Source organism: Trachypithecus francoisi, unplaced genomic scaffold, assembly GCF_009764315.1.
Source record: "Trachypithecus francoisi isolate TF-2019V2 unplaced genomic scaffold, Tfra_2.0 Lachesis_group9, whole genome shotgun sequence".
Taxonomy (NCBI): Eukaryota; Metazoa; Chordata; class Mammalia; order Primates; family Cercopithecidae; genus Trachypithecus; species Trachypithecus francoisi.
The window spans coordinates 47,057,195-47,129,283 of record NW_022681474.1 but is presented as its reverse complement, the minus strand read 5'-3'; the positions used below and the strand labels follow the sequence as shown (position 1 = coordinate 47,129,283).

Here is a 72,089-nt window from a genome sequence, read left to right as displayed (position 1 = left end):
ATCTGGGCCAGAGTGCAAGGTACAGTCCCTAATGGCTTCCCTTGACTGGGAGAGGGTATTCCCTGACCCCTTGTACTTCCCAGGTGAAGCGACTCCTCACCCTGCTTTGGCTCACCCTCCTTGGGCTGCACCCACAGTCCAATCAGTCCCAATGAGAGGAACCGGGTACCTCAGTTGGAAATGCAGAAATCACCTGCCTTCTGTGTCAAACTCACTGGGAGCTGCAGACTAGAGCTGTTCCTATTCAGCCATCTTGCCAGCAGCCCCCAATTTTGCCTACTTTAATGTTACAAATATATTGGCCTAAGCTTTCTTCTAGAACTATGTTGTCCAATATGATAGTCACTAGCCACATATGACTGTTTAAATTTTAGCATTAATTAATTACATTTAAATGATATTAAAATTCACTTTCTCAGTAGTACTAGCCACATTTCAAGAGCTCAGCATCCACAAGTTGGCTAGTAGCTACCATTTTGCACAGTGCAGATATAGAACATTTCAATTATCACAGAAAATTCTATTGCATAGTATCGTTCTACAGAGCAGTGTTCAGAGTCGGTGCTTGTATGCATAAGTTGATGGTCTATCTTGAACTTAATTTTTTGTAATAAAGTTAGTGGGTCAAAGTTTAATTTTTATTGCAGTCAGCCGTTTTAGCACTATTTGTTGAAAAGACTATTCTCTATTTATTGAATTACCTTTGTATATTTCTAAAAATCAATTGCTCATTTATATGCAGAATTATTTTGCTGTTTTGATCTAGTTTTCTATTCTTATCCCAATACCATTTGGACTTGATTACTATAAATGGAGACTACACCTTGAATTTAGGTGTGTGTCTCCACTATTTTGTTTTGGCTCTTGATCTTTTACATTACTGTATACTATAACTTTATCAATTTCTTTTGAAAACTCTTTCAAATTGCTAAATTTGCAAATAAATGACATCTTAACAATACTCAGTCTCCTAATCCAAGAACATTTTACATTATTTCATTTATTTAGATCTTCTTTAATATTACTTTGCAATATTTTATGGTTTAAGTGTAAAGATTTTTCAATAAATTTATTCTTGTGTTTTGTAAGGTTTTTATGCTATTGTAATGAGTATTTTATAAATTTTATTTTCAATTGTTTGTGGCTTATTTATATAAATGAAATTGAACGTATGCCCTGATAGCTTGCTAAGCTCCCTCATTAGTTTTAGCAATTGTTTTGCAGGTTCCTTAATATATCCAACATTACAACAATGCATTCTGCAAATTATAAAGCTTTAGTTTCTTTTATAAATGTTCTATGATTTTTAAAACCTTTTACTGCCTATTGGACTATTTGAAACTCCTAGTAAAAAATACAGAAGCAAAGTGTTATGTTATCTGTAGATGTTTAACGATACCTTAAATTAGATTGAGCGTTACTTTCCATTTTTAGTTCAAGAATTATTTTTTTCTTTGCATTTCTAGAATTTACCACTCTGGGGTTTGTGTGTACGTGTGTATTCTAGAATATACTCCATGTGGCAATGTATATCTAGACACATGAGGACACATATGTACCATATATGTGTGTATATATGTATATATAATTTGGCTTTGATTTGCTTATATTTTGACAAGTGTTTATGTAACTTTATAAGGGATAGTTTTCATATTTTTCTTCCTGTAGAATCTTTGTCAAGTTTTATATCACAGTTTTTATATTGGCCTCATTAAATGAGTTCAGAGATATTTTCATGTTTTCTATTTTCTGAACCTATTTGTAGAACTTTGGTATTATTTCTTCCTTGGTTGATAAAATTTACCAGTTAATCTTATAATTTTCCTCACATAAAAATTACACAAACAACTTTAAACATTTTAAATATTTGCTTATTCAGATTCTCTATTTCTTTGATGTTTGCAAATTGTAGTTTTCAAAAGATTTGAACAGTGAATCAAAATTCTTGAATTTATTTATATAAAGTGGATATTTCTTCAAATACCTGTAGCTTTTTGGTGACATACCCTCTTTAACTCCTGATCTGGATAATTAGTGTGCTCTCTTTTTCCTTGATCAATGTGGTAAAAATTTTATTTATCTTATCAAAAATTCTATTGATCTTTACAAAGAACAAGTCTTAGGTTCTTAATGTTCATTATTGTTTTCTATTATGTAAATTGCTCTTATCTGTCACTTTTCTTTCCTTCTACATCAGATTAAAATTACTCTATGTTTTCTAGCTTCTTAAAGCAGATACTTATATTCTTTATTTTAACATTTTATTTTCTAATATAGGTATTAAAAGCTCTTAGGTAACCTTTAAATACCACAAATTTAAATATGTTGTATTTTTATTCAGTTTAGTGCATTTTTAAATTTTTCTTTTGCTATTTCTCTAACTCATGAGTTATTTATTTGGAAACATTAATTTTTTAAATTAATATATAAGATTTCTACATATGCTATTATTTATGATTTAATTCTACTATAGTCAATATAAGTCATATAATACCACTTTCCTTCTGGGACTCAAGTTGCATGTATGTCAGTCTGCTTAATATTGTTCCAGTGGTAATTTAGGTTTTCTTATTTTTTAAATTTACTTAACGTCTCTTCAGATTACACATTATTTACACTGATCTCTCTCAAAGTTTACTGACTCTCTTTTGCCATACAATGAAATTCCACTTCAGATTTTATATTTTTCCACTCTAGAGGTTTGTTTTTATTTTAGTTTTCATTTCTTTGTGATTTTCTAACTTTCACCCTTTATGACCACATTTTCCTGTAAGTTCTATAACATATTCATGATGGTTGCTAAAAGTGTTTCTCTTTTTCCTGCTAAATTTAACTTTTGAATGTTTTAGAGATTGGTTCCTTTCATTTGATGTTTTTTTCTTGATTATGAAGCATCTTTTTCTGCATCTCATTTCTGTCTGTATGTGTCTAATGATTTATTTTATGCTAAGTATTGAAATACTTTGTTAGAAGTTCTGGATTATCCTATTTCCTTTAAAGAGCATTATGTTGTTATATTCTGGCAGACAGTTGTATCCCTGGTCAATTATTTTGGTCCTCAAAGGTTTTTTTTTTTGTTTTATGTTAGCACCGTGAGGGTCTTCTTTGTCCTCCTCCACTTAGCAAAGGTTTCCCTTTCCTGGGGTTTCTCCATCTTGCACCACAGTGGGGGAAGTGCAGCCAATCAGAGAACAGGGCAAATAGAGGCTTAACTCTTGAGTTTCTTCTTTCTCAAGAATTATAGGTATAGACTGCCTGCTTCTCAATGCATGAAAATAGTTGTTTCATGTTTTCTTCCGTTTTACAGTGTTTGTGACAGAACTGCAGGTTCGGTACCAGTTACTTTGTGGCTAGAGGTTAAAGTCTTTGCCAAGCGGACATTTGACTTCAAATTACAAAGTTTTTCATTACACATTCCAAGCACTGTGATTATCTGAGCTTTTTTCATGCCTTATATTACACTTGTAATGATCTGTAAAAAGTTTCTAAACATTATTTAGGGCTAACTTTTGATATTATCTCACCATGAATGTATATAACCGAAGAAGAGGCTGGAGTGCAGGATACCTTGAACATCAGAGAGGCCATCAGCAAAGCAAAGGTCACAGAAAACAGGCTTGTAAACGGTAAAAACTCTATCCCTAATGGGACTAGGTCCGAAAATGAAAATCTCAAGAAGAAAGTAAAGCAGTTGAAGACGCCAAAGGATCTTCTTCAGACAGCACTGCTGAAGTTAAGGAGTAGCTCGAGGTGAAGCTGGATGGGGGATCCAGTGGATCAGGAGTTGACTGACGGTCTGTTCACATCGCTGTGTTTACTTGTTAGCATTTTTCTTTCTGTAGAGAGGAAGATATGTTTTTGCTGCTTTATATAAAAGTGGTTTTTTTTAAGTTATTTTAAAAATCTAGCTTCCCTTTTTGATTAAGATTGCCATCTTGCTTTTAGGCAAAACAAACCAGTTAACAAACAACCAAAAGAAAGGGGGAAGAGGAGCCACACAGGGCTCCTATCATTAAACTTTCATTTCCTACATACCAACTTAATGCATTTCTCTCTTCATATCTTAGGTGAGACCGGTGTTAGACTCCATTATAGGTTGTAAATAGTTCAGATAAAAAGTGGAGATGGGCAGGGCACGGCAGCCCATGCCTATAATCCTAGCACTTTGTGAGGCCAAGGCAAGCAGATTGCCTGAGCCAAGAGTTCAAGACCAACCTGGGGAACATGGCAAAACCCCATCTCTACTAAAAATACCAAAAAAAAAAAAAAGAAGAAAAAGAAAAAAAATAAGAATTAGCCAGGTGCGGAGTAGCACATGCCTGTTGTCCCAGCTGCTCAGGAGGCTGAGGCACAAGAATCACTTGAACCCAAGAAGTGGAGGTTGCAGTGAGCAGAGATTGTGCCTTTCTGGAGCAATATCCAACTGTAAATATGTGGCAGCTCCGTATGTCAGGCCCAATGCCCTAGTGGGTCAAGGGTTTATCCTATAGCCCAAATGGTTAAAGCCTGTTTTGGAGCTCTGGAGATTTCTCTTTTACCATTTCTCCATATCCAGGAGCTCCTCTCAGCTCTCAGTTGGTTTCTGACTAGACAAACTGCCTTGAACCCTATCCTTACTTACATTTGGCACTTCCTATCTGTTCTCTGATGAAAGCAAGCATTCTTTCCTAGAAGATCTGTTCAGGATATGAGTATCTACTTGTTATTCTGACTCTTCTCCATATTGGAGGTACGTACTACCTGTGTCTAGTCAGCCATCTTGGTCTCTTCTCCAAATAGTTCACTGCTGTGGGGGAAACCAAAGTAACATGATAAAAGGCTTAGATAAAGGAAGGAGTAAAGCTCTGGAACAGTAACGAAATCTACTATAAGGATCCAGATATATCTCAATGTCATGGAATAGCATTAAATTCTATGGGATATCAAGAAAATTAAGGCCATATCAGATTAGGTTATGACATAGATACTGGAACTTTGAAATAGTTCTGAAACAAGATAAAAATGGTAGGCTGTTTTCTCTTTTGTGTAAACATATTTCTTTTTCTTTTTCATTGAAACCAAAATTATACCTTTAAGATGACTAGCAGTTTCTACCTTGGCCTAGTTAAACCTGAAGCCACCATATAAGAAATAAGACTAAGCTTCAGGAAAGACCACATAGATATGCCCTGAGAATACACCGACAGGAAGAAGGGGTCAGTTAGCCCAGGGTTCCAGCAATCCCCACCAAAGCATCATGTTTTCCAGACCATACCCACTACCAGATTAATACCACTGGATAAAGCACCATGAGGCAGAAGAACTGGGCAACCTCATGCTAATTCCTGACACATAAAATTGTGAGGCATAACATCACAGTTGTTTTCATCCACTAATTCTGTGAGTAGATTGTTATGCAGCAACAAATAACAAGAGCAGAATTTGGTACCAGGAAATGGGATACTGTTCTAACAGGAAAACAAGACTATGTGACATTGGCTTTGAGACAAGTTGCAGAATGAGAGCTGGAAGACACTCAAAGAGACTTAGTGCAAATTGGAAGGGCCTTATGGAGACTGCTGGGAAACGCTTGAAGAACATAAGGACAATGTTATTGGAGGCTGGAGAAAAAAATAGGGCTATTTTTATGTTGTGACAGAAGCAACACCATCGCCTATGGGAACATGGAACATATAAAAGATGCTTCATATACTTCTGAAGTTGATGGAAAAATTTTTCTAGGCAATATACAGAAAGTTTTAACTCACTTTTTTCTAGCTACCTATGAGCAGAGAGATACAAGAAAAAAGAGATAAAGAAGAACTTTTAGTTTTTCAACAGAATTTAGAAAGAATATAGAAAGCCCAGGATGGTCTAACTTGCAAAAGGTTCTCAAGGGAGGATTGGTCTCAAGGCAAAGTTCAAATCAAGCTCAATAAAATTTGATCTCAGGGTAAAAGTAAAGTCAGAGGCATGGCTAAGAGATCTTTATTAAGACCTAAGAAAGATTCCGCTTTCTAAGAATATTAAGAATATGCTGTACTAATCCATTCTCACTCTGCTATAAAGAAATACCTGAGACTGGGCAATTTATAAAGAAAATAAGTTTAATTGGCTCATGGTTCTGCAGGCTGTACAGGAAGCATGGCTGGGGAGGTCTCAGAAAGCCTACAATCATGGTGGAAGACGAAGAGGAAACAGGAACATCTTACATGGCCGGAGCAGGAGGAGGACAGTGAGGTGGGGGTGCCATGCACTTTTAAACAACCAGAACTCTGCCAGGCATGGTGGCTCATGCCTGTAATCCCAGCACTTTGGGAAGCCGAGGCGGGCAGATCACCTGAGGTCAGGAGTTCGAGACCAGCCTGGACAATATGGTGAAACCCCCTCTCTACTAAAAATATAAAATTAGTCAGGCATGGTGGTGGTAACCTGTAATCCCAGCTACTGGGAAGGCTGAGGCAGGAGAATTTCTTGAACCCGGGAAGCAGAGGTTGCAGTGTGACTGCACTCCAGCCTGGGTGACAGAGCAAGACTCCATCTTAAACAACAACAACCACAAAAACCAGATCTCATGCGAACTCTACCACAAGAACAGCATCAAACAGGGAAATCTGCCCTGATAATCCAATCACTTCCCAGCAGGCCCCACCCCCAACAATGGGTATTATAATTTGACTTGAGATTTGTAGGGGGACACAAATCTGAACCATGTTATATGCCTTGAAGATAGTGTCAGTTATAACGAGGGCTTCTAAGAATATTATGCAAAATGTCCCCGCTATGGGTTCAATTGTACTCCTCCCCCCAAATTCATATGTAGATGTCCTAAACCCTGGTACCTCAGTAAGTGACTTTATTTTGAGGTAAGTGTTTTACCAAGTTAAAACAACATCATTAGGGTAGGCCCTAATTCATTATGATTAGCATCCTTATTAAAGGAGAAATTTGGAGATAGATACACAGGAAGAAGACCATGTGAGCATCAGAGCAGCAATGGGGGTGAGGCATCTACAAGCCAAGGAAGCCAAAGATTGCCTGCAAACTACCAGAAACCAGGGAAAGGCAAGGAACAGACTCTTCCTCTCAGCCCTCATAAGGAACTAAGTCTGCTGACACTTTGATCTCGGGTTTCTGGCCTCCAGAACTGTGAGGTAAGTTTCTGTTTTCTAAGCCATTCAGTTTGTGGAACTTTGCCAAGGCAGCCCCAGAAAATTGATAGCGGCCTCACAGGGAGCCTAGGAATAGGAAACGCTATCTGAGAGATTTGTGAGTATGGTTCTGGAGTAAAGTATAATTTGACAAAAAGGAAGCCAATTTTTTTTTCTTTTTTTTGAGATGGAGTCTCGCTCTGTCACCCAGCCTGGATTGCAGTAGCGCAGTCTTGGCTCACTACAACCTCCGCCTCCCGGGTTCATGCAACTCTCCTGCCTCAGCCTCCTGAGTAGCTGGGATTACAGGCATGCACCACCATGCCTGGCTAATTTTTGTATTTTTGGTAGAGACAGGGTTTTACCATGTTGGCCAAGCTGGTCTTGAACTCCTGACCTCAGGTGATCCACCCGCCTCAGTCCCCCAAAGTGCTGGGATTACAGGCATGAGCAACCATTCCCAGCTCAATAACTTTTTAAAAAAATATTACTTAGAATGAAAGGGTTAGAGACAGAACAAACAAAAAGAAGGTACCCCTGAATACCATGGGCAAGTAAGCCAAGAGGTCTACTCAGCTGCAAGTATCAGCCACTTTTTGTGAAAAAAGATGGCTGACTCACAGGATGGGGACAAAAGCCACAGAGAATGATATCCAGTGAGCAGGACTATGCCTTGGAGAAGAGGTAACCAGATTATGCCTAACTGGGCTTTAGAATTTTATGGATCAGTAACTGCTTTTCTCCCTTTTTAAATAGATTTGTCTATTATAATTATCCAATCTCTGTTACCTCATCGTAAATTTTGACATGTGGGGAGCAGAAAGCATTTTATTGTTTCATATCAAGAGGAACGTATTTTAAGCTGCACTCTGAGAGCCTCGTTTACCTGGACCTAATTTGGATGATGACATTCTGAACTTTGAGTCAATATCAGAATGGGGATAAGCCTCTGAAGCTCTTGGTAAGAGGTGAGTATATTTTGCATGTGTGGAAAACATCCTGGGGGAACCTGAAATAATCAGATAAGTCACAAAGGAGACTGAGTCTTTCGTAAAGAAAGAGACTCAAAACGTTGGAGAAATTCTCCTGTTAACCTTGAAGTTGCAAGAGGCTTATGGTATGAAACATGTGGCAAAGAACTGTGAGGCTCTACTTATTACAAGTAGCCCTCGAAAAGTAATCAACAAGAAAACAGGAAACTTGGTCCTACATCCTCAAAATTCCTATTATGCCTGGAAGTGGATCTTGAGCCTTAAATGAGACCTCAGCCTGGCCAACACATTGATTTCAGCCTTATGATACTCTGAGCAGAGAACCACCCTTCTGTGCCCCAATGTCTGACCTACAGATCTGAAAGATACATTTGTGTTGCTTAGGCTTTTATATTTGTAGTAATTTGTTACACAGCAATAGAAAACTAATACAGACTTTAATATCAAAATACCTGAAGTACATCAGCAGCTTTGCAGGTGTGCAGTGGGCAGAGGCTGGACAAATATCCAGGTGCCTGAGAGAAATTCTCAATTGCCTTGAACAGACTCCTAATAAAAACAGGCATTGAATATGCTGTGAGTAAGTGCTCAGAAGGAAATGAGGGGCATATTATTGGAAAGTGAAGGAAAGAGGGCCCCTTCTTACATAATTTCAGAAAGCTTGGTAAAATTTTGTCCTGCAGTTGACAGCAGAAGTCAAAAGTGATAAATTTAAGTCTACAGCTGAGGAGATTTCCAAGTAAAGTGTTGAAAGTTCTACCTGATTTATTTTATTGCCTCTTATGGTAAAATGTGAGAGGAGAGGCACAAATTGAGGAAATAATTGTTAAACAAAAAGACAAGAGGGATTGATCATTTTGAAAATTCTAAGGCTCTCTAGATAATAAAAATGCTAGAAGTAAAAAAAAAAAGTAAGAAAATTATCGCTCAAAGGATGGCATTTTAAAAAGGCTGAATGGGGTGGGGGCAGAGCAAGATGGCCGAATAGGAACAGCTCCAGTCTTCAGCTCCCAGCACGAGCGACACAGAAGACAGGTGATTTCTGCATTTTCAACTGAGGTACTGAGTTTATCTCACTAGGGAGTGCCGGACAATCGGTGCTGGTCAGCTGTTCCAGCCCGACCAGCGAGAGCTGAAGCAGGGCGAGGCATCGCCTCACCTGGGAAGCGGAAGGGGGAAGGGAATCCCTTTTCCTAGCCAGGGGAACTGAGACACACACCTGGAAAATCGGGTAACTCCCACCCCAATACTGCTCTTTAAGCAAACGGGCACACCAGGAAATTATAACCCACACCTGGCCAGGAGGGTCCCATGCCCACGGAGCCTTCCTCATTGCTAGCCCAGCAGTCTGCTATCTAACGGCAAGGTAGCAGCGAGGCTGGGGGAGGGGCACCCGCCATTGCTGAGGCTTAAGTAGGTAAACAAAGCCCTGGGAAGATCAAACTGGGTGGAGCTCACAGCAGCTCAAGGAGGCCTGCCAGTCTCTGTAGACTCCACCTCTGGGGACAGGGCACAGCTAAACAACAACAACAAAAGCAGCAGAAACCTCTGCAGACACAAACGACTCTGTCTGACAGCTTTGAAGAGAGCAGTGGATCTCCCAACACGGAGGTTGAGATCTGAGAAAAGACAGACTGCATGCTCAAGTGAGTCCCTGATCCCTGAGTAGCCTAACTGGGAGACATCCTCCACTAGGGGCAGACCAACACCCCACACCTCACACAGTGGAGTACACCCCTGAGAGGAAGCTTCCAAAGTAAGAATCAGACAGGTACACTCGCTGTTCAGCAGTATTCTATCTTCTGCAGCCTCTGCTGCTGACACCCAGCAAACAGGGTCTGGAGTGGACCTCAAGCAATCTCCAACAGACCTACAGCTGAGGGTCCTGATTGTTAGAAGGAAAATTAACAAACAGGAAGGACACCCACACCAAAACCCCATCAGTATGTCACCATCATCAATGACCAGAGGCAGATAAAACCACAAAGATGGGGAAAAAGCAGGAGAGAAAAGCTGGAAATTCAAAAAATAAGAGCGCATCTCCCCCTCCAAAGGAAAGCAGCTCATCGCCAGCAATGGATCAAAGCTGTACGGAGAATGACTTTGACGAGATGAGAGAAGAAGGCTTCAGACCATCAAACTTCTCAGAGCTAAAGGAGGAATTACGTACCCAGCGCAAAGAAACTAAAAATGTTGAAAAAAGAGTGGAAGAATTGATAACAAGAATAATTAATGCAGAGAAGGCCATAAACGAAATGACAGAGATGAAAACCATGACATGACAAATACATGACAAATGCACAAGCTTCGGTAACCGACTCGATCAACTGGAAGAAAGAGTATCAGCGATTGAGGATCAAATGAATGAAATGAAGCGAGAAGAGAGTCTAAAGAAAAAAGAAGAAAAAGAAATGAACAAAGCCTGCAAGAAGTATGGATTATGTAAAAACCAAATCTATGTCTGATCGGGGTGCCTGAAAGTGAGGGGGAAAATGAACCAAGTTGGAAAACACTCTTCAGGATATCATCCAGGAGAACTTCCCCAACTTAGTAGGGCAGGCCTACATTCAAATTCAGGAAATACAGAGAACGCCACAAAGATACTCCTCAAGAAGGGCAACTCCAAGACACATAATTGCCAGATTCACCAAAGTTGGAATGAAGGAAAAACTGTTAAGGGCAGCCAGAGAGAAAGGTCGGGTTACCCACAAAGGGAAGCCCATCAGACTAACAGCAGATCTCTCGGCAGAAACTCTCCAAGCCAGAAGAGAGTGGGGTCCAATATTCAACATTCTTAAAGAAAAGAATTGTAAACCCAGAATTTCATATCCAGCCAAACTAAGTTTCATAAGTGAAGGAGAAATAAAATCCTTTACAGATAAGCAAATGCTTAGAGATTTTGTCACCACCAGCCCTGCCTTACAAGAGACCCTGAAGGAAGCCCTAAACATGGAAAGGAACAACCGGTACCAGCCATTGCAAAAACATGCCAAAATGTAAAGACCATCGAGGCTAGGAGGAAACTGCATCAACTAACGAGCAAAATAACCATTAATGTCATAATGGCAGGATCAAGTTCACACATAACAATATTAACCTTAAATGTAAATGGACTAAATGCTCCAATTAAAAGACACAGACTGGCAAACTGGATAAAGAGTCAAGACCCATCAATCTGCTGTATTCAGGAGACTCATCTCACATGCAGAGACATACATAGGCTCAAAATAAAGGGATGGAGGAAGATCTACCAAGCAAATGGAGAACAAAAAAAGCAGGGGTTGCAATACTAGTCTCTGATAACAGACTTTAAACCATCAAAGATCAAAAGAGACAAAGAAGGCCATTACATAATGGTAAAGGGATCAATTCAACAGGAAGAGCTAACAATTCTAAATATATATGCACCCAATACAGGAGCACCCAGATTCATAAAGCAAGTCCATAGAGACTTACAAAGAGACTTAGACTCCCACATAATAATAATGGGAGACTTTAACACCCCACTGTCAACTTTAGACAGATCAACGAGACAGAAAGTTAACAAGGATATCCAGGAATTGAACTCATCTCTGCAGCAAGCAGACCTAATAGACATCTACAGAACTCTCCACCCCAAATCAACAGAATACACATTCTTTGCAGCACCACATCACACGTATTCCAAAATTGACCACATAATTGGAAGTAAAGCACCCCTCAGCAAATGTACAAGAACAGAAATATAACAAACTCTCAGACCACAGTGCAATCAAACTAGAACTCAGGACTAAGAAACTCAACCAAAACCACTCAACTACATGGAAACTGAATAACCTGCTCCTGAATGACTACTGGGTACATAACGAAATGAAGGCAGAAATAAAGATGTTCTTTGAAACCAATGAGAACAAAGATACACATACCAGAATCTCTGAGACACATTAAAGCAGTGTGTAGAGGGAAATTTATAGCACTAATGTCCACAAGAGAAAGCAGGAAAGATCTAAAATGGACACTCTAACATCACAATTAAAAGAACTAGAGAAGCAAGAGCAAACACATTCAAAAGCCAGCAGAAGGCAAGAAATAATTAAGATCAGAGCAGAACTGAAGGAGATAGAGACACAAAAAACCTTCTGAAAAATCAATGAATCCAGGAGTTGGTTTTTTGAAAAGTTCAACAAATTGATAGACTGCTAGCAAGACTAATAAAGAAGAAAAGAGAGAAGAATCAAATAGACGCAATAAAAAATGATATAGGGGGATATCACCACCGACCCCACAAAAATACAAACTACCATCAGAGAATATTATAAACACCTCTATGCAAATAAATTAGAAAACCTAGAAGAAATGGATAATTTCCTGGACACTTACACTCTCCCAAGAATAAACCAGGAAGAAGCTGATCCCTGAATAGACCAATAGCAAGCTCTGAAATTGAGGTACAATTATAGCCTACCCACCAACAAAGTCCAGGACCAGATGGATTCACAGCTGAATTCTACCAGAGTTACAAGGAGGAGCTGGTACATTCCTTCTGAAACTATTCCAATCAATAGAAAAAGAGGGAATCCTCCTAACTCATTTTATGAGGCCTACATCATCCTATACCAAGCCTGGCAGAGACAACAAAAAAGAGAATTTTAGACCAATATCCCTGATGAACATCGATGCAAAAATCCTCAATAAATACTGGCAACCGGATTCAGCAGCACATCAAAAAGCTTATCCACCATGATCAAGTGGGCTTCCCCCTGGGATGCAAGGCTGGTTCAACATTCGCAAATCAATAAACGTAATCCAGCATATAAACAGAACCAAAGACAAGAACCACATGATTATCTCAATAGATGCAGAAAAGGCCTTTGACAAAATTCAACAGCCCTTCATGCTAAAAACGCTCAATAAATTCGGTATTGATGGAATGTATCTCAAAATAATAAGAGCTATTAATGACAAACCCACAGCCAATATCATACTGAATGGGCAAAAACTGGAAAAATTCCCTTTGAAAACTGGCACAAGACAGGGATGCCCTCTCTCACCACTCCTATTCTGAAGGGGTGGCCTGCCCCTCCACACTTGTGGGTGTTTCTCCTTAGGTGGAACGAGAGACTTTAGAAAAGAAATAAGACACAGAGACAAAGTATAGAGAAAGAAAAGCGGGGCCCAGGGAAGCAGCGCTCAGCTTACAGAGGACCCACACCAGCCCCGGTCTCTGAGTTCCCTTAGTATTTATTGATAATTATCTTTACCATTTAAAAAGAAAAGGAAGTGGCAGGATAATAGGATCATTATAGGTATAAAATTAGCAGTAAGACATACGGATAAACATCTCTGCGACATGAAGAAGTTCAAAGGAAAATGCTGTGCCTTGATATGCATATGCAAACATTTCCATAAACCTTTTGGCAGCATTGCTCCAGCAAGTCCCACCTTATTCCTAAAGGCGGTTTTCTCCTTGCTCAGTAAACAAAGCACACAATGGGTTTTACACCGAGATGTTCCATTGCCCAGGGACGGGCAGGATTTTTAACCAGCAAGCTGCCTTCAGGTACTTGTTTAACAAAGACACATCCTTCACAGCCCAATATCCATTAAGCCTTGAGTCACCACAGCGCATGTCTCTTGCAAGGACAAAGTTGGGGGTAGGGTCACAGATTAACAGCATTTCAAATACAGAACTAAATTGAGTCTCTTAAATCTACTTCTTTCTATATAGACACAGTAACAGGCTGACCTCTCTTTCTTTTCCCCACACTATTCAACCATAGTGTTGTAAGTTCTGGCTAGGGCAATCAGGCAAGAGAAAGAAATCAAGGGTATTCAGTTAGGAAAAGAAGAAGTCAAATTATCCCTGTTTGCAGATGACATGATTGTATATTTAGAAAACCCCATCATCTCAGCCCAAAATCTCCTTAAGCTGAAAAGAAACTTCAGCAAAGTTTCAGGATACAAAATTGAAGTGCAAAAATCACAAGCATTCTTATACACCAGTAACAGACAAACAGAGAGTCAAATCATGAATGAACTTCCATTCACAATTGCTTCAAAGACAATAAAATACCTAGGAATCCAACTTACAAGGGATGTAAAGGACCTCTTCAAGGAGAACTATAAACCACTGCTCAGTGAAATAAAAGAGGATACAAACAAATGGAAGAACATACCATGCTCATGGATAGGAAGAATCAACATCGTGAAAATGGCCATACTGCCCAAGGTAATTTATAGATTCAATGCCATCCCCATCAAGCTACCAATGAGTTTCTTCACAGAATTGGGAAAAACTGCTTTAAAGTTCATATGGAACCAAAAAAGAGCCCGCATTGCCAGGACCATTGGAAGTCAAAAGAACAAAGCTGGAGGCATCACGCTACCTGACTTCAAACTATACTACAAGGCTACAGTAACCAAAACAGCATGGTACTGGTACCAAAACAGAGATATAGACCAATGGAACAGAACAGAGTCCTCAGAAATAATACCACACATCTACAGCCATCTGATCTTTGACAAACCTGAGAGAAACAAGAAATGGGGAAAGGATTCCCTATTTAATAAATGGTGCTGGGAAAATTGGCTAGTCACAAGTAGAAAGCTGAAACTGGATCCTTTCCTTACTCCTTATACGAAAATTAATTCGAGATGGATTGGAGACTTTAATGTTAGACCTAATACCATAAAAACCCTAGAAGAAAACCTAGGTAATACCATTCAGGACATAGGCATGGGCAAGGACTTCATGTCTAAAATACCAAAACAACAGCAACAAAAGCCAAAATTCACAAATGGGATCTAATTAAACTAAAGAGCTTTTGCACAGCAAAAGAAACTACCATCAGAGTGAACAGGCAACCTACAGAATGGGAGATAATTTTTGCAATCTACTCATCAGACAAAGGGCTAATATCCAGAACCTACAAAGAACTCAAACAAATTTACAAGAAAAAAACAAACAAACCCATCAAAAAGTGGGCAAAGGATATGAACAGACATTTCTCAAAAGAAGACATTCATACAGCCAACAGACACATGAAAAAACGCTCACCATCACTTGCCATCAGAGAAATGCAAATCAAAACCACAATGAGATAGCATCTCACACCAGTTAGAATGGCAATCATTAAAAAGTCAGGAAACAACAGGTGCTGGAGAGGATGTGGAGAAATAGGAACACTTTTACACTGTTGGTGGGATTGTAAACTAGTTCAACCATTATGGAAAACAGTATGGCGATTCCTCAAGGATCTAGAACTAGATGTACCGTATGACCCAGCCGTCCCATTACTGGTTATATACCCAAAGGATTATAAATCATGCTGCTATAAAGACACATGCACACATATGTTTATTGCGGCACTATTCACAATAGCAAAGACTTGGAATCAACCCAAATGTCCATCTGTGACAGACTGGATTAAGAAAATGTGGCACATATACACCATGGAATACTATGCAGCCATAAAAAAGGATGAGTTTGTGTCCTTTGTAGGGACATGGATGCAGCGGGAAACCATCATTCTTAGCAAACTATCACAAGAACAGAAAACCAAACACCGCATGTTCTCACTCATAGGTGGAAACTGAACAATGAGATCACATGGACTCGGGAAGGGGAACATCACACACCAGGGCCTATCACAGGGAGGCGGGGAGAGGGGAGGGATTGCACTGGGAGTTATACCTGATGTAAATGACGAGTTGATGGGTGCTGATGAGTTGATGGGTGCAGCACACCAACATGGCACAAGTATACCTATGTAACAAACCTGCACGTTATGCACATGTACCCTAGAACGTAAAGTATAATTAAAAAATAAATAAATAAATAAATAATAAAAATAAAAAATAAAAAAAAATAAATCTCCAAAAAAAAAAAAAGAAAAGGCTGAATGGTCTGTGTTCTTTTACCTGATGGTCAGTAGTTAGGTGCAACCAGAGAGGAGACAGGAGAGGCTCAGAAAAACATAACTGTATTATATTCACTGGTCCTAGAGAGGGGGTCATTGTATGCCCAGCAGGGGTACATGGGGAACAGCAGGTTTCAGTCAGGTGGAGAAGATAGGCGCAAGGGAAAGTCTCCACCAGTCTCTATTGGGGTTTCTGTGGGAAAGGCAAGGTGAGAAAGAGTAAATGATATAGGATTGGCTAGTCTGAATACTTGCTGTAAGCTTTGGGGTATAAGAGGGGTCTCACTTGCCTGATACCTGGCCCTCGGATGTTGAAGGCCGAGGAATATTGCCTCCTGGGTTGTACTGGCCAGGAAGAGGAAACCTGGTTCTGGGTCGGTTAGTTTGCGTAGTGAAGACATGATCCTAGCTGAGCCCTTTGCTGTCTCTGAATAGCTAGCCTTGGGGCTAGAAGTTTCTCCCCAGCCAGAAAGGTTAATATGTCAAAACATCATAATAAGCAGAAAATTAACATAAATGCTACAATGAAGGCATAACTCTATAACCAAAGGCTACAACCAATTCTACAAACAAAAGCTAAAACCTTAGAAAGACCAGAAAAATTCATGGATGTATCTTTTGCCTAGTAGAGTAAAACCCAGTAAAATCCATTAAAGATACCTAATGTTCTTGAGATTTTTTTTTTTTTTTTTCAGCAGAAATATTGCTAGCTTGAGTGAAAGGGACAAAGAGAATGTGAAACAAAAGGAGACTTTCGGGCTATTAAAATTCTATTGTCAGCAAACAGGTTGATAAAACTATTTAGTTTCAAACACTTGCTACTTTTCATGAAAAGGGAAGGATGATTCAGAAAATGAGAACAAAAGCCCTGAGGGCAGAGCCCGAAGACCCAGGGGTTTCTTCCTAATCTTTAAAGCCTAGTCAAGAAAAATATCAATATTTGTCCAGCTGTATTACAGAACTTCTAGGAACTGTTTACTCCTTTTAACTTTCCATTTTCCTCTCTTTGAACTTGAATATCTATGACAGTTATCCTATACTGGTTTTGCAATTGTATGTTATGTTTGAGGTATTAGGGGACAATAACTTGTTTCTTTAGTCTCCCAGGTCTACAGATGGAGAGAAAATATTCCCCAGAACCTGAGCTTAATGGATTCTATCTAGGAGTTTCATCTTCACTTGATTTAGAACACTTGAATGATGACTTCTGAAATGCTGAGATGACACTCTAATGGTCTAATACTCTTGAGAATCTTTAGAGAGGGGTGGGTGAATGTATTTCTCATTTGGGGAGGATATGAATGATTGGGGGCCATGGGAAGACTGATCATCAAACTGCCAAAGTGGCCCCCATGGTTCCTGCCTCCTCGTGTACAAACTTTGTATAACTTCATCCCCTTGAGCTTGAGTGTGACTGGACTTGTGAATGAATATGTTGGAATTTGTTATGTTGCAATGAAAATGAATACAGCCAGATACCAGCCTAGTTTTTAAAAGGACTAGCAGCAACTTTCCTCTTGCTCTACTCGAGCCCAAAAAGAGAGGATCTCCTGCCATGTAAGATCCATCATGTAAAAGTCTGACTACTATGCTGGGAAGACAAGGTGGAAATGCCCTGAGGCTACATGAAAAGGGGAAGAACCTATTTGAGTCCAGCTTTCCAGGTGTGCCTACCAATGTCCCAGTGATAGCAGTGAAGCCTTCTTGGACACTCCAGTTCAGCCTCCAGCTAAATGCCACCAAATAACACTGGTCAATGCTGCATGGAGCAGAAGAATTGGCCAGTCATGTTCTGCTAGAATTCCTAACCCAAAACACTATGAGAAAAAATAAAATAGTTTTTGATAAAGTCACTAAATTTGGGAGAAGTTTCTTATACAGAATGACTACTTTGAAAGGGGTTATTTATAGAAATTTGAGAGTGGTGGGATAACAAGGAATAAAGTCACAGTTGAAACTAGTGAATCCCAGATTTGTAAAACCACTATGCAGAAGAGATGAGGGAAGGCAGAGTTACTATAACCATTTAGGTAGTTGTTTATAGGAGACCAGCTTGAAAGAAGCTCTGATATGGAGGTTAAGGAACATAGTCAATCCATGGAGGAAATCATTGGAATAAAAATCTAGTATGAGTGCAGTGGATCATGCCTGTAATCCCAGCACTTTGGCAGACTGAGGTGGGTGGATCACTTGAGGTCAGGAGTTCAAGACCTGCTTGGCCAACATGATAAAACCCCGTCTCTACTAAAAATAGAAAAATTAGCCAAGTGTGGTGGTGGGTAGCTCTTATTCCAGCTACTCGGTAGGCTGAGGCAGGAAAATTGCTTCAATCTGGGTGGTGGAGGTTGCAGTGAGCCGAGATTGTACCACTGTACTCCAGCCTGGGTGACAGAGTAAGACTCCGTCTCAAAAAAAAGAAAAAAGAAAAAAAAAAAGAATCAGACCTTATTCTCCTTTTTCTCTCTGATCTCCTGCATAGCTTCCAATTCATCAAAGATTTCCAGAAAGCACAGTTTATGAAAGTTCCTGGTTGTAATTTATACAGGTTAGCCTTCTGGAGCAGAAAGCATGGTGGAGATGAATAGATAGCAGATCTGGTGAAAGATAAGGAATTAGTCATCCCAGCTGTATTTTCTGATGTGATGGTGGTAGTCATAGTGTGTACATGAGACCAAAGGCCAATGAATGCATCTCAGGGATTGAGAATTCTGCTGGCTTTCTTGAGAATCTATTACTTGGAAGATAGGTAAGATGTCTATAAATAATAATGAGGGAGAAGACAATTTCTAGAGGGAAAGCAGCTGGAAAAGTTACAGAAAAAAACAAAGAAACAAAATTATTTATTGTAGCTCTATCTGGGTAATTAGAGCAGAGCAATTAGCAATAGCATTTACCACAACACATCATTACTATTTTTGTTTATTGCTAAACCACTTATTGATGAAATAGGTTAAGTGTCAGTTTTTCAACCATCAACCATGTCCATCTGTTATGTAATTGTTATTTTCAATGTTTGAGCTTCAGCAAATGGAATCACTAAGGGACACTCTCTTGCACTTGCTCCAGTACTATCCCTCTGTTTCATAAATGGTTTATTTGCAAATCAACATCTGTAAAAGGGAAAGAAAGAGCACAGCAGGACACAAGGGGACAAGAAGTTGACACAGTGATCAGAGATCCAGGTAAAGGTTGGGGAATAATTTGTATGTCTGAACATTTCCAGCAAAACAGCACTTGTTATGGGGTTTTTGTTGGGCCTTGTATTCCTCAGATGCTCCAATTACTGAGCAGGATGGCAGGTCCATTGTCACAACTGCTGAGCTCATGAAGCAACACAGATAATATATCTGTAAAATGAATGCTGAAATCACAAATTAATTAGATTCTCTTTCAGAAGATAAAAGTGAGAAAAAAATTGCTTTTCTTCACCAGGATACTAATGTGGCAGGAACACAACAGGAGGTGCCTAGTTTGTTGAACCACAGGTATGAAAAAATGGATCTGTGTTTGCAAATATTTCGCTTTACATGCAACTTTCAATAAAAGCCAGTAAAGGCATTACATCCTGCCAGATTTAATAAATGCTTCTGTCTAGTGTTTGTGGTCAGATGGAAGAAAGCATTGGCTTGCTTATCTGTTTAGGGGCTATTTTCTGTCATCTTCTTCCAGCTGCTGTGAGTTTCCATTGGCAAGAAGTCAACAATACAGCGTAAAGTTATTTGTAGGACAAAACAGCTACAAAAGGCCTGGCCTATTAACACAATGACTATGATTGCACTCTTAAGAACTAAACTGGGGTTTTGTAGGATTTTTGCTAAATTTTAGCTGACAGCACCAAAAAACCCATGTATTGTACCCAGAGAAAAGTGTTTTATTTATTTTTTTATGCATTTCCTCAGATGTAAACATTGCTTATTTATCCAGAAATTTCGAACACATTTAAACTCATGCCATTTCTCATTAGAAAGAACAACATGCTTTCACCACTCCCACCACTCTAAGGCAAGAGCAATGTCTTATTTTGTATTAATTTGGAACGACACAGTGACAGATTGATTTCTGTCTTCTGGTAAACAAATTCAACCACAGAGAATACACAAAGTACCAAGTGAAAGTTCATTTTCAAATACTTCCACACAAATTATCCCTCACTTTTCTCCAAAAATGCCTGTTTTCACTTGGTGTGAGTAGAGACAGGTCTGAGTAGCCCTAAAGGCTCATTTCCACCATCTTCATGGTGTTTATTCAGCTCAGGAGGTCTTGGCCAGCCCCAAAAGTTCATGTTTACATCAACCAATGGGCTCCAGAAATTCCCTGTTTCTAATGAGGCCAGTTATTCCACTGGGGAACTTTCATTGTGTTCTATTATTTTACTAGATATATCAAGCAACCCCTTTCAACTTTTTAAAAAATAGAGAGGTTTAGGGGACAAGTTGCCTCTCCTAGGTCCCTGCCCATGAGATATCAATGACAGAACTAGAAACACTGCTCTTTGGGACCCTCTGCCTATCAGCTTTCCCCAATAAACCTTACTTTAAATTTACATTGTGTGGCATAAGGTGCAAGTGTGTCTGCATGAAATATGTCTTTTGTCAAGCATTTTTCATACCATTTGTATGTTCATATCTCATATATACATAAGATATCTATGTACATATATACATGTGTGATTGGTTGACTCCATGGAAACAGAACTCATGAATAAATAGGACTGGTTGTATATACTTTCATGTTATCATGATTTTACATATGGACATACAGTTTTCTCTCTGTATCCATGAAAAATCATTTCAGGACCTGATACAGATACCAAAATTCATGAATGAATACTCAAGTTTCTGATATAAAATGAGGTAGTATTTGCATGTAACCTATACACATTCTCCTGTATCTTTAACTCATTTCTGGATTACCTATAATATTTAATATAATGTAAGTGCTATGTAAATAACTTGTACTATAATATTTGGGAAATAATGACAATTCTGTACATGTTCAGAACAGATGTAATTTTTAATTTTTTCCAAATTTCTGTGTGATTGGTTGACTCCATGGAAACAGAACTCATGAATAAAGAGGACTGGCTGTATATACTTCCATGTTATCATGATTTTTTTTTTCTTTTTTTTTTTTGAGATAGAGTCTCGCTTTGCGGTCCAGGCTGGAGTGCAGTGGCACGATCTCGGCTCACTGCAAGCTCTGCTTCCTGGGTTCACACCATTCTCCTGCCTCTGCCTCCCGAGTAGCTGAGACTACAGGCACCTGCCACCACGCCCGGCTAATTTTTTTGTATTTTTCGTAGAGACGGGGTTTCACCGTGTTAGGCAGGATGGTCTCGATCTTCCAACCTCGTGATCCTCCCGCTTCAGCCTCCCAAAGTGTTGGGATTACAGGCGTGAGCCATCGCGCCCGGCCTGTTATCACGATTTTATTCTTCATACACACAAACTGAAGATAATTTATACTCCTACCAACTATGGTTTGGAGTATCCTTTGATATCCACACTAACTGGCACCATGTTATATTTTTTTCCAACATGATGGGAAAACACACACACATCTTTTTTTACATTTACTTGGTGTCATCTCTAGAATTATGATGTTCATAAATTTAGAAAGGAGAACTTTATTTTTCATAAATGCTTGAAGCCTGCAGGGTGGCCATTCTGACAGGCTAGGAAGCATAACCTTTGGCCAGAAGCCAGAAACAAGACAGTTGGAGGTAGGATCAAAGGGAAAAGAAATTTAAAGCTGAGCAGGGTGACTGAATACATATTGAATAAGCTACAGGAGGAGTCATGAGTATTTATGAGATGAGAAACATGCACATTTGTAATTAGCTCCATGCTTCCTCACGGGTCCCATGTACAAACAATGGCAGCATTAGCATGATCCGAGTGTGGAGTATTCAGCCCTCTGATGTCAAAAGGTAATGTAGAGGACATGAAAACCCTCACTGCATATTCTCAGTAGGCTGGCCAGAACCATTCCATGGTCAGTGATCTCTTATCAGACAATAAAGGAGAAGCAATGTCAGATGGTTAGTTAATAGGAGTGGCGGAGTCTTTTGAAAGGGCTGGTTTCTGTTTAGTCCTTAGGGAAGAAAGCCTAATGGCAGTTAATGACTGACAGGGTATAAGGAGGCAGTCTGACTTCACAGCCTGTCATGGATAGGAACTCAGTTTTCAAGGTTCCCCTGGGGACCCTTTGGCCAGGAGAAAGACTGTTTAGTCAGTTGGTGGGCTTAGTATCTCACTTTTATTTATCACTGGTAACTAATAAAATTGACCATAGAGCATATTTGGATATATTAATGTTTTATATGAAATTTCTTTTTATGCCTATTGGCGATTTCTTAATTTTAATTTTTTTAAAATGCTATGAGTGAAAATAATAGGACTGGAAAATTTTCCCAATAAAATTTAACTAGAGCATTTCTCTCCATAGAATTGAACTATTAGTGTTGTCATTTACTGAATTCCTTTGTGTCAGTAGATATTCCTCTAGTCTATATTGAATTAATTTTATTTACCACTGTCTAAGATTTTTGCATATATGATCGTTAGCAAAATAGGCCTATAATTGTATTTTCTTATATTACTTTTATCCAAGATTACTGGTAAAAGTAATTGTACACTTTGGATTTCAAATACAAAAAGTACTTTTTGTACATTTATACTCTAAAGGTACTTTTTGTTTGTAATTCATTTTCCATCTGATATTTTAAAATTTGTTTAAAGCAATAATTATAAATTGAAGTTGCTTGGCACACAATGAACAAAGGTGTAATCTGTGACTGTACACCATAAAGGTGGAGGAGAACAAAAATACATAGAAGTACAATATTTTATATTATGAAAATTATTAGTTTTAATTTAAACTAGATTGCTATAAATTAAGATGTTGTCTATAGGACAACCACTAAGAAAATTATATACATATATATATATGCACATATACATATGTGTATGTGTATTTATAAAAAAATGACTGTGATAAAATGTTATAAAGTAAAATATCTGTTTAATACTAAAGAAAGCAGTAAAGTATTTATAATCCAAACTTTGTAAGATATATCAAAGAAAAATAGCAAAATAGCAGAAGTGAGCCCATCATCATCAGTAATTAGATTAAATATACAATTGATTAAACTTTTTAATTAAAGGCCGGGCGCGGTGGCTCAAGCCTGTAATCTCAGCACTTTGGGAGGCCTAGACGGGCGGATCATGAGGTTAGGAGATTGAGACCTTCCTGGCTAACACGGTGAAACCCCGTCTCTACTAAAAAATACAAAAAACTAGCTGGGCGTGGTGGTGGGTGCCTGTAGTCCCAGCTACTCGGGAGGCTGAGGCAGGAGAATGGCGGAAACCCGGGAGGCGGAGCTTGCAGTGAGCTGAGATCCAGCCACCGCACTCCAGCCTGGGCGACAGACCGAGACTCCATTTCAAAAAAAACCTTTTTAATTAAAAGGCACATATTGGTGGAATGGATGTAAGAAACATGATCCAACTATATACTATCTATAAGAGGCTCATTTTAACTGATATGTTGACAATCAAAGATGGAAACAGATTTCCATGCAAAATGTACTCGAAGAGATCTAAAAGTAGCAACATTAATATTAGGTAAAACAGACTTTAAGAAAAAAGGTTACTATAGACAAAGAAAAACATTTTGTCATGATAAAAGGATCAATCTATTAACAAGATATAGCAATTACAAACGTATACAAACTGAACGATGGAGCCCCAAAACATCTGAAGCAAATACTAGCATAATTGAAGGTAGAAATATAAAACCCAATTACAATTATTATAGATTATTACATAACTCACCTTTCAAAGTGCTCTTAATATACCTGTATTTTTGGTTGTCATTGTTTCCAACAAATAACGTTATATAATTTTGTATTCCAGGAATTTTCCTACTTTTTTATATTTGCTGATGCAATATTTTATTTTCTGTGATTTCATGGATTTATTAGTTTTTAAATATTTAAAGAAGTATATACAGACATAGAAATATATCTACCTATCTATATTCTGATAAATTTTAGGAACTTATAAAAAGAGGATTAATTTTAGAATTAAATCCAATATCATAAATACTTTGATAACATTGTATTTGTATTCTTTGGCCCATGGAATATATTTAATTATACATATATAATACTTAATTATTGTATTAGTATTATATATACTTATATATAATTAAATATATTCCATGAGCCATATATTTATATTAAATATTTTAATTTCAATTAAATAAATCTATTTTTAAATGTATATATTATATATACATTTGTTCATTGTGTGTCAATAAACTGCAATATATATATTTTAATCACAGCTACATGAAGAGCAAAGGTGGTGAATTTAATAGTTTCCTCATGCATAAGATAGTTTATTCTTAATATCAAGTTATGTTTCTGTTTGTGGAAATACTGGTTAATAGATATCCAGAGAAATAGTCCCACTAGAGAGCATATAAAATTCTTTGTGAAACAGAAAAAATATTTAGTTAAATATACATTTCATTTCAATATCTATATGTACATATATAAGTCCAAATATAGAGAGAAAAATTCCTCGATATCAGGAAATAAGTAGAGTTTGAGTTTGGAGAAGTGAGTAACTCTTATGCTGTGACTAGCTCTCCTGACATTTTCTAATAAGTGATGATTTAATCAGGTTATAACATGCACAGAAGGACAGCAGACAAATGTGCTAAGTCTATGCAGAGTAGCATTTTAAACTGTACATCTTCTATCAGAGTGAAACACTTGAAAAATATTTATTCTATCCTTAGCTGTGGGTAAGTGAGGAAAAAATATCTAAGTCAAAAATTGTGATGACTCAATGAACCTGACAGAAACTCAAACAAAACCTGTATGGAAGCACAGACTTTAGACCCAGGGCCTGTTTGAGTTTCAGTAAGTGCCAATGGAAATGAGCTACACATAAAACAAAAGAAGAAAAAAAAACCCAAGCCCTCTGGAGAAACATGTCACCATGGGCAAGAATCAGCAAAAATAACATCTTGCTGAATTGAGCCTGCAAAATCTTGAAAAATTGGTATTATCAACTATAAAATATATAATAAAATAATTATGTTTAATATATATAAGCACAATTATAACTAAGAAGACCCTAGCAAATTTGAAAAATGTACATTTGTCAAAAAATATACACTTGAATAAGAAAAGAGCTTAAAGGTTTAATTATAGACTCAATATTTTTATAGCAGATTAAATTCTGAGAAAAAGAAATTAGAAATTCAGAAGAGTGCACAAACTACTCACAACCCAACAAAGAGAAAAGCTTCTGAATATGAAATAAAAATGAGGATATATAAATGAAAGGATGATAAATTCAAACCGTTTTAATTTGATTTTTAGAAGGAGAATATAGACAGAATAGCCGAGATATAACTATTTGAAAATAAAATGAATGAAAATTATCATTAATGAAAGTCACCAATTCAGAATTTAAGTACTAAGTGGAATAAGTGAAAATAAGCACATAAAAATAAATAGGTGAATGGATCTATTAGAATAAACTATAGAACTCTAAAGAAAAATAAAACTCTTCCAAAACAATCACAGGAAAAAGGATTTCCTACCTATACATGAAACTTCTCAATAATGTTGAAAACCAATAAGAGTGAAGAAGAACTTGAAAATTTGAAGATAAATAGTTATCTTTTAGAAACCTTGGAGATTTTTTTTTTTTTTTGCATCCGTTGTGAGAGCAGATTGCTTACAAGTAACAAAAGTACACCTAACCTAAGCAAAAACCAAACCAAACAAAAATGACATATATTGCAAGAATGCTAGAGTGTGTAATGGAACTCAAGGGATTCGCATGTATTATAGACCTCCACAGGAATTAGAACCAAGAACTGGGAATAGAAAAGGAACCAAAACATCTGCTTTGCCTTCTGTAATTCTCTTCTTACTCATTCTCTCTCTCTTTCCCCATTTCTCTTCCTGCCTCTTACTGTCTTTCTCTCCCTCTCTCTTCCTTTCCCACTTTCTCTCCCTTAGACCTCCTGCCCACTCTCTCCAATCCCCTTATATGTCCATGAATGAAGGAGATCTGGGAAACCTGAGAGTATTGATTTCGGGGTAGAGTTAGAAATACATTTTAGTAAGAAGATGAATTTGCAAATACAGAGTCCATGAATAGTGGTGATTGTATATAATGTGTAATTTACTCTTCACATATCATGCTTCCTTTTGTTTTGTTTACTCCTTGAATATTGTGAAAGAAAGCCATGAGTATTGATTCATTATTTTTTTTTTTTTTTGAGATGGAGTCTCGCTCTGTCGCCGGGGCTGGAGTGCAGTGGCCGGATCTCAGCTCACTGCAAGCTCCGCCTCCCGGGTTCCCGCCATTCTCCTGCCTCAGCCTCCCGAGTAGCTGGGACTACAGGCGCCCGCATTTATTACCATTTTTCTGCCTAATCTGCAACATGCAATTGCTACATAAACCTTGGGTGTATTGGATGAACCAATATTTTGCCTTCTAAATTTTTCTCCTCAAAAACAAAATCAGCTGAACATCTAATTCATATGTCATCACTCTGAAGTTTAGTTTAACTTTGTTTAGATTAAATTAATTACCTTAGTGATATACATGTCAGAGAAGAAATAAGTTCATATGGAAAATTACCAATTATCTAAAAAATAATAACTATTTTCTATGTTATATCTAAGAAGCACATTTCAACTTACAATGATTTTCTTATAACTCTTTTTTACTGACTAAACTCTCCAAACTGTGATGCATCCGTTTAAAGTTTAATTTTATCTTAATTATAATAAATAAATTTTCCTTTAATAATTCTCAAGCCCAAACATTTGATTTAAAAAGTCTCATTGACCACTGTAAATAAACTTTAGTGTGTATTCACTGACTCTTAATAATGACTTCACAAATAGGGTGGGTACTAACAGAAAGGTTTTTGTCATGATACAAATTGATATGTCACTAAATAATAAATATGAAATTATCTAGTAATTATGATCAGGTTTTTCCTAATTTTATTTATTTGTATTCATTGTAATTGGAAAATAGTATCATAGAAAGTTTACAAAAGAAGGAAAAAGTCACTCCTGGAGACATAATTACACTTATTTGATATCACAAAAAATATAACATTTCAAAAAAGAATATAAATGGTATTAAAAAGTAATACACTGGCCAGGCATTGTGGCTCATGCCTATGATCTGAGCACTTTGAGAGGCTGAGGCAGGTAGATCACTTGAGGTCAGGCGTTCGACCAGCTTGGCCAACATGGTGAAACCACATCTCTATTAAAAAAAATTATCCAGGCATGGTAGCGTATGCCTGTAGTCCAACTACTTGGGAAGCTCAGGCAGGAGAATCACTTGAACCTGGGAGGTGGAAGTTGCAGTGAGCCAAGATCATGCCACTGTACTTCAGCCTGGGTGACAAAGCAAGACTCTGTCTCAAAAAAAAAAAAAAGTAATATACCACAAGACACAAATTTTTTTTTTAAATCAACAATCAGTAGTATATTTTATACTAAAATTTAGAAAAAAACACCAAGGAATTCTCATTAAAATTAGTAATATAATGAATTATCATGCTTGTTTTGGCATCACATACACTAAAATGGGATATGATACAGAGAAGATTAGCATGGCTTCTTCACAAGGATGACATGGAAATTCATGAAGAATTCCATATTTTTTGATGCAAAAATCTTCAGTAAAATACTGGCAAACCAAATCCAGCAGCACATCAAAAAGCTTATCCATCACAATCAAGTTGGCTTCATCCCTGGGATGCAAGGTTGTTTCAACATATGCAAATCAATACACATAATTCATCACATAAACATAACTAAAGATAAAAACCACATTATCATCTCAAGAGACATAGAAAAGGCCTTCAATAAAATTCACCATCCCTTTATGTTAAAAACTCTCAATAAACTAGGTACTAAAGGAACACACCTCAAAATAATAAGAGCCATATATGACAAGCACACAGCCTGTATCATACTGAATGGGTGAAAGCTGGAAGCATTCCCTTTGAAAACTGGCACAAGACAAGGATATCAGGGGAAACCCAACACCCGATATTCATTGTGAGTTCTTTTCTATTTCCCTAAGCATTGGCTGGTCTGAGAAATAAAGGGAAAGAGTACAAAATAGATGAATTTTAAAGCTGGGTGTCCAGGGGAGACATCACATGTCGGCAGGTTCCGTGATGCTCCCTGAGTCATAAAACCAGCAAGTTTTTATTAGCAATTTTCAAAAGGGGTGGGAGTGTACAAATAGGGTATGGGTCACAGAGATCACATGCTTCACAAGGTAATAAAATATTACAAAGGAAATGGAGGCAGGGCGAGATCACAGGACCACAGGACGGGGCAAAATTAAAATTGCTAATGAAGTTTCAAGCATGCATTGTCATTGATAACATCTTATCAGGAGACAGGGTTTGAGAGCAGACAACCGGTCTGACCAAAATTTATTAGGCAGGAGTTTCCTCATCCTAATAAGCCTGGGAGTGCTACAGGAGACCAGTGGTTATTTCAACCCTTTGCCTTCGACCATAAAAGACAGCTGCTCCCAAAGGGGCCATTTCAGAGGCCTACCCTCAGGGACTATTCTCTTTCTCAGGGATGTTCCTTGCTAAGAAAAAGAATTAAGCAATATTTCTCCTATTTACTTTTGAAAGAAGAGAAATCTGGCTCTGTTCCACCTGGCTCACTGGCAGTCAGAGTTTAAGGTTATCTCCCTTGTTCCCTGAACATTGCTGTTATCCTGTTCTTTTTTCAAGGTGCCCAGATTTCGTATTGTTCAAGCACACATGCTCTACAAACAATTTGTGCAATTAATGCAATCATCACAGGATCCTGAGGTGACATACATCCTCCTCAGCTTACGAGGATGACAGGATTAAGAGATTAAAGTAAAGACAGACATAGGAAATCACAAGGGTATTGATTGGGGAAGTGATAAGTGTCCATGAAATCTTCACAATTTATGTTCAGAGATTTCAGTAAAGACAGGTATAAGAAATTATAAAAGTATTAATTTGGGGAACTAATAAATGTCCACGAAATCTTCACAAGTTATGTTCTTCTGCCATGGCTTCAGCCAGTCTCTCCTTTTGGGGTCCCTGACTTCCCACAACAACAAGGATGCCCTCTCTCACCACTCCTATCCAACATAGTATTGGAAGTTCTGGCCAGGGCAATCAGGCAAGAGAAAGAATTAAAGCATATTCAAACGTGAAGAGAAGAAGTCAGACTGTCTTTGTTTGCAGACGATATAATCCTATATTATAGAAAAACCCATCGTCTCAGCCCAAAAGCTTCTTAAGCTGATAAGCAACTTCAGCAAAGTCTCAGGATACAAAATCAATGTGCAGAAGTCACTAGCATTCTTATACACCAACAACAGGCAAGTAGAGAGCCAAACCATGAATGAACCCCCATTAAAAATTGTTACAAAGAGAATAAAATACCTAGGAATACAGCTAACAAGGGAAGTGAAGGACCTCTTCAAGAACTACAAACCACTGCTCAAGGAAATAAAAGAGATCACAAACAAATGGAAAAACATGCCAAGCTCATGGAGGGGAAGAATCACTATCATTAAAATGGCCATAATGCCCAAAACAATTTATAGATTCAATGCTATTTCCATTAAACTACTATTAACATTCTTCAGAATTAGAAAAAAATATTTTAAAATACATACGAAATCAAAACAGAGCCCACATAGCCAAGGCAATCCTAACCAAAAAGAACAAAGCTGGAAAGATCACACTACCTGACTTTAAACTATACTACAAGGCAACAATAACAAAAACAGCATGGTACTAGTACAAAAACAGACACATAGACCAATGGAACAGAATAGAAAACTCAGAAATAAGACCGCACACCTACAACTATCTAATCTTTGACAAACCTGACAACAACAAGCAATAAGGAAAGGATTCCCTATTTAATAAGTAGTTCTGGAAGAACTGGCTAGCCATATGCAGAAAATTGAAACTGTACTCCTTCCTTACACCTTATACAAAAACTAACTCAAAAGGATTAAAAACTTAAATGTAAAACACAAAACTATAAAAATCCTAGAATAAAATCGAGGCAATACCATTAAGGACATAGGGACAGGCACAGATTTCACGATTTAAAAAACAAACTGAATGCAATTGCAACAAAAGCAAAAATTGACAAATGGGATCTCATTAAACTAAAAAGCTTCTGCACAGCAAACAAACTATCATTAGAGTGAACAGACAACCTACAGAATGCAAGGATATTTTTGCAATATATCCATCTGACAAATGTCTAATATCTAGAATCTACAAGGAACTTAAACAAATTTACAATGAAAAAACAATCAGCCTCATTTAAAAGTGGGAAAAGTACATGATCAGACACTTTTCAAAAGAATACATTCATGTGGCTAACAAACATATGAAAAAAAGTTTAACATCATTGATCATTAGAGAAATGCAAATCAAAACCACAATCAGATGCCATCTCATGCCAGTCAGAATGGCATTTATTTAAAAGGCCCAAAAACAACAAATGCTGGCTAGGTTGTGAAGAAAAAGGAGCATTTATAAACTTCTGGTGGAAGCGTAAATTAGTTCAAACGTTGTGGAAGACAGGGAATAATTTCTCAAAGAATTAGAAGCAGAAACATCATTTGACCCAGTAATCCCATTACTGGGTATATACCCAAAGCAATATAAATTATTATATTTTAAATATACATATACACATGTTCATTGCAGCACTATTCACAATAGCAAAGACATGGAATCAACCCAAATGCCCATCAGTGACAGACTGGATAAAGAAAATGTGATACATATACACCATAGAACACTATGAAGCCAAAAAAAGGAATAAGATCATGTCCTTTGTGGGGACATGGGTGGAGCTGGAAACCATTATCCTCAGCAAACTAAAGCAGGAACAGAAAATCAAAAGGCACAAGTTCTCACTTATAAGTGGGAGCTGAATGATGAGAACACATAAACACACAATGGGACCTGTTGGGGGTGAGGTAAAGGGAGGGCGAGTATCAGGAAGAATAGCTAATGGACGCTGGACTTAATACCTAGGTGATGGGTTGATGTGTGCAGCAAACCACCATGGTCCACATTTACCTATGTAACAAATCTGCATATCCTGCACATGTACCCCAAAACTTAAAGTTGAAGAAAAAAAATCAAAAAAAGAAATTTTTTAAAAACTTTCAAAATTAATACAACCTTTGATATTTAAAAATTGCTTAATCAATTAGATCAAAAGGAAACAAAATTATAGCTAAATATCAAATAAATGTATTATTTGTATATTATATTAAAAAGACCAACAATTTTATTACATAATCATATGCATATGTACCTAAAAAAATTAAAGGAATCATTGAAGAGCATCATAATATTAAAAGTATTTACTGTCTAGTTACAAGATAAATATGGAAAAAATATTTGTTTAATATATGTTCCTTCAATAACCAGGTAGAATATAAACGGCACTTAGTGAAAGAAATTATAATGTCCATAACACTAACTAATCATTTTGTAAAATACACATACTGCAAGATGGGTATGTAAACCAAAAATGAAATCCCAAGCCCCCAATCAACTAACAGACCCCCTTTTGGTTAAGGAGATACCGGAGAAACCTGTAAAACTGAATTCTTGCCCCTGATAGGATGGGAGGTTGGACACATCACTTTATACTCTCTCTGTCTTGAATTCTCTCTTAAGTTTTGGCACAACCGACAAACATTAACATTAAAATGGAAATCATAAAAATGACCAAACAGACTCTTGGTGGCAATAAGATACCAAATTCCAGCCTGACTCTGGTATAACATCACATAACAGATAGCAGACACTGAAGAAAATCAAAATAATTTACCCCAAAATGTATGTTTTGACATATTTTGAAATGGCTTTGCAAAGCTGTCTTTCATGGGGCAAATTTGCATCTGTAGAGAAGCTCCATTAATGCAGCCAGGACTTCTCTTTGGAGGCCTTTCCCAGATCAAGAAGAGATGAAGAGTCTGACACCTGTTAAGGCCTGAAAAGAGATACTTACCATCTGTTCTCTCTGAAGGCTGCTACCTTTGAGGCTTCATCCACATAACAAGAACCTTGGCCTCCACAACTCCCCTCATCTTAACTCAATATTTCCTCCTACTGACTTCAAGTCTTCAGACAAAGGTTAACTCTTTCAACCAGTTACCAATGAGAAAATCTGAATTCACCTACGACTTGCATGGCCCCGCTTTAAGATGGCCTGCCTTTTTGTGCTGAACCAATGTCTACCTTCCATATATTGATTTATGTCTTTACCTGTAACTTCTGTCTCCCTAAAATAAATAAAACCAAACTATAACCCTACTATGCCTCAGGCACATTTTCTCAAGACCTCTTGAGACTCTTCTCTGGGCCATCATCACTCATATTGACTCAGAATAAATTTATTTAAATTTTTACAGTTTTTTATTTTTAAAAAAACAAGTATTATCCCAAAATAAAAACCCATGTAGCTGCACAAAGATAGTCAATTAGTATCATGAAAGTAGGATAGCAAAATATAGTGAATAAGAGCATGGGCATAGCACCATATTGCCTGAGTTTAAATCTCCACCTTCCCAGTTACCAGCTCTGTGAATTTGGACAAGTTACGTGTCCCTGAGCTTTCTTCATTATGAATTCTAGATTTTAATAATACCTAATTCACAAGGTTGTATAAGGTTTGAATGTGTTAAATACTCCTAGGCTATAGTAAATGTGAATAATCTGTGAACATGTCAGTTATTTCTATTGTAGGTTAAACCTGAAAATTTAAATATTTTGCAAACAAAGCTCAAACCTTATACTAACACTAATAATCTAAACTCAAAAGGATTTTTCTTAGAATTAAAATAACTTAAACAATAAAATAAATTAAAGACAAGTATGAATAGTAAAGATAATCTGGAGTATATAGCCAGGTATGTCAATCATACATGAGTTATTAAATGCAAAGTTAGGTAAAGCAGTAAGATATTAGAAGCATTAACAGAAATATAATCCTGAACCTTTCTAAAAATATCTATTAAAATGATAGTAATTACAAGTACCACAGGTTTAAGGCTTGATGCATGACATATATTGCAGGAGGCTCTTATCAAGTATGCCTCAACCTGACAAGGCAAGTAATTGATTGCTATCTCATTTCACAGATTACAACATAGGAGAAAGAAACAGGGGCATTACATAACTTTTTAGTAGCTGTGCCTTAAAAAAAAAAAAGGAAGTATTTTAAGTATAAAATAGTAGACTTCAATTATGTGTTAAATTTTTTACTTTTTTTTGAAATATTTTTAAAGTAATACAAATAAAAGTGGGCACTGTCACGCATGTTTGTGTGAAGAGACCACCAACAGGCTTTGTGTGAGCAGCAAGGCTATTTATTTCACTTGGGTGGAAGTGGGCTGAGTCCAAAAGAGAGTCAGCAAAGGGAGATAGGGGTGGGACAATTTTATAGGATTTGGGTAGGTAGTGGAAAATTACTGTTAAAGGGGGTTGTTCTCTTGCGGGCAGGGGCAGGGGTCACAAGGTGCTCAGTGGGGAGCTCTGGAGACTTATTGTCCAGGAGAAGGAATGTCACAAGCTAATGTCATCAGTTAAGGCAGGAACCAGCCATTTTCACTTCTTTTGTGGTTCTTCAGTTGCCTCAGGTCATTTGGATGTAGGCTTGGGCTCAGGGGTCTGACATTCCTGTCTTCTTACATTAATAAGAAAAACAAAACAAAATAGTGGTGAAGTGTTGGGGCAGTGAAAATTGTGGAGGTTGGTATGGAGAGGTAATGAGCAATGTCTCTCAGGGCTGCTTCTAGCGGGATTAGGGGCAGCATGGGAACGTAGAGTTGGAGAGATTAAACTGAAGAAAGATTTTGGGGTGAGGAGTGATATTGTGGGGTTGTTAGAGGGAGCATTTGTCATATAGAATGCTTGGTGATGGCCTGGATGTGTTTTTGTATGAATTGAGAAACTAAACCAAAGACACAAGGTCTGAACAAGAGAAGGAGAAAAACAGGTATTAGAGGACTAAGAAATGGGAGGACCTAGGACATCCAATTAGAGAGTGCCCAAGGGGGTTCAGCATAATTATCTGCTTGATTGGCAAGTCTTTGGGCTCTATCTTTGAGTTTGTTGATGTTGTTATATACCAGGCCAGATTGATTTAGGTAAAAACAACACTCTTCATTTAAAAATGTACAGAGTCTTCCTTTTTCAGCAGTAAGTCGAGGCTTATTTCTGTCTTCTTATATTAATAATAATAAAAAAAAGTAGTGAAGTGTTGGTGTCATGAGGGGAACTAGGAAGCTGTTTGGTCTTATTTGCAAATTGATTTTGAGGGGTAAGGAAAACTAGTGTACATGTGCATGTCCAATTAATAGGTAGACACATGTATGTGGAGGAGCCACAGAAGAAGAAGAGAACTTTGTGAGGCAAAATTGGAAATGTAAAGTGAAAAGATGAGAGGGAGCACCAAAAGAGGTGTCTTGCATCCAGACTCTTAGGTATTTAGCGAGGGTAGCAGCCATTAGAGGTTGCGATGGGGATTGATGGGGCAACTGAGTAGAGGGGGAGGTTTGATTTTTATGGTGTATGAGAAAGCATATAGTATCTGTGAGTAACCTTTTACTGCTATTCATGGGGCTGGGTATAAGCAAGCAAGAGGAGGGGCTGGGAGGAGAGTCTGAAGAACAAGGGGAAGGTACCAAGGATGGAGTGAAATGCAGGGCAAATGTCTTAAAGAAAATGAGAGGTTCTAGGAGGCGGGGTAGAGGCTTGTAACTCACGTGGAAAAGGTTATGAAAGGATGATAGAATAGAATGAGCCTGTGAGGCTGGAAGGAGGAACTTTCCTTGGTCTAAGAACCATTTGCGTTGAGTGGGGAGGGATTGACAGGTGAAAACTTCACTGGGAGAGTAAGTAGGAGTGACTGATGAGAAGGAGAAAAACTGCTCATGAGGGACAGAGGTAAGAATACTGGCTACTTCTTTAGCTGTCTTATCAGCATACTTGTTGCTTTGAGCAATGGGGTCTGAGGCTCTTTGATGGCCTTTGCAGTGAATGACTCCAACTTCCTTTGGAAGTAAGGCAACCTTGAGAAGAGTTTTTGTTAAAGAGGCATTAATGATGGAGGACTCTTGTGTAGTGAGGAAACCTCTTTCAGCCCATATAACAGCATGTTGGTACAGGATATGGAATGCATATTTAAAGTTAGTATATATATTGACATGCAGTCCTTGGGCAAGAGTGAGGGCTTGAGTTAAGGCACTGAGTTTGACTTGCTGGGAGGTAGTGCAGTGGTACAGAGCAGTAGGCTCAATGATAGATGTGGAAGATACTTTAGTATAGCCTGCCTTTGCTGGTAAGTGTCAATTAGGCCTGGTGGAACTGCTATCAATAAACCAAGTGTGATCAGGTTGAGGAACAGGAAAGAAGGAAATATGGGGAAATGAAGTGAATGCCAGGTGGGTCAGAGAGATATAGTCATGGGAGTCAAGTGTAGTATCAGGAAAAATGTGGGGGTCAGCCTAAAATAGTAAGGTCAAGTTGTTTGGACAGGAAGGCTACAAGGTGCGGTCCCAGCTCTTGTGTAAGAATTCTGACTGTACAACCCTGCACTTTGGCTGTGTGTAATGAAAAAGAGTTGGGATGAGTTAGGGAAAGCTAGTGTGGGAGCAGCTTCTAGGGCTGTTTTTAAGGAATGGAAAGAGTAGTAGGGAAATGATTTAGGATCTATGGGATCAGCTAGGTTTCCTTTTGTGAGTTTATATAATGGTTTAGTCAGGATGGCCAAACTAGGTATCCAAAGGCAAAAGTACCTAACTATGCCTAGGAAGGAAAGGAGTTGTTGCTATGTAGAAGTGGCTGGGGTTTGGGAGATTAGCTGGACATGATCAGCAGGGAGAGCACATACATTTTTATGAAGAATTATGCTGAGATAGGTTACAGATGAGGAAGAAATTTGGTCTTTGGAGGGGGATATGCAATATCCCTTTGAGAATAGATGTTGGAGGAGCAGGCGGGTGTCCTGTTGGGAAGATTTGTAGGAGGGGCTATAAAGTAGAAGGTCCTCAAAATATTGAATAAGGTGAGAAACAGATGGATAGAAAGAAAGTAAATCATGAGAAAGAGCTTGGCTAAAGTAATGAGGATTGTCCCTGGAGCCTTGCAGCAGTACAGCTCAGGTAAGCTGCTGCAACTGAAGGGTGTCAGGGTCAGTTCAGGTAAAAGTAAAGAGAGGCTGGGATGAGGGGTGCAAAGGAATAATGAAAAAAGCATCTTTAAAATCAAGAACAGAATAGTGAGTTGTGGAGGAAGGTATTAAGGACAAAAGAGTGTACAGATTGGACACCACAGGGTGGATAGGCAAAACAATTTGGTTGATAAGGCGCAGATCCTGAACTAACCTGTAAGACTTGCCCGGTTTTTGGACAGGTAAATGGGGGAACTGTAAGGAGAGTTTATAAGTTTTAGAAGCCCATGCTGTAGCAGGTGAGAGATAACAGGCTTTAGTCCCCTTCAAGCCTATTGTGGGATGGGATACAGGCATTGAGCAGGGTAAGTGTGATTAGGTTTTAATGGGATAGTAATGGGCATATGATCGGTTGCCAGGGAGGAAGTAGAGGTGTCCCATACTTGTGGGATAAATTTGGGGGACACAAGAGGAAGACACAAAGGAGGCTTTGGGTTGGGGAGAAGAGTGACAAAGAGATGTGACTGTAGTCCAGTAACAGTCAGGGTAGCGGATACTTTTGTTAAATTGTCTCGACCCAATAAGGGAACTGGGCAGGTGGGTATAACTAAAAAGGAGTGCATACAGCAAAAGAAACTACCATCAGAGTGAACAGGCAACCTACAGAATGGGAGATAATTTTTGCAATCTACTCATCTGACAAAGGGCTATTATCCAGAATCTACAAAGAACTCAAACAAATATACAAGAAAAAAACAAACAACCCCATCAAAAAGTGGGCAAAAGATTTGAACAGACATTTCTCAAAAGAAGACATTCATACAGCCAACAGACACATGAAAAAATGCTCACCATCACTCACCATCAGAGAAATGCAAATCAAAACCACAATGAGATACCATCTCACACCAGTTAGAATGGCAATCATTAAAAAGTCAGGAAACAACAGGTGTTGGAGAGGATGTGGAGAAATAGGAACACTTTTACACTGTTGGTGGGATTGTAAACTAATTCAACCATTATAGAAAACAGTATGGCAATTCCTCAAGGATCTAGAACTAGATGTACCATATGACCCAGCCATCCCACTACTGGGTATATACCCAAAGGATTATAAATCATGCTGCTATAAAGGCACATGCACACGTGTGTTTATTGCGGCACTATTCACAATAGCAAAGACTTGGAATCAACCCAAATGTCCATCTGTGACAGACTGGATTAAGAAAATGTGGCACATATACACCATGGAATACTATGCAGCCATAAAAAAGGATGAGTTTGCATCCTTTGTAGGGACATGGATGCAGCTGGAAACCATCATTCTTAGCAAACTATCACAAGAAGAGAAAACCAAACACCGCATGTTCTCACTCATAGGTGGGAACTGAACAATGAGATCACTTGGACTCGGGAAGGGGAACATCACACACTGGGGCCTATCATGGGGAGGGGGGCGGGTGGAGGGATTGCATTGGGAGTTATATCTGATATAAATGATGAATTGATGGGTGCTGACGAGTTGATGGGTGTAGCACACCAAGATGGCACAAGTATACATATGTAACAAACCTGCACATTATGCACATGTACCCTAGAACTTAAAGTATAATTAAAAAGTAAAATAAAATAAAAAGGGGTGCATAAAATAATATTGTCCAAGTTGGCACCAAAGTTGGGTAGTTTTAGGAAGTTTTGAAGTCTGGTCGTAAATACCCACAAAAGTTATGGAGGCAAGAGAAACAGGCCCTTGAAAGGAAGGTAATGTGGAGGGTATAGCCTCCATATTGATTAAGAAGGGGGTGGACTTACCCTCCACTGCAAGAGTTACCCAAAGCATCTGTGATGGTTCTGAAGGCTTCCAGGGTGATCGGGTAGTGTCAGTCATCAGCCACTAAGCCAAGAAGATCTGGGAAGGAGTCAGAGAGCCTTGGGCCACACTTCCAGGGACTCTGTGAGTGGCTGCCAGATGAGTTGGACAGTCCAATTTCCAGTGGGGTCCTGCACAGATGGGACATGGCTTAGGAGGAATCCTGGGCTGTGGGCATTCCTTGGCCCAGTGGCCAGATTTCCAGCACTTGAAGCAAGATCCTGTGGGGGGAGATCCTGGAGGAAGGCCTGGCCACTGCAGTTTAGGCGATTTGAAGTTCTTGCATGCTGGAGATGTGGCTATGGTTTCTCTTACAGTGGAGGCAAGTAATTGCAACTCAGAAATATGTTGCCACTTGGCTGCCTCTTCTCTATTATTGTACACCTTGAAGGTGAGGTTAATTAAGTCCTGTTGTGGGGTTTGAGGGCCAGAATCTAATTTTAGAGCTTTATTTAATGTTGGGAGCAGATTGGGTAATAAAATGCATACTAAGAATAAGATGGCTTTCTGAACCCTCTGTGTCTAGGACTGTAAGGTGTCTAAGGGTTGTTGCCAAATGGGCCACGAACTGGGCTGGATTTTTACATTTGATGAAAAAGAGCCTAAACGCTAACTGATTTTGGAGAGGTCAGCTAAAGAAAAAGGAGCGTTAACCTTGACTATGCCTTCAGCTCCAGCCACCTCTCTAAGAGGAAATTGTTGGGCATGTGGGAGAGGGCTAGTCATGGAACAAAACTGTAAGCTGGACCAGGTATGAGGAGGGGAGGTGATAGAAGGATTATAGGGTGGGGGAGCAGAGGCTGAGGAAGAATTGGGACCTGCCTTGGCTTGGCGAGGAGCAGCCTGGGGAGGAGGGGAGAGGTCAGATACATTCGTAGAAAAGGAGGATTCAAAGGACTCAGAGCTTGGGATGGAGACTGAAGGAACAGACAGGAGAGAAAGGAAAAAGATTTGGGACAAGTTGCATTCATAGCAGAGACTAGGGAGGGACTGAGGTGTAAAAGAATGCCTGGATGTCAGGCACTTCAGTTCATTTGCCCATTTTCTGACAAAATGATCTAGATCTTGTAGGATGGAGAAATCGAAAGTGTCGTTTTTTGGGCCATTTAGAACCATTGTTGAGTTTGTATTGGGGCCTATCAGCATTGCAGAAGAAAATAAGATGTTCAGATTTTAGGTCATGTGTTAATCGAAGGGGTTTTTCGTTTTTAAGAACACAGGCTAAGGGAGAAGGGGGAATGGAGGGTGGAAGGTTGCCCATAGTGAAGGAGGCAAGCCCAGAGGAAACAGATGGTAGAGGCATGGAGGGTGGTACTTGCCACCCAGGGGAGATGGTACTTGCCACCAAAGGGAGGTGGTACTTGCCACCAAGGTGAAGGATCAAGACAAGCATCTCCATGGTGATGAGACACCTCTGAAATGTGGGTGAAGAATCAGGCAGGTGTCCCCGCAGTGATTTAGACACCAAGGGATGACTGTCTTCCCAAGTCTGTGACTGGTGCCAGAGTTTTAAGTTTTTAGATAAAACGTGTCTCCTCTGTCTCTACCAGAAAGGGAAAGGAACTGAAATTAAGGAAGGGAGAGATTGAAGTGGGGAGGAATAGTGAGAGAGGTTGGAGAAGAGAGTGAAAAGACCACTTACCCAGTTTAAAATTGGTGAGATGTTCCTTGGGCTGGTTGGTCTGAGGATCCGAGGTCATAGGTGGATATTCTCACAGAGTGAGGGTGAGGACAGGGGACTAGTCTACTGAAGGAGTCCTCCTGTCCCAGGTCTTCAGCACCAAATGTCACATGTGTCCATGTGAGGAGACCACCAACAGGCTTTGTGTGAACAGCAAAGCTGTTTATTTCACTTGGGTTCAAGTGGGCTGAGTCCAAAAAGAGAGTCAGCAAAGGGAGATGGGGTGGGGCAGTTTTATATGAGTTGAGTACTTATTCAAAGATTCCAGTTAAAGGGGGTTGTTCACTTGAGGGCAGGAGTGGGGGTCACAAGGTGCTTGGTGGGTAGCTCTGGAGACTTATTGTCCAGGAGAAGGAATGTCACAAGGTAATGTCATCAGGTAAGGCAGGAACCAGCTATTTTCACTTCTTTTGTGTTTCTTCAGTTGTCTCAGGCCAACTGGATGCATACATGCAGGCTTGGGCTCAGAGGCCTGGCACGCACCTCTTGAATCAGGCTATGCCCAGAGATTTAGTCAAATAAAGAGCAATGTGTCTCATAAAGCTTTGGCAAAGAATGTCTTTCTCCCTGTAGCTTTTCTTGAGGTCTGTAGGGACATTAGAGAGCAAAATACAATAAATGACATTTTAAATGTTGTCTCTCCATTGTCCCCTCCCATCTTTCTTCTCCAAGCCCATCTTTCTTCTCCAACTCCCTCACCTCCATTCCTTCTCCCCATTATATACTTTTTACCTGGCATATCTGGGTTCCTCACATCTCTTGATCCAATAGCACCTTTTCATAGAATTAGCAATCCCTCCCCTTCTGTTTGGCCAAATTTCAACCCCCAATTCTGATGAGAAATACAATAGCCTATTTCTTTTCACCAAATACCTATTTATATTATCTTTATTTTTGTATTAAAATTGTAAACATATTTCTCTGTCAGTATATAATCATCTCTTACATGATGTTTTAGTGGCATAATAACCTTCCATTGTACAGATGCTTACTGCTACTTCTAATTCTTAATTGTTGAAAATTTTGATTGTTTCAAATTTTTCACCACTACAAACAACTATGAAACAAACAGCCTTGAAGTTAATTATGCTAAAAGTTTGACCATATGCTTAATTATTTCCTTAGGATAAATTTCTAGTAATTGAATTTTTGGTTTGTTGTTTATACATATTGTTAGACTTTTGGTATACATTATCAATTTTGCCTGCAGATAGTTTATACACATTTAAATTTACTCCAGCAGAGGCTGAGTGATAGTAAAAAAAAAAATTATCCCATTGTTATTTTAATTGGCATTTCACAGTAAGGTGTGAAATTGTTTAATAACTTTTCTTTTGCCAAAAATGTAGCCAGTTGTCTTCCTAGCAATTGCTGATTAAACTAGTTGAGCTTAAAATAACAACAATTAACATAGTATGGTATATGCACAGAAACATGGACACACATACACAACACATATATTATTTCCTAAGCACTCAAGAAACACACACAAATATACACATATTTCAAATCACTAACTGATTACTTGGAAAATCAAGCAGGTAGATGCCTGTGATTGTTAATATTATATTAGGTGTCAACTTGATTGGATTAAAGGATGACTCAATGGCTGGTAAAGTATTGTTTCTGGGTATGGCTGTGAAGGTGTTGCCAGAAGAGAATGACATTTGAGTCAATGGACTGGGAGAGGCACACCCACCCTCAATGTGAGTGGGCACTATCCAATTGGCTGCCAGAACGGCAAAGACAAAACACGAGGAAAAGGGTGGAATAACTGCTGGCTGGGTCTTCTGGCTTCCTTCTTTCTCTCTGTGCTGTATGCTTCCTTCTGCTCCTCCTGCCCTTAGACATCAGACTCCACGTTCTTCGGCTTTTGGACTCTTGGACTTACACCAGTGGTTTGCTGGGGTCTTCCAGGCCTTTGGCCACAGACTGAAGGCTGCACTGTCAGCTTCCCTGGTTTTCAGGCTTTCAGACTCTTACTGTGCTCCTCCTGGCTTCTTTTTTCACCAGCTTTCAGACAACCTATCTCCGTGAGCAACTACCTAATAAACTCCGTTTCATGTATACATATATCCTATTAGTTCTGTCCCTCTGGAGAACCCTAATATAACGTCTAACTCTTAAATGTCAGTATTTACTACCTAAAGTAATGATTTTCCATCTGTGTTTCCTAGTCTTTGAGTGGTTTGTATAATAAATTCAGAGGGTCAAGATCAACCTTTGGTCAACCACAATAGAACAGACGTGTGTGTGTGTGTGTGTTTGTATGTGTGTGTGTGTGTGTCTCCTTTTCTTTTTTTAATTATTATTATTATTATACTTTAAGTTCTAGGGTACATGTGCATAATGTGCAGGTTTGTTACATATGTATACTTGTGTAATGTTGGTGTGTTGCACCCATCAACTCGTCAGCACCCATCAACTCGTTATTTACATCAGGTATGAGCCCCAATGCAATCCCTCCCCACCCCCTTCCCATGATAGGCCCCGGTGTGTGATGTTCCCCTTCCTGAGTCCAAGTGATCTCATTGTTCAGTTCCAACCTATGAGTGAGAACATGTGGTGTTTGATTTTCTGCTCTTGCGATAGTTTGCTGAGAAGGATGGTTTCCAGCTGCATCCATGTCCCTACAAAGGATGCAAACTCATCCTTTTTTATGCCTGCATAGTATTCCATGGTGTATATGTGCCACATTTTCTTTTCTTTTTTTTTATATTTAATTTTTTTTATTATTATACTTTAAGTTCTAGGGTACATGTGCATAACGTGCAGGTTTGTTACATATGTATACTTGTGCCATGTTGGTGTGCTGCACCCATCAACTCGTCAGCACCCATCAATTTGTCATTTATATCAGATATAACTCCCAACGCAATCCCTCCACCCTCCCCCCTCCCCTTGATAGGCCCCGGTGTGTGATGTTCCCATTCCGGAGTCCAAGTGATCTCATTGTTCAGTTCCCACCTATGAGTGAGAACATGCGGTGTTTGGTTTTCTGTTCTTGTGATAGTTTGCTAAGAATGATGGTTTCCAGCTGCATCCATGTCCCTACAAAGGATGCAAACTCATCCTTTTTTATGGCTGCATAGTATTCCATGGTGTATATGTGCCACATTTTCTTAATCCAGTCTGTCACAGATGGACATTTGGGTTGATTCCAAGTCTTTGCTATTGTGAATAGTGCCGCAATAAACACACGTGTGCATGTGCCTTTATAGCAGCATGATTTATAATCCTTTGGGTATATACCCAGTAGTGGGATGGCGGGGTCATATGGTACATCTAGTTCTAGATCCTTGAGGAATTGCCATACTGTTTTCCATAATGGTTGAATTAGTTTACAATCCCACCAACAGTGTAAAAGTGTTCCTATTTCTCCACATCCTCTCCAACACCTGTTGTTTCCTGACTTTTTAATGATTGCCATTCTAACTGGTGTGAGATGGTATCTCATTGTGGTTTTGATTTGCATTTCTCTGATGGTGAGTGATGGTGAGCATTTTTTCATGTGTCTGTTGGTTGTATGAATGTCTTCTTTTGAGAAATGTCTGTTCAAATCTTTTGCCCACTTTTTGATGGGGTTGTTTGTTTTTTTCTTGTACATTTGTTTGAGTTCTTTGTAGATTCTGGATATCAGCCCTTTGTCAGATGAGTAGATTGCAAAAATTATCTCCCATTCTGTAGGTTGCCTGTTCACTCTGATGGTAGTTTCTTTTGCTGTGCAGAAGCTCTTTAGTTTAATTAGATCCCATTTGTCAATTTTGGCTTTTGTTGCCGCTGCTTTTGGTGTTTTAGATATGAAGTCCTTGCCCATGCCTATGTCCTGAATGGTACTACCTAGATTTTCTTCTAGGATTTTTATGGTATTAGGTCTAACATTTAAGTCTCTAATCCATCTTGAATTAATTTTCGTATAAGGAGTAAGGAAAGGATCCAGTTTCAGCTTTCTACTTATGGCTAGCCAATTTTCCCAGCACCATTTATTAAATAGGGAATCCTTTCCCCATTTCTTGTTTCTCTCAGGTTTGTCAAAGATCAGATGGCTGTAGATGTGTGGTATTATTTCTGAGGACTCTGTTCTGTTCCATTGGTCTATATCTCTGTTTTGGTACCAGTACCATGCTGTTTTGGTTACTGTAGCCTTGTAGTATAGTTTGAAGCCAGGTAGCATGATGCCTCCAGCTTTGTTCTTTTGCCTTAGGATTATCTTGGCAATGCGGGCTCTTTTTTGGTTCCATATGAACTTTAAAGCAGTTTTTTCCAATTCTGTGAAGAATGTCATTGGTAGCTTGATGGGGATGGCATTGAATCTATAAATTACCTTGGGCAGTATGGCCATTTTCACTATATTGATTCTTCCTATCCATGAGTATGATATGCTCTTCCATTTGTTTGTGTCCTCTTTTATTTCACTGAGCAGTGGTTTGTAGTTCTCCTTGAAGAGGTCCTTGACATCCCTTGTAAGGTGGATTGCTAGGTATTTTATTCTCTTTGAAACAATTGTCATTGGAAGTTCATTCATGATTTGGCTCTCTGTTTGTCTGTTACTGGTGTATAAGAATGCTTGTGATTTTTGCACATTAATTTTGTATCCTGAGACTTTGCTGAAGTTGCTTATCAGCTTAAGGAGATTTTGGGCTGAGACGATGGGGTTTTCTAAATATACAATCATGTCATCTGCAAACAGGGATAATTTGACTTCTACTTTTCCTAACTGAATACCCTTTATTTCTTTCTCTTGCCTGATTGTCCTAGCCAGAACTTCCAACACTATGTTGAATAGGAGTGGTGAGAGAGGGCATCCCTGTCTTGTGCCAGTTTTCAAAGGGAATTTTTCCAGTTTTTGCCTGTTCAGTATGCTACTGGCTGTGGGTTTGTCATAAATAGCTCTTATTATTTTGAGGTACGTTCCATCAATACCGAATTTATTGAGCGTTTTTAGCATGAAGGGCTGTTGAATTTTGTCAAAGGCCTCTTCTGTATCTATTGAGATAATCATGTGGTTCTTGTCTTTGGTTCTGTTTATATGCTGGATTACATTTATTGATTTGCGTATGTTGAAACAGCCTTGCGTCCCAGGGATGAAGCCCACTTGATCATGGGGGAGAAGCTTTTTGATGTGCTGCTGGATTTGGTTTGCCAGTATTTTATTGAGGATTTTTGCATCGATGTTCATCAGGAATATTGGTCTAAAATTCTCTTTTTTTGTTGTGTCTCTGCCAGGCTTTGGTATCAAGATGATGTTGGCCTCATAAAATGAGTTAGGGAGGATTCCCTCTTTTTCTATTGATTGGAATAGTTTCAGAAGGAATAGTACCAGCTCCTCTTTGTGCCTCTGGTAGAATTCAGCTGTGAATCCATCTGGTCCTGGACTTTTTTTGGTTGGTAGGCTACTAATTATTGCCTCAATTTCAGAGCCTGCTATTGGTCTATTCAGGGATTCAACTTCTTCCTGGTTTAGTCTTGGGAGAGTGTAAGTGTTCAGGAAATTATCCATTTCTTCTAGATTTTCTAGTTTATTTGCATAGAGGAGTTTATAGTATTCTCTGATGGTAGTTTGTATTTCTGTGGGGTCGGTGGTGATATCCCCTTTATCATTTTTTATTGCATCTATTTGATTCCTCTCTCTTTTCTTCTTTATTAGTCTTGCGAGTGGTCTATCAATTTTGTTTATCTTTTCATAAAACCAACTCCTGGGTTCATTGATTTTCTGGAAGGCTTTTTGTGTCTTTATCTCCTTCAGTTCTGCTCTGATCTTAGTTATTTCTTCCCTTCTGCTAGCTTTTGAATGTGCTTGCTCTTGCTTCTCTAGTTCTTTTATTGTGATGTTAGAGTGTCAATTTTAGATCTTTTCTGCTTTCTCTTGTGGGCATTTAGTGCTATAAATTTCCCTCTACACAGTGCTTTAAATGTGTCCTAGATATTCTGGCATGTTGTATCTTTGTTCTCATTGGTTTCAAAGAAAATCTTTATTTCTGCCTTCATTTCGTTATTTACCCAGTAGTCATTCAGGAGCAGGTTATTCAGTTTCCATGTAGTTGAGTGGTTTTGATTGAGTTTCTTAGTCCTGAGTTCTAGTTTGATTGCACTGTGGTTTGAGAGACAGTTTGTTATAGTTTCTGTTCTTGTACATTTGCTGAGTGGTGCTTTACTTCCAATTATGTGGTCAATTTTGGAATAAGTGTGATGTGGTGCTGAGAAGAATGTGTATTCTGTTGAGTTGGGGTGGAGAGTTCTGTAGATGTCTATTAGGTCTGCTTGCTGCAGAGATGAGTTCAATTCCTGGATATCCTTGTTAACTTTCTGTCTCGTTGATCTGTCTAATGTTGGCAGTGGGGTGTTGAAGTCTCCCATTATTATTGTATGGGAGTCTAAGTCTCTTTGTAAGTCTCTAAGGACTTGCTTTATGAATCTGGGTGCTCCTGTATTGGGTGCATATATATTTAGGATAGTTAGCTCTTCCTGTTGAATTGATCCCTTTACCTTTATGTAATGGCCTTCTTTGTCTCTTTTGATCTTTGATGGTTTAAAGTCTGTTTTATCAGAGACTAGGATTACAACCCCTGCTTTTTTTTGTTCTCCATTTGCTTGGTAGATCTTCCTCCATCCCTTTATTTTGAGCCTATGTATGTCTCTGCATGTGAGATGAGACTCCTGAATACAGCAGACTGATGGGTCTTGACTCTTTATCCAGTTTGCCAGTCTGTGTCTTTTAATTGGAACATTTAGTCCATTTACATTTAGGTGAATATTGTTATGTGTGAACTTGATCCTGCCATTATGATATTAACTGGTTATTTTGCTCGTTAGTTGATGCAGTTTCTTCCTAGCCTCGATGGTCTTTACATTTTGGCATGTTTTTGCAATGGCTGGTACCGGTTGTTCCTTTCCATGTTTAGGGCTTCCTTCAGGGTCTCTTGTAAGGCAGGCCTGGTGGTGACAAAATCTCTAAGCATTTGCTTATCTGTAAAGGATTTTATTTCTCCTTCACTTATGAAACTTAGTTTGGCTGGATATGAAATTCTGGGTTTAAAATTTTTTTCTTTCAGATTGTTGAATATTGGACCCCACTCTCTTCTGGCTTGGAGAGTTTCTGCCGAGAGATCTGCTGTTAGTCTGATGGACTTTCCTTTGTGGGTAACCCGATCTTTCTCTCTGGCTGCCCTTAAGATTTTTTCCTCCACTTCAACTTTGGTGAATCTGGCAATTATGTGTCTTGGAGTTGCTCTTCTCGAGGAGTATCTTTGTGGCATTCTCTGTATTTCCTGAATGTGAATGTTGGCCTGCCCTACTAATTTGGTGAAGTTCTCCTGGATGATATCCTGAAGAGTGTTTTCCAACTTGGTTCCATTTTCCCCCTCACTTTCAGGCACCCCAATCAGATGTAGATTTGGTCTTTTTACATAATCGCATACTTCTTGCAGGCTTTATTCATTTCTTTTTCTTCTTTTTTCTTTAGATTTCTCTTCTTGCTTCATTTCATTCATTTGATCCTCAATCACTGATACTCTTTCTTCCAGTTGATTGAGTCGGTTACCGAAGCTTGTGCATTTGTCACGTATTTCTCGTGTCATGGTTTTCATCTCTGTCAGTTCGTTTATGGCCTTCTCTGTATTAATTATTCTCGTTATCAATTCTTCCACTCTTTTTTCAAGATTTTTAGTTTCTTTGCGCTGGTTACGTAATTCCTCCTTTAGCTCTGAGAAGTTTGATGGACTGAAGCCTTCTTGTCTCATCTCGACAAAGTCATTCTCCCTCCAGCTTTGTTCCATTGCTGGTGATGAGCTGCATTCCTTTGCAGGGGGAGATGCACTCTTAGTTTTTGAATTTCCAGCTTTTCTGTCCTGCTTTTTCCCCATCTTTGTGGTTTTATCTGCTTCTGGTCTTTGATGATGGTGACGTACTGATGGGGTTTTGGTGTGGGTGTCCTTCCTGTTTGTTAGTTTTCCTTCTAACAGTCAGGACCCTCAGCTGTAGGTCTGTTGGAGATTGCTTGAGGCCCACTCCAGACCATGTTTGCCTGGGTATCAGCAGCAGAGGCTGCAGAAGATAGAATATTGCTGAACAGCGAGTGTACCTGTCTGATTCTTGCTTTGGAAGCTTCCTCTCAGGGGTGTACTCCACTGTGTGAGGTGTGGGTTGTCGATCTGCCTCTAGTGGGGGATGTCTCCCAGTTAGGCTACTCAGGAGTCAGGGACCCAGTTGAGCAGGCAGTCTGTCTTTTTTCAGATCTCAACCTGTGTTGGGAGATCCACTGCTCTCTTCAAAGCTGTCAGACAGACTCATTTGCATCTGCAGAGGTTTCTGCTGCTTTGTTGTTGTTGTTGGTTTTGTTGTTGTTGATTAGCTGTGCCCTGTCCCCAGAGGTGGAGTCTACAGAGACAGGCAGGGGTCCTTGAGCTGCTGTGAGCTTCACCCAGTTCCAGCTTCCCAGCGGCTTTGTTTACCTACTTAAGTCTCAGCAATGGCGGGAGCCCCTCCCCCAGCCTTGCTGCTGCCTTGCAGTTAGATGGCAGACTGCTGTGCTAGCAATGAGGGAGGCTCCGTGGGCAGGCGTGGGACCCTCCTGGCCTGGTGTGAGATATAATCTCCTGGTGTGCCCGTTTGCTAAGACCCTTGGTACAGCGCAGTATTGGGGTAGGAGTTACCCGATTTTCTAGGTGTTGTGTGTCTCAGTTCCCCTGGCTAGGAAAAGGGATTCCCTTCCCCCTGCGCTTCCCCTCGCCCTGTTTCAGCTCTCACTGTTCGGGCTGCAGCAGCTGACCAGCACCAATTGTCCGGCACTCCCTAGTGAGATGAACTCAGTACCTCAGTTGAAAATGCAGAAATCACCTGTCTTCTGTGTCGCTCACACTGGGAGCTGGAGACTGAAGCTGTTCCTGTTTGGCCATCTTGCTCCACCCCCCTTGCGTCTCCTTAATAGCATATACATATACAGTGTAAGCTGTGGTCAAAAAGAGTTTGAAAATTATTGATATAGATTATTTGTAGAATTAGATTTGCTAACACAACTAGACAGCTTTGTTTAATACTTGACATAAAGTAAGTATACAATACATATTTTTGAAAGTATGATTATTATTACACAAATATGTATTTGCACACATATTATAATAAGGGAACATAAGGCTTTTTAGATTAAACTATGCTTTCTGATTTTTGTTACAAACCTCTTCCACAGGTTTGAGAACTGTCCACTGCTCCTACAAATAGATGATCACTTTTGAATTTAGGGCTATAACACATACCTGTGACAAAGCTCACTCAATAAATAGTTTCTATGTATTGAGTCTTGTTTTTCACTTAGTAGGGCTTATGAGGCTAACTTGTATGCCCCATAATATTCATCTGCTTATGGTAACAAATTGAAGCTGGCCAGTCTCTTTGGTACCAAAAACCTACAGTTAGAACACAACTATTCACAAGATACAATGTAGCAGAATTGTCTTCAATGAAGTCCAGAGCTTTCAGTTTTATGCTAGAAAGAAATTCATAGCTTAAAGAAGGATAAAATATCAGTATTTTCCTCAAGATGCTTAAATATATCTATATCATAACTATTCCATATTCTCAAGAGAATTATTCTCAGATCTCAACTTTTTCCTTTTAAATTCTATACTTGAAAAACTCATTCTTAATCAAGTTAGGAGTAACTACTACAAGCATTTTGACCTTGAAAAGGATATGTCTTCCTATTGATATTCCTAATTTGGATTTAAATAAGAGCCTTCATTTTTCAATGATTTGATGCTTAATAATGCTTCTTTGCTAAAAACAAGCTTAAAATATATTAATTCTGCATACTTTGAGCATCCATCAGATGATAAATGAATTACAAAAGTTATACTCATTAATCAAAGGCCTGTGGCATGACCAAAGCAGGGATAGTGATGATTGGTACATTAGGAAGCACTGGAAAAATGCTCATTATTTCACACCAGGTCATCTTCTCAACCAGAAGTGTGCTGCTCTCTGCACCACTAACCCTCAAGGAGCATCTGAATATAGCTTTGAAAGTTCTGCATGATCAGATCACTTTTTACATTGCTATCTCCAATTCTAAAAATTTGTAACCACTCAAGGCGTTCACCTTGCCCACTGCCTGGAGAGAGACGATTTATCAAGATGGAAATTGCAATGGAGAATGAGTAATTCACGCAGAGCTGGCAGTGTGGGAGACTGGAGTTTTATTATTATTCGACTTAGTCTCCGGGAGCATTTGGGGATAGTTTTTAAGGATAATTTGGCAGGTAGGGGCTTGGGAAGTGGGGTGTGCTGATTGGTCAGGTTGAAGATGGAATCTTACTGGGTTGAAGCGAGGTTTTCTTGCTGTTTTCTGTTCTGGGCAGGATGGCAGAGCAGGTTGAGCCAGATAACTGATCTGGGTGGTGTCAGCTGATCCATCCAGTGCAGAGTCTGCAAAATCTCTTAAGCACTGATCTTAGGCTTTACAATAGTGATGTTATCCCCAGGAGCAATTTGGGGAGATTCAGACACCTGGAGCCAGAGGCTGCCTGACCCCTAAACCTTAATTTCTAAACTTGTAGCTAATGTGTTAGTCCTGCAAAGGCAGACTGGACCCCAGGCAACAGGGGATCTTTTCAGGAAAGGACTATTGTCAATTTTTTTCAGAGTCCAACGATGAACTGAATTCCTGCCCAAATTTAGTTCTGCCTATGCCCAGGAATGAACAAGGACAGCTTGAATGTTAGAAGCAAGATGGAGTCCATTAGGTCTGACTTCTTTCACTGTCATTATTTCCTCAGCTATAATTTTTGCGAAGTTGGTTTCAATTTTGTTCCCCTAAAATAATATTTAACTTATACATAAATAATTCCTAGGGCTGGGAGCGGTGGCTCATGCCTGTAATTCCAGCATTTTAGGAGGTCAAGGCAGGTGGATCACAAGGTCAGGAGTTCGAGAGAAGACTGAACAACATGCTGAAACCCCGTTTCTACTAAAAAAAAATAAAAATTAGCTGGGTGTGGTGGCACACACCTGTAATCCCAGCTACTCAGGAGACTGAGGCAGGATAATCGCTTGAACCCGGGAGGTGGAGGTTGCAGTGAGCTGAGGTTGTGCCACTGCACTCCAGCCTGGGTGGCAGAGCAAGACCCCTTCTCAATAATAATAATAATAATAACAATTCCTAGGTTATCAACTCTTCTTTCTTGCCTCTGGATCCTAATTGCTGTTCTCTTCTATGCCTCATCCATGTGAGTCTCCATAGATTTGAGACCTGTACCACAAGTGGTATAAGAACAATGTTAGCAATGTTAGACTGATGCTCAGAGAGAGCTTTGAAAATCCTCTCACAATGTTAGAAAGGTTCATCTTCTAATCAGCCAGATTACATCAGCGAGAAAGTCTCACTTTCATATTAAGTGAATTTGTTTGCTTAACACTATGATTACTAATATTTTCTTTTAGTGTGCAAGAGGAGGTCTTAGACTCACAGCCATCTGCAGATGGCAGTAATTAACTAAGATTTAATTACATGTTTGTGTTAACATACTTATTATCACAAAATTCCTTCTGCTCACAATACATGGTTTTGATTTTCTTCTTATGGAAATGACATAAAATTGTCTTTCAGAATAATTTTAATTTAAAAAATCATTTGATCAAAAATAACTAGTCAGTAAATAATAATATTGAATGAAGATAAATTTGATAAAAGTCACAAACTTGATTGGCATGTAAACTTTAGAAATCCTGACCTAGAAAATTCTCCCCAGCGTTCTTTTTCTTCAGTCCTCATTTGAAGTGTCACATTTATGAGAAAAACATCTTTAAGGCCATCTTGAACCTCATCCTATTGCCTCTTTTTTTTGTCTCTATCTTCCTCAATCCTTCTACCAAAAGATTTATCCCCTTTTCTTAAAGTTGTCTATTTACTTTTCTTTTTTTTTTTTTTTTTTTTTTTTATGAGAATAAAATATTAATTTTTTTATTATTATACTTTAAGTTCTAGGGTACATGTGCACAAAGTGCAGGTTTGTTACATAGGTATATATGTGCCATGTTGGTTTGCTGCACCCATCAACTCGTCATTTACATTAGGTATTTCTCCTAACACTATCCCTCCCCCAGGCCCCACCCCTCAACAGGCCCCAGTGTGTGATGCTCCCCTCCCTGTGTCCATGTGTTCTCATTGATCAACTCACACTTATGAGTGAGAACATGTAGTGTTGGTTTTCTGTCCTTGTGATATTTTGCTGAGAATGATAGTTTCCATCTTCATCCATGTCCCTGCAAAGGACATGAACTCATCCTTTTTATGGCTGCAAAGTATTCCATTGTATATATGTGCCACATTTTCTTAATCCAATCTATTATTGATGGACATTTGGGTTGGTTCCAAGTCTTTGCTATTGTGAATATGCCATAATAAATATGCATGTGCATGTGTCTTTATATGGGCATGATTTATAATCCTTTGGGTATATACCCAGTAATAGGATTGCTGGGTCAAATGGTATTTCTAGTTCTAGATCCTTGAGGAATCGCCACACTGTCTTCCACAATGGTTGAATTAATTTACACTCCCACCAACAGTGTAAAAGCATTCCTATTTCTCCACATCCTCTCCAGCATCTGTTGTTTCCTGACTTTTCAGTGATCACCATTTTAACTAGTGTGAGATGGTATCTCATTATGGTTTTGATTTGCATTTCTCTGATGACCAGTGATGATGAGCCTTTTTTCATATGTCTGTTGGCTGCATAAATGTCTTCTTTTGAAAAGTGTCTGTTCATATTCTTTGCCCACTTTTTGGTGGGGTTGTTTGTTTTTTCTTGTAAATTTGTTTAAGTTCTTTGTAGATTCTGGATATTAGCCCTTTGTCAGATGGGTAGATTGCAAAAATTTTCTCCCATTCTGTAGGTTGACTGTTCACTCTGCTGATAGATTCTTTTGCTGTGCAGAAGCTCTTCAGTTTAATTAGATCCCATTTGCCTATTTTGGCTTTTGTTGCCATTGTTTTTTGTGTTTTTTATTTATTTATTTATTTATTTATTTATTTATTATTTTTTTTTTTTATTATACTTTAAGTTCTAGGGTACATGTGCATAACGTTTATATCATGTATAACTCCCCAATGTAATCCCTCCCTCCTCCCCCCTCCCCATGATAGGCCCCAGTGTGTGATGTTCCCCCTCCCGAGTCCAAGTGATCTCATTGTTCAGTTCCCACCTATGAGTGAGAACATGCGGTGTTTGGTTTTCTCTTCTTGTGATAGTATTTACTTTTCTTAATGCCCTGTATAAAACTCTGTAAAGACAGATGTCATCCAAAATGTCATGTGATAAATAAATACTTGTTAAGTCAATAAATCTGGAACTTGGATGAACATGCATTGGGACCGTTAAAAGACCATAATTATGATGATTTAGTTTTATAAAACATGAACTTGAATTGTTGCTCTTTTGTTTTTGTTTTGTTTTTTCAAGCCTTGGTTTTCTTCATCTTAAAAAATATGTCCAATCAATCACAAGGTAAAAAGTTTGTAATTCTAGACCCCCTGGACGATGGTCATAAAAACAGCAGCTAATACCAGAGTTTACCCACCATATAGAAGGGGGATGGCGTTAGCAATAGATTATCAGGCTGAGATTTTATTTAATACCAGTTCTAGCTTTGATTGGAACTGACTCAGCAGGAGTTCTCTCATTCTCTTATGCATGTGGTTGGGACTGACATAGAAAGGCAGCCACTGTGTTGATGATGAGTCTGAGTCTTTGCAGTTGTTGATGGTGTCCTGTTGAACACCAGACATGTTAGACACCCACAAAAGGGGACCTGACCTAAGGTGGGTGTGACTGTGAACAGAAACTTATAAGATTTAAGATTTCATAATTTTAAATTCATAACTTCAGAGATCTTGTGACTAGAAATGAATGGCAGAGTTTTAAGAAATCCCTAGTTTGTAAGGGAGTGTGATGGATGTTGAGGGAGTCAGTCTTAGCCATTGCACCCAGAGGATATCTGTTACTGAAGAGATGACAACTCATCAGTTAGTCAGTAATTGAGAATTTGATTAGCCAATCAATAATTTACTACCTTCACTGTCCATAAAATATCTCACTGCAAGATTTTAAATGAATTTCAAAATTACTCATGTTAATTAAATTTCTTTCTTAGGCAGTGCCTGTGAAATCATAATATTCCTTTATTACAGCAAACTAAGAGCTATTTAAAGAGAAAGGCCATTGCACAGAAAAAAACCACTACATATTGTGTGCTTAATTTATGTAACATTGTACCATTTAAATCAAATTGTTACATTTTGCCACATAATATACTTCTTAATGAAGAAACAGATAACCCTCACAAACTGTTTTTATCCTCTGGGCATATAAAATTTTAAAAAGGGGGCATCTGGATATTATTTTAACTAGCTTAATATGTCACTTATGGGAATCACGATGTATGAATATACCGAATTTGTACTTGTTAAGACCATGTACACATTGTCTGATTATACATATTAACATATTACTAGTTTAGAAATTATAAACAAAAATGGAGCAAACCTGGAAATGATGTATGATTCTGTATACATTTAGATATAAGAGGAGAGGGCTGCATTCTTCCTTCATTCAACCGATATTTAATAATCAACCTATGTGATATGCACTGCACTGTATTCCCTTTAGAGGTTGCGGTCCCTTTAGAGGTTTGATTTTCACTTTTTAATAAATTAGTGGGACTCGATTTTCATTCTCATTTGGGAAAATATGGACTCTCAGGTGTTGCTGTACTAGGGACTACTAGCTGTCCCCTCCTTCCAGGTGCCCATCTAGGCTATATCTCCCACCCTTCCTTGAACCTCACCTTGATTCCATGAAAAAAAAAAGATCTTATGTGTTCTTAATCACTATACATTTTGGGTGCTGTCTGTCAGAGCAGTTTAGCCTTCCTCAATTACTGTAGCTACCAGAAGCCTATTTGGGAGGTTGTATAATACCACAGTGAAGTATATAGACTCAAATATAAACATCATGGCTTTGACCATAATTCTTCCAATTATGTGCCATTATATTGTCCCGACCTGCAGGACAGTCGAACGGGCCCTGGAAGGGGGAGTGGGAATGGAGGAGACAAGAAAACACAAGAAATGGAGACAAGACAAGTAGCCTGATCAAGTCTCGTTTATTGAATGCAGGGTCATGCCTTATATAGGCTGGCAGAGGAAGAGGTTGGGCCAGGGCGGTGACGGGGGGCCGGGTCTTCTCAAATTACAATCGCGCATGCACCGTGGGTTTGTACTTTTCCTGGGCGCGGGATCGCGCCTGCGCCCTAGGCTGCATATCTTCCTGGGCGGGAAAATGTTTACGCGCGCGCGGGAACAGTTTGGGCGCGCGCGGGAACAGTTTGGGCACGCGCGGGAAAAACTTAGGCGCGCGCGGGAAAAGCTTTGGGGCGCGCGCGGCAACAGTTTTGGCGCACGCGGGAAAACTTAGGCGCGCGCGGGAAGGGTTTGTAAATAAAGAACCCAGGAATGTGCCAGTCCTGTCTCCGCTTTGCGGAGATCAAGCAACAGAGGTCGGCTAATTCCGGGCCTCATGGCTCCGGACAGGTCCCCCTTTTTTATATATAATTACGGCTAGAAGATTGTCCCTCGGGAACTGCGCCTGTCTTAGGTTGGAGTAATGCATCTCATCACTGGTACCCGTCATGGGATTAGGCAGTAGCTTATGACGGCCCTCCTGTCTTAGGTTAGTGAGAGATGATGCTCTCTTACCCGTCATTGGCTGTCCAGTTCAGCGCATAGGGAAGGTGGTCATAATGGGTGTGAGTATGAACCACCGCGATCTTCTTGTTCTAGGCGATTATAATGGACCTGTATAGGCTTCGCTTGGATAGCCTCGACTTGTTGCTTAATGAATGTCATGAGCTTATTGAAGACCAAAGGTCCTACAGAGAGTAAGAGCAATAGGCAAAGCAGGGGGCCCAGGAATGGCATAAGATAGGGAAGGAGTCCATGGAACCCAGTCCAAAATGGGTTATCGGTTATTTCTTTTCGTCGTTTTTCTAGGTCTTCTTGTAGACGCCTGATTTTATCCCTGACGATCCCGGATTTGTTGGCATAGAAACAGCACTTCTCCTGTAAAGCTAAGCAGATGCCTCCCTGTTCTGCAGTTAGTAAATCTAGGCCTCTCCATTTTGGAGCACTACTTCTGCCAGAGAATCTACCTGATCTTGTAAATCTTGTATAGTACTTGAAATGGCCTGCATATCTGAGATCAGTTGGCGAGACAATTTGGTGTATTGAGTAACAGAAACCCCTAGGCCTGTAGCCCCAGTTGCTACGGCAGTAGTTATGCCTAATCCTGCAAGTAAGGGGATAAATTGTATTGCCCTTTTGTTTCTTCCTAAAAAGTGATCTATAGCTGGGATAGGTACAGGTTCATCTCCAGGGATAATGTCTATGTCTGGCAAAAGTGTGGCTAAGACACAGCGTCCTGTCCAGTTAGTAGGTAAATAGGTATAAGCCCTATTATTGCCACATATAAAAACTGAACTGTTTGGGGCACACAGCGATTGGGAAATATTTACTATGGTGGAACAATTATTGAATTGATTGAATCCTACATCAAGGTCATAAGTGTTGTTAAGGGGAGGGGAGTAGATGCAAGAGGAACTAGGAAATTCTAAAGGCTGTACTTTAAGGGGAGGAATTATGGTGCAAGGGGTATTGGATGTATAATTTAAGTTATTACTGGGTATGGCAAGAGGAACAGGATCTCCTGATTGCAGACACAGCCAGCAGTCATTAGCCAGACTAGAGTTGGAATTGTTAAGCAGGTTATGAGTAGCCGTGAGGAGGGCAAAGGTCTGGGCATCAACTTTCTCTTTCCCTCGGGCTTTGGGCAAGGCCAAGGGGTGGTAGTGAATTTCCGGGTACAGGGACCTTTGCAACTCTTCAAGTTTTTTGTGTACCCTAATTTCTCGGACCTTGTCTTGTGGTCCTCCTCCATCAGAGATATGAAGGGGGGGTGAATATTCCAGCAGACAGGCTGTCCTACAATTCCAGTACAGCCAGCTGATATAATGTTATTGGTATTTCCTACAACTGTAGGAACACTACTGGCCCCTATAGTGGGGGTTCTAGATCTTGTTAAGATAGCAGTATAGTATGTTTTACCGCCAGAGGTACATTCTAAATAAGTAGTGTAGCAGGAACTATGCATAGCAGTCTCAAATGTGTCACAAGGGCAGGTTGTGGTATCCCCTCCGCTAAATATTCTTGGGGTTGACACACACCTCCACTTAAGAGAGTCACTAGACAGGTATGCTGTGTAAGCGGAGCAGGACACAGCTGAGATGTACGTATTTGGAAGGGAGGTCACATATCCCCCCAAACAATCACAGGGCTTACCGTACCGTTGTCGTATATATTTACGGGCCTCATGGGGATTACCAAAGCCGGCATATACCTGGAGTGCTTGGCAAATCAGCACCATGGTCCAGAGGGGCTTGTAGTTGAAATTCATCTCTGCAATAGAGGAAAAGAGTACTCTCAGGGAGAAAATTACTCCCTGGATTGGTTATTGTTAGGTACCTGTCTTACCAGTCGCTCTGGTAGCCATCTGGCTGCATCATGAGTTTGAGAAAAAACACAAACTGACGCCTCTTCCCCAGATTAACACTGGGTCTGGACCATGCCATGTGTTGTCTAAGGGGTCTTTCCACTTAACCATGGCAAATTGTTTTTTGGACTCAGAATGCCAAAATCGATCGGCTGCTGATCTGTTCAGGTTGTCCAAATTTAAAAAATTCAAAATAAAAAGTGTGTGATTAAGGATATTTCTAGGGGTGCCCTTAGTAGGGTACCATTCTCCCTTTTTTATTTTGTCAATGGTGGTTTTTAAGGATAGGTGTGCTCTTTCAACTATTCCTTGTCCTTGAGGGTTATAGGGAATTCCAGTAATGTGTTTTATTTGTAATTTAAGACAGAAGTCTTGGAAGGCTTTGGATGTATAGCCAGGATCATTGTCTGTTTTTAGTTGTTTAGGCTTTCCAACTATGGAGAAACAGTGTAGTAAATGAGCTATAACATGCTTGGTAGCTTCGCCTGTTTGTAGGGTGGCCAGTATAAATCCACTAAATGTATCTATACATACATGGACGTATTTTAAGTTACCGAATTCTGAATAATGAGTGACATCCATTGCCAGATCATGTTGGGAACTAGTCCTCTTGGGTTAATTCCTAAGTGAGGGACTGGCAGGTATGTTATACAGGTCTGACATTGTTTAACTATTTGTCTTGCTTGTTCTCTAGTTATCTTAAACATCAGTCTCAAAGTTTGAGCATTAAGATGGTGTAAGGCATGAATAGCCTGTGCTTGGGCTAGGTTTGTATTTGTAGCTATGGCTACTATCTTGGTTGCCATATCAGCCAGTTGGTTGCCCTGGGATAGAGGTCCTGGTAGTCCTGAATGAGCTCTAATATGTACAAGAAAGAAAGGTGTTGATCTGTCATGTATTAATTGTTGGCATTGTAAAAATAACTTGGCTGTGTCTGACACATGTTTGATTTGTGCTACGGTCTCAAGTAAAGGTATTGAGTGAGCTAAATATGCACTGTCAGTATAAATATTAAGGGCCTGATTAGGGAAGGCTGACAGCACTGCGATTAGGGCCTGCAATTCTACTAGCTGAGCTGAAGTATGGCTGGTTTTGAATTTAACAGTGGTGTCTGCAAAGGTATATGCAGCAGTTCCTGTGGATGACCCATCAGTGAATACTAATAAGGCATTGTCTAAAGGTATTTTACTGGTGACATGAGGGAAGACAAAAGCATGTAGCTTACAAAATTGAATAAGCTTGTTTGGCGGGTAATGGTTATCTAAGTTACCGGCATAAGAGGCGCAAGCAATTGGCCACGTTTCAGTATTTTGCATCAACCAATGGATTTGTGGCTTAGAATAAGGTTGTATGACCATAGAGGGTTCAATTCCAAAATATTTTTTGCTATTGTCTCTACCTAGAATAATTAAATCTGCTATGGCATCATAATAGGGGAGTAATACCTTTTTGGGTGATGAAGGCAAGTGGACCCACATAATAGGGTTATTTTGCCAGAATAAACCAGTGGGTGTTAGTGTTGTGTTAAATATTAAAAGGGTTAAGGGCTGTGAATAGTCTATGTTAGTAACAAATTGTTCAGCAATGGCCGTCTCTACCCTATTAAGTGATAAAAGAGCTTCTTTTGATAACGACCTAAGGGACTTAGGGTTGGGGTCACCTCTCAGGGTGTCAAATAAGGGTTTTAAGTCTCCTGTGGTGAGTTTTAAGTAGGGTCGAAGCCAATTTATGTCTCCAAGGAGCTTTTGGAAATCATTGAGGGTTTGTAACTGATCTTTACGGATAACGGCTTTTTGATTTGTAATTTTAGGTCCATTTATTTGAAAACCTAAATATGTATAAGGGTCTTGTGTGTATTTTTTCTGGAGCTATTTGTAACCCCGCTGTGGTTAGTTCCTGTTTGAGTTGGGCAAAACACTGTAAGACTTGTTCTCCTACTTGTCCTGCTATAAGAATGTCATCCATATAGTGTATAATATACATTTGTTTCCATGTCTCTCTAACTGAGTGTATGGCTGTAGCCACATATTTTTGACACAAGGTGGGACTGTTGGCCATACCTTGAGGTAACACTTTCCATTGGTATCGCTTCACTGGTTCTTTGAAATTTATAGATGGTAAGCTAAAGGCGAATCTTTTTTGGTCAGTAGGATGAAGGGGAATTGTAAAAAAGCAATCCTTAAGGTCTATGATAATTTTAAAATATCCTTGAGGGATTGCTACCGGAGAGGGTAGCCCTGGCTGCAGAGCACCCATAAGTATCATAGTAGCATTTACTGCTCTTAAATCTTGTAAGAGTCTCCACTTTCCGGATTTCTTTTTTATGACGAATATGGGGGTGTTCCAAGGAGAGTTGCTTTCTATAATGTGTCCTGCCTCTAATTGTTCCTGCACTAGCTGTTGGGCAGCGGCAAGCTTCTCATTGGTTAGTGGCCATTGATCAACCCAAACGGGTTCATCTGACTTCCAAGTGATTGGATCAGCAAATTTTTGGGGTGCAGGCATGTCAATGGCCACGGTTAAAAATTTCCAAGCCCCCTTTTATCTAATTTTCCTATGGCTGGGATTGGCTGCAAAATGCCATCTTCTCTTCTTCCTAACCCTTTCCCAGGGTGGTAGCCCTGAGCCAACATTTGTGCAGTGACTATATCATTTGGGCTACCCATCATGACCCTCATTTGGGAGAGAAGATCTCTACCCCAAAGGTTAACAGGCAAATCAGGGATAACAAATGGCTTAATGAGACCGGAGTTACTTTCTTGATCTCTCCAGGTGAGATATTTGGAACTTTGTCTAGGGTTATTACTTTGCCCGATTCCTCGTAAATTTGTTAAGGTCTCTGAAGTGGGCCAACTGGAGGGCCAATCTTGTTGTTTAATAATTGTTACATCAGCCCCTGTGTCTATCAGTCCTGTAAATAACTTTCCGTCTAGCCACAAGGTGAGAGAGGGTTTTTGATTAGTAATGGGCTGTACCCAGTAGATGTCTGAGGATCCGAATCCTCCCTTTCCCCTTAGGGGCGATTGGACTTTATTAGCTGTTTTTAGCAATGGTAACAGGAGTAACTGCGCTATTCTATCCCCTTGAGGAATGATAATGATGTTGTCAATAGCCTTGGCCATGATTTTGATCTCTCCTATATAATCACTATCAACTATTCCCGGAAAGACCTGTAGGCCTCTCATGGTGACACTGCTCTTCCCTAGGATTAATCCAAACATGTTTGAGGGTAGGGGCCCATATATACCCGTACTTAGGGCCTGGGGTCCCATTTCAGGGGTTAATACTGTGTGGGAGGTGGAACAGAGGTCCAATCCTGCGCTTCCTGGGGTTGCTCTATTAAGCTGTGAAATGGATTGTGGTTGGTTGGTACAAAACTGACCGCCCCATAAGCTTGTTTCGGGGCCTGGGGCCGGCCCCTCAGTCCGTTTCCCTGTTGAGATGTTAGGGGATTTCCTTGATTGTCAGTTTTAGATTTACATTCGTTGGACCAATGTTTTCCTCTTTTACACCTAGGGCAGAGGCCTGGAGCTTTTGCCTCTAAGGTCTTAGCTAGTTCTCCCTTACAATCCCTAGCGAAGTGTCCCATTTTTCCACACTTAAAGCACCCCCTGCTATTCTTATTCTTACTAGCGAGGAAGTCTTTTACGGTTTGTCCACTAAAGGCAGCAGCCATAGCCAAGCCCTGCTGATATGAGGGCCCTATGTCTGAACAGAGGCGGATGTAGCCTGTTAAGTCTGTTTTCTTTCTATAAGGTCTGATTGCTGCCTGACAAGCTGGGTTAGCGTTTTCGTAAGCTAGCTGTTTTACATAATCCACCCCTGCCTCGGCATTTCCAAATATTCTGCTGGCCGTGGTTAAAAGTCTATGTACAAAGTCTGCAAATGGCTCATCAGGTCCTTGTTTGACCCCGTGAGCGAGGCTCCTGGATCCCACTTAACAGGAAGTTTTCTCCAGGCTTTGGTAGCCGCTGCTTGAATTTGAGAAAACAGTCCAGGATCATACTGCATCTGAGCATCGGTTTCTGTGTAATTACCCGAGCCAGTTAGCATATCAAAATCCCAACCATTTCCGGCTTGTTGGTTTCTCTTGGCCGTATCTCTACAATTCTCATAAAATTCTGACTTCCAAATCAGATGGTCGCCTCTGGAAAGAACTGCTCTAACTAAGGTATTCCAATCTATGGGAGTGAGCCAATTTTCGGCCACAGATTCGACTATGGCCAGGTGTACGGGGCAGTAGCTCCGTATTGCGAGACAGCAGTTTTTAGTTCTTTTATTACAGTAAATTCAAACCCATTGTGGTGTCTCCAGGCTCGGCCCTGCGCATCTGTAGTTTCCGTTACCGGAAAAACATCTCGAGGAGAGGAATCCTCCCTATCCCTACTACCAAGTGACCTTCCTTTTGGGACATGCTGTCCGGGTCTCTGAGGGTGAGAGTGTTTCTCTATTCCTTTAGGGTATTGAACGCTCTCACTTCCTGTCCTTAATTTCTGCAATCTAGTGATTAAAGACTGATGTAGTTCTTCGAGCTTTATTTGCTCTTCAAGTTGTGCAATTTTTTCTCTAAGCTCCTCTTTTGGGTCTATTACTGCCATAACTGTGGGGGCAGAAGCCTTATTATAGGGAGGGGGATAAGTAAGAGTTTGTGGCCAGTCAGAATTATGATATTTTGCTGCCTCTTCCTCAAAATTATCCCAGTTTACTTCTGAAGGGTTAAGGTTATTTTTACTTTTGCTTTCATTAGTTGTAGGTAAAACTGGGTATTTTTTAGCCTTTTCCTTATTTGATGTTTCTATGTTTGTTATTGAGGGGACCCCAGCCTCTTCCTCGTCGCTTTGTAGCGATATAAGGTCTGTTTCTTTATTAGGTATGGATTTTTCGAGGTCGGTTTGGGAACTGCCTCTTAATATTTCCTCAGTCTGAGTAACCACCGCCATTACCTCAGGATCTTTTTCTTTTTCCTTTTTATCTATTATATCTTTGATTAAGTTCCAATAGGAAAAGGCTGTCACCGGGACCTTCTCTGGTCCAAAAGTACTATAATAATCCTGAAAACAATCTCCCACTCTACGCCACCTCTTTACGTCAACGGTCCCCTCTTGTGGAAACCAAGGGCAGGTTTCTTTTACAAAATCAAAGAACTTAAACAAATCATTACTTTTAACCTTTACTCCTCGTGTTTTTAAAGCCTCTTTTAATTGCCCTACATAAATCTGATGCTGGCTTAATTCTTGTCCCATAATCAGACACTATTACTCACCTCTGGTTCCAACGCGGCAGGCTCCCGCGACGTCCGGAGGAATTTCTTCCACTTTCACTTTCGGCCGACTTTAATGCCTTCTTCCTCACTATTTCCCCCGTGTCCAGGTCCCTGTTCGGGCGCCAGGTGTCCCGACCTGCAGGACAGTCGAACGGGCCCTGGAAGGGGGAGTGGGAATGGAGGAGACAAGAAAACACAAGAAATGGAGACAAGACAAGTAGCCTGATCAAGTCTCGTTTATTATGCAGGGTCATGCCTTATATAGGCTGGCAGAGGAAGAGGTTGGGCCAGGGCGGTGACGGGGGGCCGGGTCTTCTCAAATTACAATCGCGCATGCGCCGTGGGTTTGTACTTTTCCCGGGCGCGGGATCACGCCTGCGCCCTAGGCTGCATATCTTCCTGGGCGGGAAAATGTTTACGCGCACGCGGGAACAGTTTGGGCGCGCGCGGGAACAGTTTGGGCGCACGCGGGAAAACTTAGGCGCGCGCGGGAAGGGTTTGTAAATAAAGAACCCGGGAATGTGCCGTCCTGTCTCCGCTTTGCGGAGATCAAGCAACAGAGGTCGGCTAATTCCGGGCCTCATGGCTCCGGACATTATATAATCTCTCCAAGTCTAACTTTCTTCACCATAAAATGAGGCTAATAATTATAACCAGAGCCAGGTGCAGTGGCTCACAGCTGTCCTCCCAGCGACTCAGAAGGCTGAGGCAGGAGGGTTAAGTGAGCCTACGAGTTGGAGACTGCAGTGAGCTATGATCATGCTACTGCACTCCAGCCTGGGCAACAGAGTGAGATCTCATCTAAATAAAAAAATAAAAACTAAATATTAACAATAATAATAACCACCATATGTGGTTGTTGGGAAGATAAAAGCTGTATATATGTGTGTGTGTGTGTGTGTGTGTGTATGGATTAAACTAGCCTCTAGTAAATAATAACTATTCAGTTCAGGAGGTTGACTACTTTCGTTATTATTCCTCTGAGGATCCTTTAGGATCTGAGAAGAAAACACAGATGGACTCATGGTCAAATAAAATGGGAAGTGAAAAGTTTCATAATCTTGGGCAGGTTGGCTGGAGGAGGTGGGACACGTGACTGGCGTAAGATCAGGAGCTTGCCCTCTGTTGGGAACGTTGACAATCACCCAACCTCCTCACTAGATGCCGTACAATTCTCTACTCACTGAGGATCCTCATATTTCAAAGACTATCTCACATGTACCTTCTCACAGGCGATAAACTCGCAACAGCTACCTGAGAGATACAGTTGTTCTGAAGGAGGTAATACAAATAGCAGCTGATAGGAAAAAAAAAAAAAACCTAAAAAGACCTCTAGGGCAGAGGGCCTAGCAGCAGCAAAATTATGTGAAGAAAACACTTGAAACCTAGAATCCCGCAAGGAAAGGAGAGGAATTGGTATCTTCAGGAGTCCCGAGAGTGCAGAAAGTACAGCATCCACAACTCATGCCATTTCTCCTCCTGTCCTATCAGGGTAAAGAGACTGGAGATACAGTTACAGGAAGGATGCAACATGTGTGAAAATTATTATACTCATTTTAACTAATCAGAGAAGTGTGCAATTGTGCATATGATATTATCCACTACTGTCATGTCAGCTATAATTATAAGGAAGAGGAACTTTTCATATCTATCTTGAGATAAATGGTGGACTGCCTTATAATAATTACATCAATGTATTCAACACAGCTCCTCAAAAAGAACTTTTGGCCCATAAAATACAAATGTTCTTATTGTGCTTTCACTTATTAATTTTTACATAAAGAAGCAAAGCACTTTAATGAAATTTCTATTGACCATTTTGACAGCAGTTTTTTGAGCCATTCTGGTTCAAGAAAGTCAAATGAATTTTGTATGTTTCCTATTTTAATTTGATTAAAATTATTTTAAGTGTTCCTAATGAATATCTTCCTATTTAGATCTTATTATGATGGATTTCTCTTGTAAGATCTAGGAAATCTTTCAGACCCATGTTAGAGAAGAATCAGAAGAACAGAGGTAAATAGGAAATTCTAAGAAGCTCTGGATTGGGAGAAAGTAGCCTTTTAATTCAGTTTTAGCCCTACACTCACACACAGAGTTAGAGCTATGGCCCCACACGTTGGCTTTGATGTACACAGTTTCAAAAGGGTGGGCAGAGGATATATTACTTTTTGTCCAACAGCATTTAAATTCCTTTTGAGGAACTACTCTCATTTCATCTGATGGGGATGTCAATTGCATGGGGTGATCAGAATCAGCCCTGAGATTTTGCTTAAACCATCAGAAAGGAGTCCTCCTACTCCTCTGAGACGTACAGTTGTAATGATTGTCTGTGCTAAGAGATCCTTCTAGCAACCTTTGCCTTAAGATGAGTTCACTACAGAGGAAAGCAGAGTCAAAAGATAAAGGAAAATGGTGTCTCCATGAAACAATTTGACTTCCTGGATGTCTTTGTATCTAATGTATCTATGGACGTTTTGGTGACATCAATGGTTCTCACAGCCATTGTGGTCTTGGAAACAGCAGGAGCAGCTGCTGTATCACTTAGAAACTTGTTTGAAATATAAATGATCAAGCCCCATCCAAAACCTACTGCATCACAATCCCTGGAGCTGGGGCGTAGAGAGGTTAAACCCTTAAAGAAGCTCTCCAGGGGACTTTGATGCTTGTTAAGGTTTAAGCTCCCCTGGGTTACATAAATTATTGTGCTTCATTTGTTTGTTTATATATAAAATATATTCTTTTTATATACAAGAATTTATAAAAATAAATTATTTTTATGTACATGAGATTAAATAAGAATAAAAAATAGCTCTTACCATGTTATTTTTACTATATTATTCAATTATTCATTAACTTATTCATTTACTAATTCATTCAACAGAATTTACTAAGCACTTAGTCCCTATACTATGTAGTCTCCAGATGCTTAGAATGAGAAATAAATGAGAAACTTTATAATTTCAAATAATTTGCAATATAAAACATAGCTAGGGATAAAAAATATATGAGCTGCCATTCCCCAGCACTCATGATATTTCTTCCTAAATACATTATCATCATAATCATTCCCAATAAAGTACTTCAGGGAAGCGATACTCATTTAACAGAATTCAGTCAATATTTTATATGAGCTATCACTTGCATTAAGAAAAATATTAACAAATATTTTTATTTACTATAATATAAATATAAATTATATATTCTATATATGTATAAGTGGTTTGGGATATAAAGTGGTTTGAGATACAGATAAAAGGTGTCACTGTGACACAATAAATTTTTGGTCGATATTCTTGAAACAATATACCTCACATTATATTACACACACACATACACACACATACGTATACACACACACACACACACACATATATATATACATAGCATTTGAATAGCTCTTCATTTAGAATTGGATTTAATTTACTTTGGATGGGTTCGATATAGAACATGATGTCAATTATTCAGATATGGGTATCGATGACAAAGAGAATGACTCTTCACACGTGTCCTCTGCAAACACACTGTACTGCAAGTTATCAATGAATATACAATGTGATAAAAGTTCTCATATCAATCTACTTGGGAGTGGCAAGATGAAGGTATAGATTATCAGGTCTTGTAAATCATGTTAAGATCTGTAAGGAAGTGTAGATGGTAAGAAGATAACTATTGGGTATTTTTCATCAAGGAAATAGGAAATGTGGGTGGGACATAATGACTATGATTCAATTTGTATTTGGAAAAGACCATTCTGGCAGCAGCATAAACAGATTGATAGGGATCAAAGTCAAGGCTAACAGAACAGTTTAGTGGCTGTATCTGCTAATTGAGGGAATAAATAAAGGGAAAATTGAATGAATAAGTGAATGAATAAATAAATGGAAATCAATCACTACTTTTTATTGGATTTCTTTGTGTTTGTGTATGGAGGTGGTGGAGTGGGAGCATTTTGACCTACATTCTTTTAAACATGCAAGGTTTATAGCTCTACTTTCTTCATTATTCAAGGTCAGGGCGGTGGTATGCCATAGTTTCCACAAGCGCTTTTAATTCAGTGATTCTTGAGAAACCAGAGGGGAGCTCAGGGGTGAAGATGCAAAGCACTAGCACCAGAGCACGTAACAGGATCTCTTAATTTTCTTCATGATTTTCTATTCTAGCTCCTCAGAGAGGAGAGGCAGGAAAAAGCAACAACTATAATGATAGTCTGTCCAGAAATAAAACTGTGTTCTAGTTCTTAGGTATCCAAGGGAGAAGAGATGGCCGCATAGCATAGCAGTATGCCAACTAAAGAAGAAGGCCATAGGAGTCAAACAAGGGCCAATTACATAGTCAATTTCACTTGTATTTCCTCTGGAAAGGATATGAAATGACATTGACAGGGTAATCCTTTCTCAGATTGCTGGCCAATCCCTGGGCATTGTATTTAATTCTGTGAGTTTTCTGCCTCCATATCACCTCTTACAAATGAATGACTGTTGATAGGTATGGGATTTTCTTCTGGGGTGATGGAAATGGTCTGGAATTACATAGCAGTGATGATTACATGACATTGTAAACATGCTAAATGTCTCTCAATTGGACACTATAAAATGACTTAAATGGTACATTTTTTGTGTATTCTACCACACATAAAAAATAAAACTATAAAAAAGAATGTCATCAGGTTTTCAACACCCAAACCTAAGGGTCTGAGATACCCCATGTGCATGCTCATAAGCTAGACTATCACAGTTTTGTATATTCTCTATAAATATACACACACATGAAATCTCTTGATTAAAGAACAGATCTTTATGTTTAAGCGCCTACCAAATACTACAAAGTAAAATGACTATTGAATGCCTCAGCTTCCTAAAGCAAAATGCTCTGAGAGCCACGTCTCACCTGAAAATGCAGCAGGATTCACACTACAGAAGAAAAAGTCCAACATTTTAAAAAATTTAGAGTATATACAAGCTGCTGGAATAATAGATATGTTAGCCTGTTTTACTATATTAACCATTTTACTATCTACATGTACCCCGAAATATCATGTTGCAAACTTTAAATATACCCAACAAAATTTACTTTTCAAAAAAGCAAGCACTCTATAAAATCCTACAGAGATACCTATGTAAAGTGTCACTGCAGCAGAAGTGAAGAGTTATGAGTTGGGTTTAAGTTTCAAGCTCCATTAGGAATATTTTAGGAACCAGACATTCCTGTCACATAGAGCAGTGTTGGTGCTATACAAAGAACATGTGCTCATGACTCAGAAGCCCTGTCCTGCTGAAAGGAGCACACAGTGAAGAAAGTGGTGTATGTTATCACCCAGGCTCTTTGAGAGTACAAAAACACCCCATGCAGATAACAGTTAGGCCAGAAGTTTTCAAATGTTTCTTTTAATAACCTCAAGGAAAAGAACTCCATAAATAAAGTTAAAGGACAAGCTGTTAGAGTAAGAAAAAATGCTTGCAACGCATGCATGTAAATAAAGGGTAAGTATGTAGAATATGCAAAGAATCATTACAGCTTATTAAGAAAAATGAGAAAGGAATATGAACAGGCTTTTTTTCCCAAATTTGCCAATATTTTTATTTTACAGTCTTGACTTTGAGTAATTCTTTTTTCACCTTTATTTATGTATTTTTAATTGATAAATAATAATTATACACATTCTTGAGATACATAGTGATGTTTTGATACAAATAATGTATAGTGATCAAATAAGAGTAATTAACATATCCATCAGATCAAACACTTATCAATTTTTGTGTTAGAGATATTAACTATAAGAGGAAATATAACTGCTCAATTGATATGGTTTGGCTGTGTCCCCACCCAAATCTCATCTTGAATTCCCACATGTTGTGGGAAGGACCAGGTGGGAAGTGATTGAATCTTAAGGGTAAGTCTTTCCCGTGCTGTTCTCGTGATAGTGAATAAGTCTCTTGATATCTGATGATTTATAAAGAGGTGCTCTCCTACACAAGTTCTCTCTCTTTGTCTGCTGCCATCCACTCAAGGCATGACTCCTTGTTGCCTTCCACCATGATTGTGAGGCCTCCCCAACCATGTGCAATTGCAAGTCCATTTAAACCTCTTTCTTTTGTAAATTGCCTAGCCTCAGATATGTCTGTATCAGCAGCATGAAAATGGACTAATACAGTAAATATATGCAATGAGAAGTGTGTAAATTAAAATTTTACTTATATTTTACCCTGGAACATAAACAAATCCTCTCTTGAGGAGAAGAAAAAGAGATCTCTACCTTGGAATGTAAGCAATTATCTCAGGGAAAATAAGACAGACAGTTCTAGACTCCATTACCCTTACTACGTGAGTAAATGGTTCTTAGGGAAACGGTATTCTCCAAGTTTAGATATTCCCTATCTTTATACCCTGTCAATTTCCATTGTTTAGAAGGCTGAGCCATCCAGTAATACAGAAAAAGCAAACAAACAAACAAACAAACAAACAAACAAAACACTGTCCTATAAAAGAAAAGGTCTAAAGTGTCATTTTGGTTTCCTTTCTATCTCTACCTTTCTCTCTTCTGTTCTGACACTTCTAGAGAACTCATCTTGTAGGACCACTTGATCTTTGAACATAAGTTTATCTTTTGGGCAACTATGTGCTAGGTCTCTATTATAGCTAGACCATGGAAAGAACAGAGTCTATTGTAGAATTATGGTCATGTGTTACATAATGACGTTTCTGTCAACAAAGGACCACCTACACAATGATAGCCCCATAAGATAGTAATATTACATTTTTACTGTACCCCATGTTTAGATATGTTTAGGTACACAAATACAATTAAGTCACAATTACCTACAGGAGTCAGCACTGTATGCTGTTCTGGCTTGTAGCCTAGGAGGAATAGGTTATATCATTTAGGTTAGATGTGTAGGCTATGCCATGTAGGTTTGTGTAAGTATACTCTATGCTGTTTGCACAACAATTACATCACCTAACAGTAGACACATTTCTCAGAATGTATCCCCACCATTAAGCAATGCATGACTGAATAGACTTATAATAGTATTGAACATATAGCTAAATAGTATTTAGTAACTTACAGTATTTCATAAAAAGACAAATAATATTAGTAGCTTATAGAGATAACCACTATAATATAAAATTAATTTCTAACACTATGCCAAATTTATTCTATTCCTTTGCTTCATTTTACCATAAATATATTATTATTTAATTGAATGTAGTTGTTATTTTTCCTTAAACTCTTATTTCCATGCTCAGAACGTAACATAAAGACTTTTACAATTTTGCTTTGGAAATCTGGCCAATATATTTGACTTTGAAATGTATGACCCAAAATGTAAATTTCATCAGAGCTCTGAATTAATCAATTTTTATTGTTAAGAGTGAAGAGTTATCAGGGGAACCAGCCCCCAATATTTCAACACAGGTTCTTTCTATTTTTCCTAAGTGTCGGCCGGTCTGAGAAATAAAGATAAAGCGTACAAAGAGAGGAATTTTACAGCTGGGCCTCTGGGGGTGACATCACATATCGGTAGGACCATGATGCCTGCCTGAGCCTTAAAGCCAGCAAGTTTTATTAAGGATTTCAAAACGGCAGGGGGTGCAAGAACAGTGAGTAGGTCACAAAGATCACATGGTTCAAAAGGCAAAAAGGAGAACAGAGATCACGTACTTCTGAGGAAACAGGACAAAAGGCAAAACAGAACTACTGATAAAGGTCTGTGTTCAGCTGTGCATGTATTGTCTTGATAAACATCTTAACAGAAAACAGGGTTCGAGAGCAGAGAACTGGTCTGACCTCAAATTTACCAGGGTGGGGTTTCTTCCCTACCCTACTAAGCCTGAGGGTACTGCAGGAGACCAGGGTGTATTTCAGTCCTTATCTCAATGGCGTAAGACAGACACTCCCAGAGTGACCATTTATAGACTTCCCCCCAGGAATGCATTCATTTCCCAGGGTCTTAATTATTAATATTCCTTTCTAGGGAAAGAATTCAGTGATATCTTCCCTACTTGCACGTCCATTCATAGGCTCTCTGCAAGAAGAAAAATATGGCTCTATTCTGCCCAACACGCAGGCAGTCAGACCTTATGTTTGTGTTCCCTTGTTCCCTAAAAATTGCTGTTATTCTGTTCTTTTTCAAGGTGCACTGATATCATATTGTTCAAACACATGTTTTACAATCAATTTGTACAGTTAGATAAAATTACCACAGTGGTCCTGAGGTGATGTACATTCTCAGCTTATGAAGATAACAGGATTAAGAGATTTAAGTAAAGACAGGCATAAGAAATTATAAAAGTATTGATTTGGGGAACTGATAAATGCCCATATTAAAATGAAATCTTCACAATTTATGTTCAGAGATTGCAATAAAGACAGGCATAAGAAATTATCAAAGTATTAATTTTGAGAACTGATATATGTCCATATTAAAATGAAATCTTCACAATTTAGGTACCTCTGCCATGGCTCCGGTCAGTCCCTCCATGTGGGATCCCTGACTTTCCACAACAAAGAGTGACGTTGTACTAGTAGAAAAAAAAAAAAACGTAGTAAACAGACTACTTTGGGCAAAAGGACTACTTGTTTTTCAATCAGTCACATCTCTTCTCATATGCTCTGTTAAAATGGAGGTAGTGCCTGATTAAAACATTGAATTTAGAATTACAGGACAATTGTATATAATTCAGAATTGGGATGCTGGACTTATGACTGCCTCTCAGAGTATTTGCATGTTTCTGTGCTATTGCCCTTACCCAGGAGGGAAGCTGGAAATCTTTATGAGCTCTGTTAGCCAAAAGCAGGGAGACATGATGCCTTGGCATGGGCTCAGGACTTGAACGATGATTCTTCCCATTCATCTGATCCCCATTTATTCCATTCAAGTGTTAGACTTCTTTAACATGGAAAAAAGAAAAGGATTTCCAGGATCCAAAACAAGAGAGTTCCATTAACCCAGGTTCGATTCCTTACCCAGATGTGCCTTTTCTCTAAGTAAGTGAATAAACTTATTAACATGATGGAAAAGGGACAGAGATTGTCAAGGATAAGGCAAAGCTTGCACATGACAAGAGAGCAGACCAATTAGAATGATTTAGTCTAGATAGAAAGAGGTAAGAAGAGCCTTGATTGAAGTGTGCAGAATTATGATGTGTGTAATAAGAATGTCTCACATTCCACTCTCTGGTCTATAATCATAGATTCATACAATATTAGCAATTTGTAATAGCAAAGTACTTCTAGGTCATTTATTAGCTCTTCTCATAACATTAACTTTATCCCTACCTTAAGGACATAGGCAATGATAGTAAATGTTCTAGTGATCTTCAAAATAAGACTGGACAGGTATTGTGAGGGAGGGAGTGGGAATGTTTTTAGAGGG

At 39.1% G+C, this 72,089-nt stretch overlaps 1 long non-coding RNA gene and 1 other non-coding gene across 2 annotated transcripts; one reads left to right on the top strand and one right to left on the bottom strand.

Annotated features, from left to right (window-relative positions):
* The first annotated feature begins 27,635 nt into the window (after nt 1-27,635).
* LOC117082962 lies at nt 27,636-27,739 on the top strand. The gene has a single exon (XR_004436875.1). It is a non-coding gene; the product is annotated as a U6 spliceosomal RNA (small nuclear RNA).
* A 15,511-nt stretch (nt 27,740-43,250) lies between these two features.
* LOC117082512 lies at nt 43,251-57,370 on the bottom strand. The gene is made up of 4 exons (XR_004436637.1): nt 57,239-57,370; nt 54,082-54,083; nt 50,870-50,877; nt 43,251-43,260 (listed from the first exon to the last, which is right to left on the bottom strand). It is a non-coding gene; the product is annotated as an uncharacterized LOC117082512 (long non-coding RNA).
* Between the last annotated feature and the right edge of the window lie 14,719 nt (nt 57,371-72,089).